At 39.9% G+C, this 60,948-nt stretch overlaps 8 protein-coding genes and 1 pseudogene across 9 annotated transcripts; 8 read left to right on the top strand and 1 right to left on the bottom strand.

Moving 5' to 3' along the window:
* The first annotated feature begins 1,460 nt into the window (after positions 1–1,460).
* On the top strand, positions 1,461–2,859 carry LOC104425143. Its single transcript, XM_010037738.3, has one exon. It carries the CDS (start codon positions 2,040–2,042, stop codon positions 2,658–2,660), a length of 621 nt encoding a protein of 206 aa, XP_010036040.1. The 5' UTR covers positions 1,461–2,039; the 3' UTR covers positions 2,661–2,859.
* A 3,005-nt stretch (positions 2,860–5,864) lies between these two features.
* Positions 5,865–7,409, top strand: LOC104425142 (late embryogenesis abundant protein At1g64065). The gene has a single exon (XM_010037737.3). The coding sequence runs from the start codon at positions 6,467–6,469 to the stop codon at positions 7,085–7,087; it is 621 nt and encodes a 206-aa protein (XP_010036039.2). The 5' UTR covers positions 5,865–6,466; the 3' UTR covers positions 7,088–7,409.
* A 6,389-nt stretch (positions 7,410–13,798) lies between these two features.
* On the top strand, positions 13,799–15,222 carry LOC104425141. The gene has a single exon (XM_010037736.3). It carries the CDS (start codon positions 14,288–14,290, stop codon positions 14,906–14,908), a length of 621 nt encoding a protein of 206 aa, XP_010036038.1. The 5' UTR covers positions 13,799–14,287; the 3' UTR covers positions 14,909–15,222.
* A 114-nt stretch (positions 15,223–15,336) lies between these two features.
* LOC104425140 lies at positions 15,337–19,103 on the top strand. The gene has a single exon (XM_039305416.1). It carries the CDS (start codon positions 18,375–18,377, stop codon positions 19,005–19,007), a length of 633 nt encoding a protein of 210 aa, XP_039161350.1. The 5' UTR covers positions 15,337–18,374; the 3' UTR covers positions 19,008–19,103.
* Positions 19,104–19,667: 564 nt separating this feature from the next.
* On the bottom strand, positions 19,668–21,541 carry LOC104425139. 2 transcript variants are annotated; one of them, XM_010037733.3, is made up of 2 exons: positions 21,063–21,541; positions 19,668–20,696 (listed from the first exon to the last, which is right to left on the bottom strand). In XM_010037733.3, the coding sequence occupies exon 2, from the start codon at positions 20,664–20,666 to the stop codon at positions 19,935–19,937; it is 732 nt and encodes a 243-aa protein (XP_010036035.2). In that variant the 5' UTR covers positions 20,667–20,696; positions 21,063–21,541; the 3' UTR covers positions 19,668–19,934. The 2 variants fall into 2 exon arrangements, with proteins under 2 accessions (XP_010036035.2, XP_010036036.2); XM_010037734.3 differs by having other exon boundaries at positions 19,668–20,693; positions 21,063–21,539.
* Positions 21,542–22,667: 1,126 nt separating this feature from the next.
* Positions 22,668–23,539, top strand: LOC104425137 (calcium-binding protein CML42). The gene has a single exon (XM_010037732.3). It carries the CDS (start codon positions 22,752–22,754, stop codon positions 23,337–23,339), a length of 588 nt encoding a protein of 195 aa, XP_010036034.2. The 5' UTR covers positions 22,668–22,751; the 3' UTR covers positions 23,340–23,539.
* Positions 23,540–27,309: 3,770 nt separating this feature from the next.
* On the top strand, positions 27,310–30,345 carry LOC104425135 (annotated as a pseudogene).
* Positions 30,346–38,120: 7,775 nt separating this feature from the next.
* LOC104425136 (cytochrome P450 714A1) lies at positions 38,121–41,202 on the top strand. The gene is made up of 5 exons (XM_010037731.3): positions 38,121–38,454; positions 39,146–39,372; positions 39,531–39,781; positions 39,870–40,257; positions 40,505–41,202. Exons 1-5 carry the CDS (start codon positions 38,166–38,168, stop codon positions 40,928–40,930), a joined length of 1,581 nt encoding a protein of 526 aa, XP_010036033.2. The 5' UTR covers positions 38,121–38,165; the 3' UTR covers positions 40,931–41,202.
* Positions 41,203–51,671: 10,469 nt separating this feature from the next.
* LOC120289788 (cytochrome P450 714D1-like) lies at positions 51,672–52,631 on the top strand. Its single transcript, XM_039305136.1, has 4 exons — positions 51,672–51,681; positions 51,734–51,805; positions 51,888–52,093; positions 52,293–52,631. Exons 1-4 carry the CDS (start codon positions 51,672–51,674, stop codon positions 52,629–52,631), a joined length of 627 nt encoding a protein of 208 aa, XP_039161070.1.
* Positions 52,632–60,948: the final 8,317 nt, after the last annotated feature.

The following is a 60,948-nucleotide window of genomic DNA, read 5'->3' as shown; positions in this document are numbered from 1 at the left end:
GGGTAGCGCTAGTGTGGTGAGACGACGGCATCCAATGGGCAACGGTCGAAGCTCTAGCGGCAGACGGCAGCGAGGACGCATGCCCGGCCCGTCGGTGGCTAGGTGAGGCTCGCCCACCCGCCGGTGGCCGATGCCTCGCCCGGCCTCGGCGAGGCCGGCGGCCACCGGCAAGGCTAGGAGAGCCTCGCCTAGCTGCCGGCCCTCGTCTAGCCGATCGCGGTCCGGCGACCGGCCATAAGAAGAAGAAGAAGAATAGGAGAAAAAGGAAAAAGTAAAAAAATTATTTAAAAATTAAAAGAAATTGATTTGGGACAGAATTAATAAGCACGATACTAAATGCAATTTTATTCTAGAATCAGAAATTTTGGACAGTTACCAAACGGCTTAAAATGCTTAAAATCAGTTCTCAGGAACAGAATAAAAAAGAATCATTTCTAATTAGAATCTACTCCCGGGAACAGAATCATTATCAAACGCACCCTAAGAGACTTGTTATGCTTGGGAAAATGATTTCCTACATTTAGAAATGAGAATTTGTTTCATTAATCTTAAGAGTGGATATTTTCCTTAACCGTCAATGTGTTTTCATTGATTGACCATTCTAGCGAATCAAACATGTGAAAGTACAAAAAATTAATTAGCATAAAGTTGTTTCATTGGAGATGTGCTTGTTTGGGTGACAAAATCATCATAAATTAATTTTTTGGATTTCTACATGTTTTGTTTGCTAAAAATGATCAATCAACAGAAAATCATTTACGGTAAAAGAAGACATGCATATTTAAAGTTTTAGAAAATAAATCCCTTAACTTGAAAATTTATAAATATTTTTCTAAAAAATGATTTCACAAAAACACTTTCCTTTATCATGAAGTTTTTCTAGAAAGGAAAACTATTTTCTAGAAATTATTTTTTGACTTTTCGGTAATTGAATAATGAAAAACTAATTGATCTACAAAAAAACATGTTCCCATTAACTAAAAAAGACAAGCTTAGATTATGGGAAAATAATTTCACCTTTTGACAAGAGAGAAATCATTTTCCTTAAACGACCAAATAAATAAAACTATCTATCTCCCTTGAAAATGATATCCATGAAACAATTTTTAGTGAACAAATGCATCATAAAATTTGAATCATTTTAAGGAAAATGAAATAAATGATCCATAAATTTTGTTCTAACGTATAGTATCGTTTATGAACTTTTAATTTGTTCAATTCGATTTCTGAACTTTAGCTCAATATATATGTCGTCCTTGAACTTTTATTTTTGTTTAAAGTAGTTCTTAAACTTTTGGTACTTGTTCTATGGAAACGTTTGATATTATATATTAAGGCCAAAGTTTAGAAATTATTTGTGTGATTATTTCATCATTTTAGGACTCCATCATTGGCCATTACATTGCGGTGAGGAAGACATGCAAACTCCTCTTCCCTCCACATGGGCATATGCCCCCGTCTTTAGTTCCGCAGCGGAAGTCGGTGCTGTTCACACGGCAATCCGACACTCTCTTCCTGTCTCTCTCTCGCATGGCGTGTCCATGGATTTCGATTTCGACCTCGACTTCCCAACTACACTCCTTAGTTAATGGCGTCCCTCTCTCTGTTTATCTCTTCCTCTCCCTGCGCTTCGCTTCCTTTCTCTTTCTGCTTTTCCCATCGCGCCCACTTACTCGGGATTAAAAAAAATGAAAAAAGATCAGTGGCTGGGAGATAGAAAAAGCATCCCGCGCTGCCGCCTTCCTCGGGTGTTGTCATCACACTCGTCCTTCTCCTCTGCTGCGAGCTGCTGCCATAAATTTCTCTTCTTGACTCCATTCGGGAGGAACCCAAAATTTCTCTGAGCTTTTACTGGGTCTTTGACCATGTAGCACGCTTCGAATTTAAAAGCACTCTCTCAACTTCCAACTGCTTTGGCCTAATTCCACCTCCCTACTCTGAAGACCCATCTATCCATCTCGCTTAAAGACACCAATTTGATTCTCCTTTGGGGTCGTTTCGAAGTTTGCAGTGAGATCGATTGACTTCGAAGCCCGCCCATGGACGTCGAATCCGTACCCAAGTTCGCGAAGCCCCCGGCGCAGCGCAGGCGCAGCCACGGATGCAGGAACGCCTGCCTTGCGCCGGTGGCGGTCCTCGTCCTCATCGCGGTGCTGATCGTGATCCTGGCCTTCACCGTGTTCAAGGCGAAGCACCCCGTGACCACCGTGAACTCCGCGAAGCTCAGGAACCTGCAGGTGTCGGTCAGCATCGCCCCTCTCGGGATCAACCTGAACGTGACCGTGGACGTCGACATCTCCGTGAAGAACCCCAACAGGGTCGCCTTCAAGTACGAGAACAGCACTTGCTTGTTGAATTACAGGGGAGAGCAAGTCGGGGAGGCCCCGGTGCCGGCGGGCGAGATAGGGGCCGGCCGGACGAAGCAGATGAACCTGACGCTCAACGTGCTGGCGAACCGGTTCCTGTCGAACTCGCAGGCGATGTCGGACTTCCTGTCCGGGGTGTTGCCCCTCAACACGTACACGAAAATGCCTGGTACGGTGACCATCTTGGGATTGTTCAAGGTCCATGTGGTCTCTACGACTTCCTGCGATTTGAGCGTGCTTGTGTCCAATAGTACTCTGGGGAATCAACAGTGTAGGTACGAGACCAAGTTGTAGTTGGTTGATGTTTATGTTGGTTGTTTCTAGGATTTTAGGGTACACATGGTATCTTAGGAAAATCGATTTTCCACATGGACATGTCTAGCTGCTTGCACTTTATAGTAGATTCTTTGCCTAACTGCTTGCACTTTATAGTAAATTCTTTGCATGATGGACGGATTCATAAAATCATTTAGTCGATGGTTCTTTGTTTGTATCTTATTGCACTCAAATTTATTTTTGTGTCCAAAGAGTATAATTATCAACAACAACAAAAAAAATGATTCTAGCTAGATTATAAAGTTACTCTACCAAATTGATTATTTTTTTAGAGGGAAAATGGCATAATAGGGAACTTTTTCTAATATATATTTGTACAAGTTGATCCTCCTATTGAAATTATAAACGGAAATTTTGATGCATCCGGTAAGTCGCCGTTTGATGTTGACGTGATGTCCTACTTGATATGCTAAAAACTTGAAAATGGTTTAGAAATCATGAATATTATAAAATAAAATAAAATAAATATTAAGAAAATTACAAATAAGAACATAAAGTGCTCTTATTTTCTCAAATGAGTTTAAAGTGAATCTTGTTTCAAATAAGGGTTTGAACTAGCCAAATTATCTCAAAAAATAGCCTGAAGTGACCATATTAATTTCAAAAAAAGGCCTAATCTCGCCAGCAGAAATGCATTTTAGTCTTTTAATTGTTAAATTTATTTCCTTTTTCTTTTCTTTTTCTTTTCCTTTATGTTTTATTTTCTCTTCTTCCCTTCACCGAACATGGCGAAGGACACTAATCTCAGGCAAGGGCTGCTCTCGCCCTTGTTGACATCAAGCAAGGGTAGCCCTCACCTATGTGACATCGGGCGAGTGATGTCCTTGTCAACATTGGGTGAAAGTTGTCTCGCCTAGGCTGGATAGGCGAGGCCAAGCAAGGGTGTTCCTTGCCTGCTCGCCCAAGCGAGGGCGACTCTCGCCTGACGTCAGTGAAGGTGGCCCATGCCTAAGTCCGACAACCTTTGCCATGATTGAGAGAGGAAAGAAGAGAAAAAAAAAAAGAAAGAAAGAAATCAAAAAATTAAAAATGCACTCATAATTTTTTGACTAAAATACAATTTCTCTAGAATAGTCACTGCCAGCCAAAAGTCTTTATTTGAGAAGATTTGACCATTGCATGTCCTTATTTGAAACAATTTGAACATTTCAAATAAAAATTTGAAACAATGTCCACTCCAAGCTCTTATTTGATAGAATGTTGACACTTTAGACCGTTATTTGGATCTTTTCCTAAATATTAAAAGATAAAACAAAGGAGACCTTGGAAAAAAAAATCAGACTCGGATCGCGATCCAAGCTAGATCCAACCTCTGGCCAAGTGACCCCCTCTAGCCGCCTCCTACTTCTCCTCTCTCTTTTTCTCCAAGGGTTTTCTCTTTCTTCTTCTTCTTTTGATTTTTTTTTCAAAATTTGATTTACTTAACACCTAAAAATTACATGTAAGCATCAATTTGCTCGGTGAGTACTGACGTAACACTTATGTGTTGATTAACATTAGCATTTCCATATTTATTTTAGGAGAACAACCAACTCAAAAAAAAAAGTATTTGCTATAAAAATCTGATTTAATAAAAAGTAGTTTCAAAATATGATGGAACAATTTGAAAAAGTTGAGTGAGCTCGTCAGATTGGCAAGAAGGCATCACCAAATTCGTGAGAGGGCTGCAATTCTCGGCCGGATCATTTAACTTGAAATTTCATGTTAAAGGAAATTTCTTTCGTGGAAATCATTTTATAATAAAAGTGATTAGTTTTCATTTATATGGTGGTATACTGAAAAAGCATGACTAAAAATATTTTCGGTGTTTGGATCTCGGTTGAAATAATGACCATTGAAGAAGGTGAAGAAGTGAATGCTTGTTAAGAGACTTGTTATGCTTAGGAAAATGATTTCCTCTATTTAGAAAAGAGAATTTGTTTCTTAATTTTAAGAGCGGGTGATTTCCTTGATTGAAAATGCTTTGAAAATCCGGAAAACTAATTGGCGAAAAGCTCTTTCATTGGAGATGTGTTTGTTTGAGTGAAAAAAATCATCCATGAATTAGTTTTTTGAAAGTTTACGTGTTATGTTTACTAAAAATGATCAATTGATGGAAAACCATTTATGATCGAAGAAGATATGCATATTTAAAGTTAAGAAAATGAACTCCCTAAACTGAAAATGGATAAATATTTTCCTAAAAAATGATTTCAAGAAAAACACTTTCCTTTTTCCCGAAAGGAAAACTGTTTTCGAGAAATTGTTGTTCAACCTTTTGATCCTTGGAAAATAAAAAAAATAATTAATCTATAGAAAATGTGTTGCATTGACTAAAAACAACAAATTTGGATTTGGGGAAACCAACAAGAAAAAAAATTATTTTTTCAAATCACTGCACAAATAAAAACTAATCATTTTTAAAATGATTTTCATGAAAAAAATTTCAATGAAACAAAATCATCATAAAATTTGAATCCTTTTAAGGAAAACGATAGAAGTGGTCCCTAAATCTTACTCTCATGTGCAATACTATCTTAAAACTTATAGTTGGTTTGATACCGTCCTTAAACTTTTAACTCATCGACTTCTTAGACTTCATGAAAATGCTAGATATTTTTCTTGCATTCATTGAAGGTCAATAACCAGTAACCACTAAACGTTTTCATATAATTCGAGAATCCAATGTTTTTTTTTTTGTCAGTCCCACTCTATTTCTACTCTACACTTACTCGGCTTTTGCCTCTTGCTCAGGGCGTGGGAAACTCACTCCTAAAATCTATGCGTCCCCACCCCCATCCCCACTTGAGAATGTGGAGATTTGAACCCCTCACCTCTCCCTTCCATGTTGGAATAGTGGCCACTGAGGCAAATCCCAGTGATTAGATAATCCAATTGGAAATACACAAAAAAAAAATTGAAAGATCATATTAAATAAATTAAAAATTCAAAGACAATATTATATACTAAAACTCACGGGCCATTCGTGTTCCGTAGTTTTACCGCTCCATCGCCGGCCACCACATCGTGGTGAGGAAGACATGCAAACTACTCTTCCTTCCACATGGGCATATGCCCCCGTCTTTAGTTCCGCAGCAGAAGTCGGCGCTGCTGTTCACACGGCAATCCAACGACACTCTCTCTCGTCTCTCTCTCTCTCGCACACATGGCGCGTCCATGGATTTCGATTTCGATTTCGATTTCGACCTCGACTTCCCAACTACACTCCTTATTTAATGGCCTCCCTCTCTCCCTTCCTCTTCCTCTTCCTCTTCCTGTGCTTCGCTTCCTTTCTCTTTCTAACTTTTCCCACCGCGCCCACTTTCTCGAGAAAGAAAGAAAAGGATCAGTGATTGGGAGAGAGAGAGAGAGAGAAAAAGCATCCCGCGTTGCCGCCCCCCCTCCCTCGCTCACGCGTTGTCATCGTACTCGTCCCTCTCCTTTCCACGAACGCGACCATAATAGAAAAAAAGGGGAAAAGGGTCGCCCTCAAATCGGCGCTGCTGCGAGCTCCTGTCATCAATTTCGCTTCTTGACTCAATTCGCGAGGAACCCAAAATTTCTCCGAGCTTTTACTGGGTCCTTTGACCCTACGACACGCTTCGAATTTATAGCTCTCGCTCTCTCTCTCTCAACTTCCAACCGTTTTGGCCTAATTCCACCTCCTTACTGTAGAGACCCATCTGTTCATCTAGCTTTAAGACACCCATTTGGGGCACCCATTTGATTCTCCTTTGGGGTCGTTTCGAAGTTTGCAGTGAGATCGATTGGTTTCGAAGCTCCCCATGGACGTCGAATCCGCGCCGAAGTTCGCGAAGCCCACGGCGCCGCCCAAGCCGAGACACGGATGCAGGAACGCCTGCATTGCGCTGGTGGTGATCCTCGTCCTCATCGTGGTGCTGATCGTGATCCTGGCCTTCACCGTGTTCAAGGCGAAGCACCCCGTGACCACCGTGAACTCGACGAAGGTCAGGAGCCTGAAGGCGTCGGTCAGCATCGCCCCTCTCGGGCTCAACCTGAACGTGACCCTGGACCTCGACATCTCGGTGAAGAACCCCAACAAGGTCGGCTTCAAATACGAGGACAGCACTTGCTTGTTGAATTACAGGGGAGAGCAAGTCGGGGAGGTCCCGATCCCCGCGGATGAGATAGGGGCCGACCAGACGAAGGAGATGAACCTGACGCTCACCGTGCTGGCGAACCGGTTCCTGTCGAACTCGCAGGCGTACTCGGACTTCCTGTCCGGGGTCTTGCCCCTCAACACGTACACGAAAATGTCTGGTAAGGTGACCATCATGGGATTGTTTAAGGTCCATGTGGTCGCCACGACTTCCTGCGATTTGAGCGTGTATGTGTCAAATAGTACAGTGGGGAATCAACAGTGTAAGTATAAGACCAAGTTGTAGTCGATTGGCGTTTATGTTGGTTGCTTCTAGGATTTTGTGTTGCACACGGGTCTCTGTTTCTTTGGCCTCTTTTACACTCTTTTTTCCGGGGGGATATTTGTTGGGATAAATAAGTTATGAGGGTATTGGAGATTTTGTGCATATTCTAGATTCGAATTAGTATTAGTTGTTGTTTTGCGATCCATGTGTCCCTTGCCTCCGGGTATATCAATGTCATACGGGATATTTTGGCATTATCTGTGATGTCGAAAGTTGCTAGATTTATCAGATGTACTTGAATGCAAACATGCAGTTGCATTTGCGATGCACTGTTTTTGGCTTATATAGACAGTTATGAAGGACACAGACAATATACTGGATACAGGTTTCCTTAAAGTGCTTCAGCAGAACAATTTCTCAAATTATGTTCTTGCTGCTTAGCAGTTAAGGAAAAGAATTTTGGAACTCAAGACGATTGCATTGAATTGTTTTGTATACATTACCAAAGGTAACTTTGATTGAGCTGCGATGTCCTATTTTTTGAACCGAAGATAACTTCCAGTGTGTAATTTGGCTATTATCATCAATTAGCATGGCAGGGCATGTTTTTGTGTATGTCCCTGAATTGCTGATATTCTATATATCTTGTCTCATTTATGACTGATAAAAGAAAGTTGTTTGATGTGTGACCCAAGTGTTGCTTTTTCTTATCTTGGACTGAAATGAAAATTTAACTCATGATGTTATGGACTTCATAAAGAATTTACATCTTGTGTTTGTGTATCTTTAAGATGTCAGTTTGCGTGATGTAAATCATTCTGTTATTGGTCAGTTATGTCCAAGTTGTTCAAACAGTGGAAAATGCTAGGTGCCAGAGTGTGCTTGTATTCTTTTAGGCAAAGAAGATAATAGTATGAAGGTTCTCAACAGGTGAATAATTTTATATTAACAGGATACAAGGTGAATCTGACTTATTTTTTGGAGTGCAGAGCAATGAGACTGGGGTGATAATCTGTAAACATGTCCTAGATTGAAACTTGCAGCTCTGTCCAGCTAGACCATGAGAATATATATATTCAAGTGTTTTGACTTCACATATTTGTTTTGTCAGTCAAAGGTGTTGTAAAATCATGAAGCTTTTTAGTTAATCCATTGATTGCTGTCACCAGTTTTTGAATGGAATTTGACACCTCACAAGCACAAGCTTTATTCTTATGTATCTTACTAGTTTCATTCCTAAAAACGATAAAACAAATATTATTTGTTGTCTAGTTGCTATAGCAGGGCATTGTTGTAGTTGACATTAAGCATCTCTTTTAATCTTGAACTTTATTCTTAAATTTGACATCCCACTCTGATTAGCATCTCTTATGCTGAGCTTTTCTAGCAAAATAGCTCATCACTGTTTTGACTTCATCTTCTTGAATCGACAGTGCTGTGGTGGGATTTGATGAAATTCAGGCACTCTATTTTTCAAAGCTTGTTTTTAATCAACGTAGCTGTTGCAATATTTCTTTGCCTTTGTTGGGTTGTGGAACTTAGGATCTAGATGCCACTTCTCAGTCATTTTGGTTGGTATCTACTAGTATTTATGATCTGTCCTTGCTGCGAAGCACTGCAAGTTAGTACATTGCGTGCCTGATAAGAAGTAAGAACCTCTTGCAAGCTTGGAGGAAGTAGAATTTATCTCTGAACCAGTATTTGATGTAGAAGATAACTGAGTTTTTGGTGTTGATCATTACGATTTTGTTTTTTGGCTGGCTCTGCTTTTGTATTTAACTGGATCCAGAGTCCTATCTGGTGAGTGACTTTGCATGTTTGATTGATCCAGTAATGTCTTGATTGTTGGATGTATACACTTGCTAGAGTTGTCGTTGGCTCTATAGAATGCCCAGTGAAATTTTACTTGTCCATGTAAAGTTGATCTACATATCCAGTAACTGAAGAGTGTGTAGCACTAGTAAATTTAAGGCCATTCAAAATGTGCATGAAAAATGGTTTCCAGTCTCAATGGAGTACTGCTTCCCCTAAAAGAACATCTTGGTAGATCTGAAGTTATTGTGCCTGTCAAACTCCAGTAGAATTCTAGTCCTCTGTGAATCATACAGGCGGTAAAGAAAACAGCAATATGTCAATGAAATTTGACGAGATCAGAGTACATAAAAATGGTTTCATACGCAGATTCTATATGTCCCATGTTTGCTTATGATGTTGTTACAGTAGACCATGCCGAGGACATGGTCAAGAGGAATAAATCTGGGCAACCCCAGTCGACAAAAATGGCAACATTCAGATCCTTACTTCTTACACCCTTCGACCAGTAGGTTTTGCTGTGTTACTTCTTTGCTGGTAGGATTTGCTTAAAACGACACAGACATTCTCATCCAAAAAGTGGGTCAGTCACCTAAATTTGGAGGAAGTAGCTTTTACATAACTTCATGCGGAATTGTTTGGACAACATGGATGTAAGAGGGGAAAAAGAAAAGCGTGTGCCGCAATTTGCCTGGCAAGTTTTGTTTCAGCACTATGAGATTAACGATCTGCGTCGGAACTCAGGCACTGTTACAAAAGCAAATACATGGTTGGATCAAAATGGCCTCTCCTAGGAGGATGAACCTTGAGACACTGCAAATGACGTGGGCTTTGGCTTCCCATTTGCGCAATTCTGCATATGGTTGTGGAAACATTTTTATGTGATTCTGCATTTGGAGGTTCTTCCGTGGAAAAAAAACAATAGGTGGTCGGAGTCAACTTTGGTAATTGGTAAGCCAGGTGTGATCTTCAAACCGATCATTTCGAATAATCTGTGGATGCCAGTGAGTCTCGACAGTCTATTTCTTGTAATTGACTATTATCATTGCTCGTGTCCAAAAAGTCTGCTTCGGGAATGTCTGATATTTCCGCGTACCTTTGTGTGATCTTAAGCTCATGCGGAGGCTGATTTCAGAGTGCCTTTTGCGCTGGGTGCCGATCGCGATCGGAGGGCCAGGGCTGGCGCCGCATGTCAAGTTCCGCCGGGGTGTGGCCAAAGCCGGGCTCACCAACGTTGCTGCCACCGTGAGTAATCTTCATGGATTCAAGGCTCCTGGCAATAACGAGCCCACCCTCATCAAAGTTATCGAATAATTTAGAGGCTTGATGGGAGAACGATAACAACTCGAATGATCTCAAGATTAATGCAACGGAAAACATAATCTCCCCTCTTATGTAAGCTTCCTAGAAAACAATATTTCAAGCAATATAAATACCAAGCATGCAAATACAAGGTGATTTTTTTCCGTGAAAAACTTTTTTGGTGTGAGGAGAAAAAATCATGGGACTAAATTTCATCCAAAAATCTTTACTATCAATAAAATTGGATGAACAAAGTTCTTCTCTAATAAATACTAAAGGTACATACAACAAAGACTTCAAGAACATTATTCTTGGCAATATGCATAAATTTTACAAAAGATCAAAGATAAATCTCACAAAAAACGTAGGTTTTGTTCAACCTATGAAAAACTTGATGTAAGGAATTTCAAATGAAAATCAAATCATTCAAACTCAACAAGAGTGTGCCATGAATATGTTGACAAAATTTCAGTTCAATTGAATCACGAATTGACTTTCGATACCGGCTTGATAAAAATCAGGCTGTACCTTCAACTCAGATTTTCTGTTTTTTATTTATTTATTATTGTTACCGTATCTTAACTCACGTCCTTAACAACTATCACATAAAAGATAATGAGAAATCTTATTTTTCCATATGACTAATATGGACTCAAATTCGTTCTCGTAAAGTACGTGTAGTTGAACATGGCATGGTGGATATGTCGTCGTGTCGTTTTCCTGTTCGCATCGCCAGATAATGAGAAATTTTATTTTATTGGGTTTTGAGTAGTGATTTGTTCCATATGGCTTACCATATGAGCTCAAACTCACGTGGGAATGAACCTAACCAACAAATGGTTATGAAATGATGAAATATTACAAAAAGAGTTCAAAAAAGTGAAACACTATATAAAAATAAATTTTTTTTAAAGAACAAAGTAAGAGATAGAGAATTGGACATAAAAAATTATAGTGGTTTGACTTTTGCAAATTTATGTTTACTCTCCTACGCTACAGCCTATTGGTTGGATTCCACTAAGAATAACTAATCAAATTTTATAAGATCCGAGCTATATAATCTAAAGCTCATATGTATCACTTCTCACACACTTTCGACCTCTAAGAGATTACACAATTAAGTTCACTTAGACAAATAGATTTGATCATAGAAGACTCTTTAGAATTTGGAATTGCAAGCTTCGATTCTCTTATGTGAGGGTTCTCTTAGCTTCAAGACCTCCTCTTATACTCCTTCTAGTGCAAGTTGACTGTTGGACATATGATAATCCATCCAATCTTCGCATTGGTTTGAATCTCATCAGGAAAGTCGAATAGTGTCAAGATCGCTGAGGATGAGGCTTCCCAAATTCTACTGCCCATATAGCAGTTCGGATTTCCATAAGTCGAATGCCTTAACTTAAAAAGAATAAAACATCTCAAGAAGATTGTTCTAGGAAGCTTGAATCTCCAATAGATAATTTGAAGACTTTCCTTTTGGAACAACTTATAAATATGATAAGAAATCCAACAAATTGCTACTAGTTATTGTACGAGAATATTGTCTCTAGCCATTTGGTAGGACACATAAGTAATTAAGTCACGATTTTGGATATGATTAATATCGTCTGATCATATCCTATTAGATTTTCCACCTAAAAAATACTTATCATAGAAATAAAGTATTTACTTTGGATAAATTTTGTCAATTTTCAAAATCTCTAAGAGAATGTCTTCTCAACATTAGTGTCGTGTTATTCGCATGTTTGATCTCCATCCTTTCATGACACGAGCCATCCTCATGTCCGATCGAAGTGCGTGAATGATCAAAACAAATGCATCCGTCAATCACGATCCAAGTCGAATCTTGTTGCATTATAATTCGGCTGACAAAATTTTCCATGGTCTCTTCGAAAATCGATTTTTCGTCTCGGATCCATCTATCCACTAATTTCTATGAAAAATATGGTGACAGACGGATTTATAAAACTATTAGTTGGTGGTTCTTTGTTTTCATCTTATTGTACTCAAATCTCACGATGAAATCTCTTGCTTCTGTGATCCAAAGGTTATCCTTATCGAGGAAAAAAAAAACGATTCTAGAGAGCTTACGAAGTTACTCTACCAAATCGATTATCTTTTTAGAGGAAAATGGCATAATAGGAACTTTTCCTAAACTATATGGGTTTTTTTTTTTTCAAGTTGGACCTTTTGTCTAAATTATAAACAGAAATGCTAATGTAGCTTGTAAGTCTTCGTTAGATGGTGACGGATTTGAACTTTAAAATGGTTTTGAAAAATATTACAAAACAAAAAATATATAAAAAATAGAACAAAGGAAACTTTGGGAAAAATAAAAAATAAAACTCCGGGCACATGACCCGTACTAGATCTGACCTTTGATCAAGTGATCCCCTCTACGCATCGCTGGGGGTCATATGGACTTAGTGATGGCTAGTAAGGGCCCGGGGACCCTTGTTTTTCTCTAACAAGAAGAAAATCATTTTCCTTAAATCACTAAACAAATAAAAACTAATCGTTTTCATTGAAAATGATTTTCACGGAAAATTTTTCAATGAAATAAACACATCATATAATTCGAATCCTTTTAAAGAAAATGACACAAAATATTCCCTAAATTTTGGTTCAATGTGCCATGCCATCTCTGAACTTTCAATTTGTTCAATGTAATCCATTAAATTTAGCCTAATATGCAATATTATTCTTGAACTTCTAAGTTTGCTCAATGTAGTCCTTGAACTTTTAATACATGTTCAACTTAATCCATATACTACATGAAAATGTCCGATATTGTTATTCCATTACTTTAAGTTCAAAGATTAGGGTCATTAAACATTTTCATATAATTCGAGTATTCAATTGAAAGAGCACAAAAATTACATTATCATATCGAATAAATTAAAAGTTCGGATATGAGAGTATATATTAGAGTAAAATTCATAACTATTTATGTGATAATTCCAGCATTTTACCACTCCATCATTGGCCAATTATACCGTGGAGAGTGCTAAAATTTAATATGGGAGTACACTTAAATGCCAAAATTTTGGATATGTATATTTAAGTGCCAAAATTAAAAAAAAAAAAAAAAAGGAAGGATCACTTAAGTTCCAACAATGAGAAATTTCGATCAAAATGCCAACGTCGCATTTTTCTAGCGAAATAAGTGCAAAACGATATTGTTTCGCATGTTGATGTGGTTAAATAAGCAAAAAACAACGTTGTCTTGCTTTTAATTTGAATTTTAATATAAATATTAATTAAATTAAATTTAAAACTAAATTAAAAAAATATTGCAGCACTTGTTTAGCGAGAGCTTATTAAAATTCAAATATAACAAGCAAAATGATGTCATTTTTGTTCTTCTATGTTTACTTAGCTTTCTGGCAAGTCATGTAGGCGACTTATATAATTAAAAATAAGACGCATCAAATTCTAGAATTGACACTTAAATATCTTATTTGAGAAAAAATGGCATTTAAGTATAACTTTTGAAAGTTTTGATATTTAAATATCATCAGTATTAAGTTTTGAGACATGTATTGTACTTTTGCCTGCAAACTACTTTTCCTCCCCACATGCGCGTATGCCCGCCTTTAGTTCCTCAGTGGAAGACGGTGCTCTCACACGGCAATCCCATCTCTCTCTCTCTCTCTCCTGTCTGTCTCTCGCCTGGCGCGTCCATGGATTTCGATTTCGGCTTCCCGGCTACACCTCTTATCTACTGGCGTCCCTTTCTCTCTTCCCCTCTCCCTCTCTCCATCTCTTTCTTCCTAAACTTCGCTTCCTCTCTCTTCCTACTTTTTCCATCGCGCCCACTTTCTCGGGAACAAGAAAAGATCAATGATTGGAAGAGAGAGAAAAGTTATCCCACCGCCACACCTCTCCTCACGCTCGACTCTCCTATCCTCAAACGCCACCGGAGAAAGGAAAGGGACAAAGGGTCGCCCTCAAATCGACTCCGCGACGACCTGCTCTCATCAATTTCGCTTCTTGACTCCATTCCTGAGGACCCAAAACTTCTCTGAGCTTTAGGACGCCCATTTGATTCTCCTCTGGGGTCGTTTGGAAGTTCTCAGTGAGATCGATCGATTTCGAAGCTCCCCCATGGACGTCGAATCCGCACCGAAGCCCGCGAAGCCGCCGGCACCTCCCAGGCGGAGCCACCGATGCAGGAACGTCTGCATTGCGCTGGTGGCGGTCCTCGCCCTCATCGTGGTGCTGATCGTGATCCTGGCCTTCACCGTGTTCAAGGCGAAGCGCGCCGAGACCAAAGTGAGCTCGGCGAAGTTCAAGAACCTGCGGGTGTCGCTCAAAGGCGCCCCTGTCGGGTTTGACCTGAACGTGACCCTGGACATCGAGGTCTCGGTGAAGAACCCCAACAAGGTCGGCTTCAAGTATGAGAACAGCACTTGCTTGTTGAATTACAGGGGAGAGCAAGTCGGGGAGGTCCCGATCCCCGCGGGCGAGATAGGGGCCGACCAGACGAAGCAGATGAACCTGACGCTCACTGTGATGGCGGACCGGTTCCTATCGAAGTCGCAGGCGTACTTGGACTACCTGTCCAGGGTCTTGCCCATCAGCACGTACACGAATATGTCTGGTAAGGTGACCTTCATGGGATTGTTTAAGGTCCATGTGGTTTCCACAAGTTCCTGCGATTTGAATTTGTTTCTGTCCAATAACACTGTGGGGATTCAACATTGTAGCTCTGACACCAAGTTGTAATTGATCGATGTCTATGTTGGTTGCTTCTAGGATTTTATGTTGCACACGGGTCTCTGTTTCTTTGGCCTCTTTTTCACTCTTTTTTCCGAGGGGATATTTTTTTGGGATAGGTTAGTTATGAGGGGTATAGAGATTTTGTGCTGATTCTAGATTCGAATCAGTTGTTGTTTTGCAATCCATGTCTCCCTTGCCTCCGGGTATATCAATTTCATACAGGATATTTTGGCATTATCTGCAATATCGAAAGTTGCTAGATTTATCAGATGTACTTGAATGCAGACCTGCAGTTGCATTTGCAATGCACTGTTTTTGGCATATATGGACAATTAAGAAGGAGACAAACAATATACTGGATACAGTTTTCCTTTAAGTAGGACAATTTCTCAAATTATGTTCTCACTGCTTAGCAGTTAAAGAAAGAAATTTTGGAATTGCATCGAATTGTTTCATATACGTTACTGAAGGTACCTTCAAGTAGGCTGCTCTGTCCTATCGTTCAACCCAAAGATGACTTCAAGCGCGTAATTTGGCTTTATCGTCGATTAGCATGGAAGGGCGTGTTTTTGTGTTATGCCTCTGAATTGCTGATATGCTATTATAGTTGTCTCATTAATGACTGATAAAAGAAAGTTATTTGATGCGTGACCAAGTTTTGCTTTTTCATATCTTGGGCTGAAACAAAAATTTAAATTATGATATCATGGAATTTATAAAGAATTTGCAACTTTGTTTGTGTATCTTTAAGATGCCAGTTTGTGTGATGTAAATCATTCTGTTGTTGGCCAGTTTTGCGTAAGTTGTTCTAACAGCAGAAATGCTAGGTGCCAGAGTCTACACGTTTTCTTTAAGGCAAAGAAGATATAAATATGAAGGTTCTCAACAGGTGAATAATTTTATATTAACAGGATACAAGGTGAATCTGACTTAGTGCAAAGCAATGAGACTAGCGTGATAATCTATAAACATGTCCTAGATTGAAACTTGCAGCTCTGTCCAGCCAGACCATGATTATATCTATATTCAAGTGTTTTGACTTCATATGTTTGTTTTGTCAATCAAAGGTGTTGTAAAATTATGAATTTTTTTAGTTAAACCATGGATTGCTGTCGCCAGTTTTTAAATGGATTTGACACCTCACAAGCACAAGCTTATTCTCATGTATCTTACTAGTTTCATTCCTAAAACCAATAAAATAAATATAGTTTATTGTCTAGTTGCTATAGCAGGGCATTGTTATAGTTGACATCCCACATCAATAAGCATCTCTTTTAACCTTGAACTTGATTCTTATATTTGACATCCCAGTTTGATAAGCAATCTTGTACTGAGATTTTCTAGCAAAATAGCTCATCATTGTTTTGACTTCATCTTCTTGAATCGGCAGTGCTGTGTGGGATTCGATGAAATTTAGGCACTCTTTTTTTCAAAGCTTGTTTTTAATTGAAGTAGCTGTTGTAATATTTCTTTGCCTTCATTGGGTTATGGAACTTAGGATCTAGATGCCACTTCTCAGTCATTTTGGTTGGTATCTGCTAGTATTTATGATCTGTCCTTGCTGAGAAGTACTGCAAATTAGCACATTGCCTCCCTGGTAAGAAGTAATAACCTCCTGCAAGCTTGGAGGAAGTAGAATTTATCTCTGAACCAGTAGTTGATGTAGAAGATGACTGAGTTTTTTGTGTTGGTCATTACAATTTTGTTTTCTGTCTGGCTATGTTTTTGCATTTAACTGGATCTAGAGTCCGATCTGGCAAGTGACTTTGCATGTTTGATTGATCCAGTGATATCTTGATTGCTGGATGAATACACTTGCTAGACTTGTTGTTGGCTCTATAGAATGCCCAGTGAAATTTTACTTGTCCATGTGAAGGCGATCTTCACATATCTAGTAACTGGAGTGTGTAGCACTAGTAAATCTTACGGCCATTCAAAGTGTGCATGAACAATGGTTTCCAGTCTTAATGGAGCACTACTTCCCCTACAAGAACATCTTGGTAGATCTGAAGTTATTGTGCATGTCAAACTCCAGTAGAATTCGAGTCCTTCATCAACCATACAGATGGTAAAGAAAACAACAATGTGTCAATGAAATTTGATGAGATCAAAGTACATATAAATGATTTTGCACGCAGCTTACATATGTCCCGTGTTTGCTTATAGTGGTGTTGTGGGCTTTTGCATAGTTTCTCTAGCAAATTCGGGCATCTGTCTATGCCTACATAGCAAGTAACTCTGAAAGCCAAGGGCTATTTGTTAGATGATGATTGTAGTTCTTCTGAGTAGCAGAAAAAAAGTGTGAATGCTGCATAGTTAGACACAGCTTTTAGGATGATTCAGTTGTCCGGTCGTGCTCTGTCTCGCCTGTCCTGTCTTACTATAAACATAACCGGAAGCCAGCATGCCAGCATAAGCACCATGAAAATAGGGGACGCATGACCAAGATAAGCTCTGAAGTTGCTTGGTTCAATGATTAGTGCCATTCGTTGATGATTATCTGGAACTCTCTGGAAATGACGTTGGACAGCAGTACTTGCATGGTGAGTACTGCTTATAAAGCCTTCATGGGCAAGCCTAAGAATATGAGAGATTGACTGTGCTAATCATTGTAGAAATTTTTCATGTGATTTGAGCCCAAATTCTATTACGCATCTGTGAATATGTGTGGATTCCGATGAAGACATTACACCACGGGTGAAGAAGGCTCCGATTTCATCCTCCATCTTATTCTTCCAGAAATTTCATTTTAAGGCATCGTGAGAGAGGATCAAACCCTGCTTCGCGTAGGGTCAAGTGTTCTTATTTGCAAACAGGCCCACCACCTTCTTGATTAATTGCCTTTGATTTCGGTTCTGTGTAAGCTCACGTGACTGGCTCACTCTTTCGGTTTTGATTGACTTGACTTTAGTCAAGTTCAAACGATTACTCAAATCACGGGGTGCTCCAGGGGGTATCGAGGAGCTCGGTTTGAATATCAACTTGTAAGAGGGATAGTAATTAGATCCACCGCCAGCTTGACGAAATTTTTACTCACTATTGGATGATGGAACATCTATTGTTTGTAAATATCAACCTTACCCTTTTCAGAGCATTTGAATATCAAGTTGCGCATCACAGATCATGCATGCCAGGCTATGGCTACGTCCATCTCTTTGCTGTCGCCTATTTCCATAGGCCACTGCCATGGACCAGCAACGGTAGCATTGTCGTGTATACATTGTATTCCTGAAACACGTTCTCATATGTACAACATGCTCTCGAACAGTTTGGTAGGTGATCGGGTGCATTCAAAGTTCCAACCTCCCACCGCTCCATTAAAACCTGTCTTCATGAGCGTGCATCGGGCAATGTCCTTTGTCATTTTCTTTATATCCCGTCATCTCTCCGCCTCAGATTGTTTCCCGTTGTCATTTCTACTCCCAACCTATCTGTCTCTATCTCGTGAGCAACAAATACCCATGAATGAGCCATGAACACTGAAAAGGACGACCAAGGTCTCCCTGCCGAAGGCCGAAACTCCCTCAGAGGACGACGTTGCCTTGTATTCCTGCTCGCAGTGCCCCTCCTCCTCTTCCTCCTCTCCGTTGTTGCTCTTGTACTCTCCCTCACCCTCCTCAAGCCGAGAGATCCCACGGTCAGCGTAGCCTCTGCCACCCTCAGCGGCATCTCTCCGCAAGTCACCTTATTTCCTGTCCTGAAGATCGAGCTCAACGTCACCCTCAACATCATCCTCCTTATCCACAACCGCAACCACTTCAGCTTCAGGCATGGGCCCGGCAAGAGCATCGTCTTGTACCGAGGCGGACAAGTCGGTGAGGCAGAGCTGCTTCCAGGGGAGATCCCCGCAAGGAAGTCGGCAGAGATGCCTTGCAGGCTGATGCTGGAGGTGGACAAAGTAATGGCGGAGGACGTGGCGTCGCTGGTGAGGGATGTTTTGGGTGGGGAAGTCGTGGTCAAAAGCAGGACAAGCATCCCAGGAAGGGTGAGGCTGTGGAAGGTGTTGAGGAGGCACGTGGTGGCGACGTCGGAGTGCCAGTACACAATCGGAGTGCCGGCGATGACGATTCAGAGCCAGGATTGCAAGTACGAGACCAAGTTTTGACTTTGTTTCGAGCAAGAGTTTTTGTCTGAATGGATTAGTATATGCCTCAGGGAAAGAGGTTCATTCGTCATGCATGATCTCTTTGTCGTGTTTAATAAACTTTACCCTGCAGATATTCTCTTCCCTCAGTAATTTAAAATTCTTCCAATGGCACTCATTGCAACTCCCTAAGTGATAAAGGATGCTTGTCTTTCTCATAAATGAGTGGTACGATCCATCAAGTTATCATAAATCACACAAAGTAATTACTTATCGAAACGAGTTTGGTTTCATACGTCATGTTGGCTGTTTTACAATAAAAGATTAGGAATAGCATTTTAGCTCTGTCCACATTCGAACTGCTTCCTGAAGCAAAACCTGACCTTTTAGAACTAGTCACTGCTCTCGAGTCTTGACACGAGAGACAGAGGGCTTTCAACAGAGTCCAGAGGCACACGCCTTTGTTCATCATCGATTCAGTAATGGGACCTGTAACTTCTGCAAAGTCACATTTTCGCTAACCAAACAAGGCATCTTTTCAAAGCGATATCTACGCAGAAAGATCTGTACTCTGTAATCACCTAAATGAACTATCCATTAAGTAATAACACGAAAACATTAAAGGCTAGTAAATTCAGGTGTGATATAAATTCAACCTCATGCGACCAGCAAAAATGATACTCGCTGAAGAACGATCACACGATGCTATACTTCAATGAAAAGAGCAAGTTTGCCAGAATGCAATGCCAATAACATAAGTTAACTGTACAACTAAGCAGCATAAGCATATTGGGCAAAGAGTAAAGACAGACGCGTTATTTGATTACGACATCTTCCTAGAACAAAAAGCTACTGGAAAAGCTGACAGATTAGAGTTTCACAGTCAGCACATTTACTTAATGAAGTTAGTACCGCTGTTAAGTCAAGCCTACGAGAACCAAATAGTGATCAAAACTGAAGCTTTCTGCACGTGCCCAAACTGGTATTCCTCGACGCCATTGAAGCCTTCATGGGAGCGGCAGGGCAGGTCTCAGCAATGCCATTCAAAAGGGGCGGTGAATGAGGAGTCTTGCATTTAGAGAAATCCCAGTCTGAAATGCTAGCAGAAACTTCTTCCATCCGGTTCATTATAACAACTTCCAAGACGATATTGTACACTGAATCAACAATCTCTTTGTCGGATGGAGTGCACGAACAGTCCACATCAATTCGATCTTCCAAGCTACTACCGAAGCCCCCAAATTTGAGACGGCGCGCAACGCTGCTTCTCCATTCATCGAGGCGCTTGTCACATCGGGGTGCCAGCAACAAATTTTCCGGACCAGGTGCAAATGGGTCAAAGACGTTGTCTTTAGGCGTGTGCGGGCTACTGGTCTGATCGACATGAGGAAGCGCTTGATCATCGTTTTCCCTCAAGGAATCGAGGACATCTACTTCCGAGGTCATCTCTGGCAGAGTAAGGGGGTATTTGAGGCTCACAAAAGTGTCCCCATCCTCTCTGTCCGTATCAGGAGTATTCGGCCCAAGATTATCTCCATCCTCGTTGCCGACAGCAGCAATTTGCTTCAAGACCTGCTTATCAGCATCGATAACTCCTAAAAGACTGAACTTTTTCGCAGACTCTCCACAAATGAGGTCTCCACAGTCCCCAGCAAAATCCGCCGTTCCTCCAGAACCCATTCTAACCCAGAATGAAGTAAACAATCGCTGCTAAAAAAGCACAACGAAGGGTAAGTGCTCTGCTCCTGGAAACAAAGACACCGAAAACAACGAATTGCTTCTGTCGCTATGGAAACCCTAGTTCTCTTCTACCCACACAAGAGAACCAATAGCAACGCAGATTACCCACCAAATTTTTAAAAAAACGCAGCAAAAAACAGTTTTTTTCGAAAGAAAACATCAACCCGCGACGGGAAAGCTCGAACGGCGCGAGCGCAAAGGGGAAATTTCGGAACTTGGTACGAAAGGTCGAAGCTTCGCGAACCCAGAGAAAAACCCACCAAGAGAAACGAGAAGCAGTAATCTCCACCCACTCAGCTAAGCAAGGAGAGAGAAAGAAATCAAGGAAAGACGTACCCTCGTCCTCTTTCGGGAACTCGACCGAGACGGGGAGGGTTTTCGGGGGAGAGGGGATCGTCTTCTTCTCGGTTCTTGCGGGAGTTTCGAAGCGGCAGCGCGAACACGGATAAGGAAAGCGTCGATGGCCAGCCCAGCTCGAGCAGCAAAAGAGGGTCGTAACTCGAAGGCGGGCGGTGCTCCCCGCTTTGTCGTTTCGGCAGCAAGCGGGAGGAGGCGGAGGAGAAAACGGACACGGCGTGCCTCCCCCCACCCCGGCCGCTCGCGTCTGGTCCGTCGGATTCGAATTTCCGTGCGGACCGATCGACGGTGAGGATGCACGAAAGGTCTGCGGGGGACGCGTTTCTTGGTTCCCGCGCCGAGTTCGGAGAAATTCAGGAAATCGCGTTGCCTCGGGTTCCCTTTTTATGTCGGATGATGTAATTCGATGCGTCGCCGATGCTGACCAATTTGCTCATTCGGACCGAAAGCTTCCATCGTCCGGAATTCAAGCGAGCGCGATGTAGATATTAGACTTTAGATTAGATCAGGGGCACGGCGCCGTACGGAGATCTTTTGGATAGGCTTGGGCAGTGGCATCCGGCGAGAGAAAGTCTAGCTGGACTCGGCTCGGCCTGAGCAAAACCGGCCCGGTTCGAAGATCTGTGTATGTTTAGATTTTATTGTGATGGGCTCGGGAAAAGATTTAGCATCGAATTTAAATCCCAGTTCGATCTCGCTTAATGATGACCGCTAAATAATGTAACTTAAATTGAATGATCAATGGAAGGGGAAGAAAACCAACGGTTAGGAATGTTCTTGTTGGGTCCACCCTTGCTCGAATATATTTTTTTTTGGTGATCTTTGCTCGAATATTTGTTTTTTACACTTTATAAAGTTGTTTGTCTTCACATCTTTGTTTCTTTTGACATTATCTCAACTTTTTAATTTTTAATGACAGGACCTATTTGTGTGACACGCTCAATAAAAATATTTTCACAAATTGACAGGAGTTGATGACTTGGCAAATGATCTCTTCGAATCGGATTTTTTTATTCTTTTGCGCTTTCTAGTGTCGCGCACATAGGCATGGGTCAAATGGGGTGAGCTTGATCGGGTCAACCGGTCGCGGCCGATGGAAAATTGCTGCTCCTATATTAACGAGAGATATTCGGGTGTACGTGTACCCAATGGGAATAAAAAATAAGGAGAATTCAAAGCCTTGGATCTCAACGAGAAGCGGACGCAGTCGCGACAACCTTTCTAGAATCTCAAACTCTTAACTATCCAAAAACAAACTCAATCTCTCATCAAATTGAATGCTTTACGGTAGCAGCGGGAAATTCTTTAGCGCACGCGGTGAGCCCGAATTCATATCCACGGGTGAGGTTTATATGTCTGTCCCATCGCAATCGGGTACAACGTGCGCGTCGAACTTTCGGAGGAAAAATGGAACCCAAAACGGCTTTAAAGCGGAGGAGAAACGACGGCGAAATTACCCAAAAAAAAAGGCAAAAACGTGTTCGCTTGTCGTTCGTTCGAGGAAATGAAGAAGAGAGAAATGGGAAGAAGGGTCAAACGCGTCGTCGTGCTCCACATGCCCATATAAAAAATCCCACTTTCAATGACACGATACTATGCGCAGACACTCCACGATCCATCATCGTCCACCGGCCACCGCTCTGCTCCTTAAGAAACCGAGCTCCGATCATGGACGTTGCTCCGGCGACCGAGACCAACGGCTCCTCCTCCTCTCGCCGCCCCGCGCTCGGCGCCAAGTCGGCCTCCTTCCGCCTCCACTCCCCGAGCCTCAACTCCCTCCGCCTCCGCCGCATCTTCGACCTCTTCGACAAGAACGGCGACGGCCTCATCACCGCCGAGGAGCTCTCCAAGGCCCTCGCCCTCCTCGGCCTCGAAGCCGACCTCTCCGACCTCGAGTCCATCCTCCGCTCCCACATCAGGCCCGGGAGCGACGGCCTCCGGTTCGACGACTTCGTGACCCTCCACCGGTCCATCGACGACGCCTTCTTCGGAGGAGACGAGGCGGAGGCCGCGGGGTCGCCGTCGCGGGAGGAGGCGGATCTGAGCGAGGCGTTCAAGGTGTTCGACGAGGACGGCGACGGGTTCATCAGCGCCGGGGAGCTGCAGACGGTGCTGGCCAAGCTGGGGCTGCCGGAGGGGGAGGAGATCGGGCGGGTCAAGCAGATGATCAACTCCGTCGACCGGGACCACGACGGCCGTGTCGACTTCTTCGAGTTCAAGGACATGATGCGGAGCGTCCTGGTGAAGAGCTCGTAGGAGCGCCTTTAGAATTCTCGGTTCTTCTTCTTCCCGTTGTAATAAATGCCTCCGCCTGTAATAATTGGCAAACGTGCCAACAGGATGATCGTGTCCATGGTTACCCACGTTGGATTCTCTTCTTGTTTTCTTAGTTCTGGTATTTTCCATGGGTAATTATAATTCGTTCTGGTAATAGCAAGTTCGTGCGTTGATCAGAAGAAACGTCTGCTGCTTTTGACGAGTAGAGAGATCCGTAGGGATTCCGTAAAGATCGTTGACCGAACGGCCTCTTGACTCTCGGCCGAGCTCGTGGTGTGACTGAGTTCGGCGGCGGATTTCGAAGCCGAGCCGTGGAAAATTAATGGTGCGTTGAATGATTCCGGCGGAAGACGATGACCGTCGTTTTCATTCAACTACCGTGGACGGTGAAGAAAGTGGGAGAGAGTGGAATTAGCTAAATTTCCTAATGGGTGATAAATCTCGTTATATTTCTTTTCAGGGTAATAGTAATTTTGCGATTTTCAGATACATTATAGTTCAATCATAATCAAATAATAGTAATTGATTTCTACGTTCGTCGAGTTAGTTCCCACACCTAGAAATGGGAACCAAACCGGGTAAAGTAAATTCTTAGTTTGTGGAACCGAACTTGGTGATTCTAGGATTGGTTTTGAAACCGATGATTTTATTTTATTTTATTTTATTGTTTCATTTGTTCTAAGGGTGAGTTTGCTAATATTAAAAGAAAAAATAATTTAATAATTAGGATTTGCCTCAAGGTAAAAAAAATTAAAAAAAATTGAAAACCCTGGTTAGTCCATCAGTTTGGTTCAATTTGAGTTAAACTAAAATCAATGCACACCCTATAGTCTAGGAGTTACATAACTTCTATTTGAAAAAATACCAAATATAATCAAGACAATCCCCTTGCTCTCGAGAATATTACCTCTCATCATGTTTAAAAAAGCAATTGTGAAAATAAGCTAAACCAGGCACTAGTCCACTCGGATTGAGATTGGACCGATATGTCCAATCTGGTTATAAAATTGAACTCAAAATCAGTGACTTCAACTTTTATTTTTCAGTTTTTTCCATTCCTTGCGAGTGGGAATTTCCCAATATCAAAAGAAAAGCATAATTCTTTAATAAAGGTTTGCTTTAAAAAATAAAAAAAAAAATATAAGAAGCCTTAGGTAGTCCTACCGATCTAGTTTCTTATGTGAAATTTGTCCCCTTCAAAAACCTCCCGAAATTAACTGATTTGGTTTGATTTTCAAGTTGGATTGAGACCTATCCACACCCGTATAGCCTACAAGTTACGTAAATCTATCTGGACAAATACCGAATGCGATCAAGACAACCTCTAAATTGCTCTCGAGAACGCTACCTCTCTTTATTTTCGAAAAAGTGATCGCGCAAACAAGCTGAACATCGTTTTTTTCAAGCAGCAATCCCGAATAGTTCCGTAAGTCAACTCCAGAGGCCACGTGAGCATTTAGTGCTGGAAAATTTTTTTTAATGTTGTCGTCTCTCCGACAAAAGTTGGTGTTTGTTCTTTTCTTTTTTTTTTTTTTTTGAGCAAGTGTTCTTTTCTTTTTTTCGCTCGTTTGAAACGTGGGATGTTTCTGGTCCGTAGGTCGGTGTCCGTGTCCGTGTCCGTTGATATCTACGCGAAATTTTGATTAATCCGAGGACGAGAAGAAACGCATCACTTTCCTCACTCCTTAGCCTGATCCAATCGGCCAAGCCCAATCCATTGAGATTGCCGGTTTTACTTGATAAATGACAGTTCGTTCGATGAATCGCTCAAATTAAAGTCGATAACTTCGTGCAAGAGTCGGTGAATTTTGAGGCATAATTAAGAAGGGTAAATAAATCCTGGTAACGAATAAGATAATTTGGTTATTAAAAGAAATGAGTTTGTTGAGTAACTCAATTGAAAGTTGATAATAAAAGAAATTGGTCAATAGCTTAACGAGAGAAAAGGTTAATAAAATCACTATTGGTAATTTCTACAACAGTTGGTATATCCAAAACGTTGCTAAAAATTGCAAACAAAGCTTTATGAGGGTCCATTCATTTGCGAAAAATATGACGTTTTCGAAAAATATTTTTCAAAGCCAAGAAAATGACTATATTTTCATTGTCTATTATATGATTTAGGGAAAAAAATACCCAAAAAATTGAATTTCAATTTTTGTAATTAAATAAAAAATTGAATGTTAATTTATATATATATTTATTTAAAATTAAATTAAATTTTTTTATTTAAAAAAAAAATCGAATTTTCATTATTTTTAATCTTTCTCTTTCTTTTTTCCTTTTTTCTTTTCCTTCCTCCTTCTTCCTCCTCCTTCCTTAGCTTACATCAACGATGGTGACTACCTAGCGACCAACCAAGACGGGGATTGCCAGATCCAAGTGAGCCCCAGCTCCATCGAGGCCAACAAGCTCAAGCCTCATCCTCTCAGCCTCGCCCTCATCGATCTAGTCTTGGGCGAGGCAAAGCCTCCGTACCTTGCCACAGGTCGGCAAGGAGCTCATTGGTCTATGACAAGGTTGGAGTTGGCTTGTGGCCGGTCGTAGGCTGCTGCTATGGTCTACCAAGGAAGAAGAAAAAGAAAAGGGAAGAAAAAGGAAAGGAAAAAATTGAAAACTCAATTTAAAAAAAAAAAAAGAAGAGGAAAATGTGTCTAGTGAAAGAATATGAGGTGAAAGAAGTTATGGAAAACACTTTCCTAACTTTTGAATGTGTTTTTTTCAATAGTGGTAAACTTTTCTTTGATTAATTTATTTTCCATGAAATGAACGTCAAAATATTTTCCCTGAAAGTTATTTTCTGTGAAACAAACGAAACTTAAGTAATAGGATTTTTGTAATTTAAAAATGTTAGATAAACATCAGCAAGTTTTTTAAATTTGGTAACACAATACTAGTTGATTATTTAATGGGACAAAAGTTGGCGTTAATTTAGTTCGATATGTCAAGAAAAAAAGAAAACAGAGTTAATAAATGTAATGGGCTGCTAATCAAGACCAAAAAAAAAAAAAAAAATTGACAACTCAATAGAGAAGTTGATAAAATATAACAAAATTGTGCAAATTGTGGTTAATAAATAAAACTAAAGCTGATGATCCGAAAATAGTTGGTAATTTAATCTGACAAAAGTTAGTAAGTCATTCTAATCCTGGTAAGTAATTGGTACATTCGACGGTTGGTGAGTTATATAAAGATATGTGGGTAATTTAGCACAAAAATTACTAATTTGTAGACTACATATAAAAAAGGTAGTTATATTAATAAAGTAATGGCCCCTCAACTGCGGCGTTTAAGGGAAAATAGAATCTTTTTATTATTTTAGAGCTCTAGATAATGACTTCGGGTTGTCCGCTAATTGAGCTGAAGGATTCGGTCGGCGCGGTCAATCTCTGGGAAATACAAAGTTAATGAGAGAATCCAAATTCACACATGACAAGACGAGCACAAGATGCCCATTTTTGTATCATTGCTTGTTTCATAATTTAATACTTGCCTAGTCGATGAAATTATTGCAATTAAAATATGAGTTTCTACTTAAATCGCGAGCCTTTTAAAGACCTGCTCAGGTCCAAATCAACGCATCAAGAAAAAAAGGGGAAAAAATGTTTGTTATTCAGGAACGGCCGGCTCCATGGGACGAAAAAACGAAAAAGTTTTTTTTTTTTTTTTTTAAATAGTAAGATATTTTACGCATTGTCTGCTTTCCTAACATCGGATGCACCAAACCCTTTATTAATGAAAGGAAATGCTAAGATTATTTTATAAAGTGACACGTCAATTTGACATCAAACAACAACTTTTAGTCAAAATCCTAGGTTGCTCAGTATCAATTGCTTGCCATTTCAAGATCAGTTTGCACAGATAGAGAGAGAGAGAGAGAGAGAGAGAGAGAGAGAGAGAGAGAATGGAAGGATTCTTCCTGATGGAGATAATTTGGTCCTTTGGGGTGATGATTGTATGCAGCCTCGTGCTTCACGGGTGCAACATACTGTGGCTGAATCACAGGAAGCTGAGGAGGAAGCTCACGGCACAAGGCGTGACCGGACCGCCGCCACACTTTTTCCACGGCAACGTTGCCGAGATGCGAAGCATTGCAACCCGGTGCAAGCCGGAACCGCTCCCTCGAGGCCAAATCTCCGACGACTGGACTCGCTCCATCTTCCCGTATCTCCACCACTGGGCTGGTCTTTACGGTAATGCCTCGCTGCTCTTCGTCATGGATTTCTAGGGAAGAATTAATGCGTACTTTTATTCTGTCATATTTTACGGCGAGCAAGCACATGTTGAGTCCGTAAGTCACGGGCCCTTGTCATTTTCCGCGCCGCCATAGGTTCATGGATTCATTTCTGTTAGAACGATTTGGTATAGAGTCGTCATCTCCGCTGACCGGAGTGCGTTTTCTCGTGAAACGTGGCTACTTGTGTTTTACTGCAAGTCTGTGAGATGACATGGCTCCTGTCTGAAACTGGACCGATGAGATCCGACAATTCACTCCATCACGAGTTTGCTGTCCTCAAATCGACAACTATATTTACCTTGGCATGCTCACCAGTCAAAGCACTGCCACGACGACGACGAACTTAGTATCACTCAATGCAGCAATCGCCCAGTCGAATATTGACCATAACAAGATAGGTGATCTAGAGAGCCATTTAGCTTCCAATCAACTGTTTGACCGCTTTGCTCAAAAAAAAAAAAAAAAAACTTAGACCGCACTTATTTCATTTACCAGACAAGAAGATGTCATCCCTGAATTCGTTGCTTGATTTCATTTATTACTACTCACTCGTTTTTTAAGCAACGATGTCCTGATGTTCCAACCCATGACTGCTTGCTTTAGCCTTACAATTATGTCAGACGAAGTTGCGCTATCACAGAAGCATCAGTAGATCACTTGGAGGTCGTTGGTTCTCTTAATGGTAATACGGATGGCCATATTCACTGGCCAGTGAATTTTCAGATACCATTGACGTAATTGATGGCTTCAACATTTTAGATCTTACATGAATTTCCCTAACATGCCCTAGTGTCCGCTCTGATGAATTCAGAGGACGGCCTGGAGCTTGTTCCATCCCAGACTTACGTGCTGGTTTTTCAATGTAGGCTCACTGTACATGTACTCGACAAGCCAGACGCTGAATTTGTACATCAATAGGCCGGATTTAGTCAAGTTCCTGAACTTACATAAGCCTTTGGATTTGGATAAGCCCTCAACCATAGCAAAGAAGCCGAGTCCTTTATTCGGCAAGGGCATTCTGAGGGCCACCGGACAAAACTGGGCTTCTCAGAGAAAACTAATTGCTCCCCAATTCTTCCTCGACAAAGTTAAGGTAAAATGATACTGACTTGAGCTCGATCTGTTCAGTTGGTGTATATGGATTTGGTAATGAGGTATTTTGACGTTCGACCACATTGTATGATGATCCTATAGCACAAAAATGTATTTACTGCTGCAACATGAAACGGGAGATGGTTTGTATGCAGGGCATGATGGATTTGATGGTGGACTCGACCGTGGCAATGATCGAGAAATGGGAAAGTATGATTTTACAGAGTGACGGGACAGTGGCTGACATGCATATAATTGAAGACTTGAATAGTCTGTCCGCCAATGTCATCGCAAGGGCATGTTTCGGCAGTTCTTACTCGGAAGGTAAGCAGATTTTCGCTAAACTGAGGACCCTTCAGCATGCCTTGTCGAAACCTGATCGATTGTTTGGATTCCACAATCTTGGGTAGGTAGTTCTCTTGATGTTTGGTCTCCTTGAACTAAACAGATGGATTGTATTGGTAAAGGATATTCCCTTCTACGACATTCTCTAGATTTCTTCCTTCCAAGGCGAACAGAGACTTATGGCGGATAAGAGAAGAGGTCGACTCGCTTATACTGAAGATGGTTAGAGCTCGCCAGGAAGAAAACCGGAAGGCTCTAAAGCCTGAGAAGGACCTGTTGCAAATGATCCTTGAGAGTGCTGATGCTGATGGCACCATGAATGAGAAAGCGCGCATAGTTTCATCGTGGATAGTTGCAAGAATATCTACTTTGCAGGTCACGAGACGATAGCTACGACCATCTCCTGGAGTTTGATGCTGCTTGCAGTGCACCCGGAGTGGCAGGACCGCATCCGTGCTGAGATCTTGGAATTCTGCGGAGATCGACTTTGTCATCGTGGTTCCCTAGACTTCGAGACGCTTCGGAAGCTTAAAGTCGTAAGTGTTGTATGATTCGGCTTTTAGACCTCACACAGGCTCGGCCTAACGGACTGGGAACCCTGCAAGAACTCAAATCAACGGATCAGTTCTATACTTTCCATTTGAAAACCTTTTACACGTTAAGTTACCGCATCTTAAAGATTGAACACGGTCGCCTTAATGGTCGATAGTTAGTCCTCCGTGGCGTTATCATGACTCTTATGGCTCATTTCTCTTGGTGAATTTCGTTGTGCAGCTGACCATGGTGATTCAAGAGACATTGCGCCTCTATTGCCCCGGGATCATACTGCCGAAAGAAGCCATGACAGAGATGAAGCTGGGAGAGATCGTCGTGCCCAAAGGCGTCATCGTCTGGACATCGATCCCCGCACTGCACCGGGACCCCGAGAATTGGGGTCCGGATGCCCACGAGTTCAAGCCAGAGAGGTTCAAGGATGGGGTGTCCGAGGCTTGCAAGCATCCTCAGGCATACATACCGTTCGGGTACGGGAGCAGGTTGTGCCTGGGACAGACTTTCGCAATGCTGGAGATGAAGATCGTCCTTGCCCTTGTCCTGTCCCGGTTCTCGTTCTCACTGTCTCCCGAATACCACACTCCCCGGTTTTCAGGATGGTGTTGGTGCCGGAACACGGGATGAGACTCGTCGTGAGGAAAATCTAATGTGTCATGGATACTGGATTGAGGATGTCCCCAAATACTAGATCCGAGGATTTAAATAGTGTATAAACACTTTTCTTCTCAGAGATTTTCCGATGCTTCACTGTTCCTAGGACCGGATTGTTTGCATTTAGATTCTCTGTGGCATGCGGACGACTCGAGAGCCTCAATCATGAGATTACAGCATTATACTGTTGAATTACAAGAAATAATAGGACCCCGTTACCTCCATTGACTTGTCAACCAGCAGGCCTGCCTGGATCATAGGTATCGGTTATAGGATAACCTCACCAAAATAGGGGTTATTTCCAACTAACAGAAGGTGCCTGTGCCTGTCCTCCAAGCGAGTCGCCAGGCTACATTCCTTATTTTAAAGTGTTGATGACCACATGCCTTACTCCTCCCAATTCCCCTTTGTATCTTTTTCTTCTGGGGAAGAGCAAATACCCTCTAAATGCTTTATATCTTGGAAGTCCCGAATCTCTTAGATATTCGAGTTTCCTTAACTCCATCAAATCCTTAAAGGATCCTCCTCCCTAGGGAGAATCTCAAACCATTTCCTTCAACAGTGGATTCAACAAGGATACACCCATTTGTTCGACAAAGCTTGTCAAGCCTGAATTGCAAATCTTTCTACCAAAGATACCTAGATGGCAATTCTTTCGTCATTTATGATCTCTATTTCTATTGAGTCTTTTTTACGATAACAACGCCTACTAACAAATTCAGATAAAATATCACATTTTGATAGTTTTGAATCTAGTGACCTGATAGTAATCAATCAGATGAGGAGATTCAAACGGAAGTAATCGCAAGCATATCAAGATGATCCAGAAGCTTGAGAAAATAAATCTCTGCAAGTATATTTCTAGTAGAGCTCAAAGGAGAACTACTAAGTAGCAGAGTTGGTGTTTGTCGAACAAGACAATGATGTTTCTTGGTACCCAGGTCCAACGGCATTATAATGTTGAATGACCGAGAAAATAATAAGTTGTTTTTTTTTTTTTTTGGCTTGGTTTTCTGCAATTTAATCGGAGACTCCATTTTTATTGAGACTGCTGGAAATACATGATGAGCGAACATTAAATTACATCCTGAACATTAAGCTTTTGCGATAGAGGAGAAAATGTTTGGGATATTAAATGGATCTCACTGCACAATACCTACTATTTATAAGGCTGTGTCGTACGATGAGGCACTTGGAACCTGATCTGAATTAAGTGAAGTCATAGATACTTCCTGATTTCTCGTTATGACGATTGATTGCTCGATAGGTTCAGGGCAAAAGCTCGCCATGTTCGATTGACGATGAGATGATGAACATCAAAGAGAACCGTACTGGTGGCATGTGTTTCTTCACCGTGCCATAGAAGTATCGAGATCCAAGACCCATCTACCAATGGTTACTTCATCCCGATTTCAAGATAACTGGCTTAAAAGAAAAGATTCAACCGACGATGTCTTTTATACGAATCATCCTAAGTACGAGATTTTCGAATTCTTACACGCGTGGCAGGAGATGGAGACCCCATTTTCTAAATTTCCGAACTCTTTATTCGATTGAACTCTGCCAGTAATTACCTTTATCAACAACGTTTTCTGGGTGCCGCTATTCAGCTGAAGCTTTGGGTTCGTGCTGTCAATTTCTTGGGAAAAAAAAAATACGAGGAACACGACCTCGATGATGTATATTCAATGAGAGATTCGAAACTTGCACAACAAGAACCCAACATGGTCAATAATGACAAAATCCATTTGAACTCATTACTCATATATCGCCATTTATTGTATTTGTATTATGGAATGGCTAAAGGACAAGTGCACTCTGATGTCGATTGCATACATAGGACAAAACGATTGCGCTTAACATATGAGATTCCACCTAATCAAACAGACAAGTATGGAAGTTTTTTCTTTAACGATTGGGTGGTATCGGGATTGGTTCTCATGCACCTCGATTGGTCTCTTTTGAGGCAATTTTAAGGGCGTGCTCTTCAACATCGGGCCTCGATGGATTCAGGGATCTTACTCTTGCTCCCGACAATGCTTGATCCCAGGAGTGCAAAAGCAGAAGCAAACTCTCTTGCTGTCTAGTTTAGGCAATGCTTGCTTTCCGAACATATGGTGGACCGAACCCCTTATTAATGAAGAGAAATGTCAGACTTAGATCGGTTTACAAAATTGGTTTATAAAGCGATGCGTCGAGACTGTTGCTAGTTTTTTAATATGACTCGTTCATTTAAGGAATCGCTGATTTTCTGACATCAATTAGTAAATCAATTTTTATAAATTAGTTTTGGGAAGTCCACCGTTGCTCGTTATTAATTGCTAGAAAAATGGAACGTTGATGTTGTCGTCTCTCCAACAAAAGTTGGTGTGTTTTTCCCCCCTTTTTTCGCTCGTTTGAAACGTGGGATGTTTCTGGTCCGCAAGTTGGTGCTTAAGGTAACACAAGGCCCATCCGTGTCCGTTTGATTTCTCCACGAAATTTTGATTAATCCGAGGACCAGAAGAAACACATCACTTTCCTCGCTCCTTAGGGCCTAACCTAATCGGCCAAGCCCAATCCATTAAGATTGCTGGTTTTACTTGATAAATGACATTTCATTCGATGAATCGCTCAAATTAAAGTTGATAAACTTCGTGCAAGAGGCGGTGGATTTAAGGCGTAATTAAGAAGGGGTTAACAAACAAAATAATTTGGTTGTTAAAAGAAATAAGTTTGTTGAGTAACTCAAATGAAAGTTCTTTTTTTTTTTTGTCAGTCCTACTCCAACACTCACTCTCAAACTTTTGTCCTACCTCATTGCAGGGCGTGGGAGTCGAAATCTACTCATGAAACTAAATTATCCTCACCCCAACCCCCTGAGAAAGTGGTGGGGATTCGAACTCTTTGCTAGGAGGACCTAACACGTTAAATGCGAGACTACAACGATCAGATCATCCTCTTAGCTTCACTTTGTTAAGCCGTCTAGATAGAAATCGAGCCTCACACTTCATACATGTGTTTATGTGATTGTCATCCCTTCATAGTAAAAGTAAGTTATCTAAACTCTCACTTTGCAATTTACTTACTTCATTGCAATTTTTGTCAGTCCATGACAAGGTTTCAGTCTTGTTTTATATGCGATGGGAAAAATCGTCGTACAGTTCCTTTCCACTTTTGAGGTTTCAGATGATACCATATGGTCTTGGAAGAAGGGATCAAGCCATTCAAACCCTGCTGAAGCCCCTCGGAGGTTTCGTTCTACTGGATTAGGACACCATAGAAGAAGTAGAGAAAATTCTGGATGACAGAGATAAAAAAGCAAAACATGCCACCTAAGCAAGGGCGAGGGAGGCAAAACTCATTACCTCCCAACATTCGCAAGACGTTTCTTGACCCTTCTAGAATGATGCACGATGGAGTAGAAGTGATGGACACCCTAGGACAACCAAGCGCCAAATTCGATTACTATGTGAAATATTCAGGCTCCTCCTAGCTTTTACATTGACTATCGGGATATTGTCCCAAATGGATGGGGTGGCATGGACGATTCGACACCTCCAAAGATAGAAAACCCCGATGATGCATTAGAAGGAATCACAAGCCTGTTTGATGACCTCCTTATAGACACCATTGACAAAAAAACCATCAAAAGAAATGGGCCCTAGCCCACAAGAGTGACTCATTGCTTTTGCACATTCCCCTGCGTGGGAATTTTTATTGCTTTCTAAGAAATGTTTTCAATTTCTTTTTTTTGCTTTCCTTTTAGGAATTGAGCATTGCATCTACCATTTAATAAATGTAATTCGATTGATGAATATCAATAAAATTACAATTTTGTTTTGAGGACATGATGGGGTATGCTAAACAAACCCGGTGACGATATCCAACAATGAAAATAAAGTATCATCCATGGAAAAATTCTGAGGACTGGGCTTCTTCATGCTTCATCATCTAAAAATTCCAAAAAAATAATAATAAATAAAATAAAAAATAAAGCATTTTTTGAAGCCATTTCCAAAAGCATGTATTAGGTTAGCTCTATTTAATTTTCTAATTCATTTACTTTATGTTTCAGAGCATTACTTTCTAGACTTGATGAGAAAGCATCTGAAAAATGCACAAGTTGCAATTGGCCCAACTATTAAAAAGAGTTAATATGACAGTTTGAGTTCATGACAGATTTTAATAGTGACCCAACTGAGATAAAATCTCGACCCAAGCCAAAATGGAGATTCCATTTGCTTTTACTTTGATGTTGCATAGTATCCTATTCATACACGTTCTCTTGTGTAGGGGCAAAAGCGGATTTTCAAACTTGATTGTGTGGGCAATTCAAGACCACCCATTGCTGAGACAGTCCCTTTGCGGGACAATTCTTTGAATAAACACTCAAAATCATGTTTTTTATGCTTACGAAAGCATTTTTGAGTGTGGTAATTTGTTTGTTTTGAAGTTTGCAAAGGATTTTGCATGGTGACTCTTACATGTTTAGTCTACTAATTTCACTAAAGAACCTCAAGATGGACTAATTTAATAAATGATGCAGAATGGATTAAGCATACTAAATGAGACGAATCGGGATGATGAAAGGCCAACCATATCCTATACACAGTCCCCTACTCATACACTTGTGAGATAAGTGTAAGAAGGTTCATATCCATAAGGTAAAGAGTTATCTAGGAAAAGGTACGTCAACTGAGATGATGAGAGCATTCTTTTCTCTATCCAAACACTACACATGATTCATTGTTTAACTCCTTGAGCCCCATACACTTATGGAGATCATTTTCAAATTACCTCTATCAAGAACCACCCCACATTGGGGCAACTGGGAGGTAAGATGACATCATGAGATGAGGAAAATGGAAAGAAATTTTCCTACTTTCACTTGCATCAATCTTCAAGTCGTGCTTTTGCATTAAATTTATGTGGTATTTAAGTGTCTTAGGATGACGAAGAGCATTTATTTCTCTATCCTATATACTTATATCATTTGCATAGCCCACTTGAGCCTGCAATTTCATTTCTTTAAACCTAGTTGGTGATCATCCCCTCACACTGGAGCAAGGCAAAAAGCAATTGTTCAAACAGTATGATCTGGAGTGGTGACAAAAGACGAGGACCTCTTAAAGGTCCAAATGTCAAAAACACCATATGGTCATTCAAAATAAAACCAAGGGATATGAAAAAGTAGTGTGCCTAGTAAAAGTAAGGCCAATGCCCATAGAAATGTCACATAAATGACTATCAATTGCAAAAATTATATCCCAATAGAGCAGAACTCAAAGAGTCAAAATCAATAGTGTATTTATAACGACAATCCCTAGTAAAGGGAAAATTGGTGGCAATACCAAGATGATCATCAACTTTCACCCTTTACACATATTTTGAGCTTAATGATCCTTTTGTTTCTCAACCCAAGAACCCAGCCTATCTTACATCCCTTACAAAGTCTCTTCTGATTATGACACTTGAATTAACATTTTAGTTCATATGTTTATAAGCATTGCTCGAAGAAGTGCGAGCAAAATTATTTCTTTCTCATTTTGCAAAGTTTTTGACTTGTAAACTCAGAGATGATTACATAATTGTTTTTTTCAATTGCTTTGACTCAAAGAGTCCTATTGTTAAGTCATTGACCAAGCCCACATTACGATCCCTATTAAAGACCTCTCAGATTGGTAAGGTTGTACCGCTTGCGAGAATACTCGGACCCCTATCGATATGGTGAGATGGAGTGATTCTCATAAAATAGCCCTTCTAAATGAGAGTGAGTGAAAATCATTTCTAGCTGAAGGTCTCTCATTTAGCATTCTTAAGAAATCCATGTCATTTTGTTGAACGACAATTCTCTCCTGTAGAAATTTGGGTGATGCATATTTGGTAAAGTCATTATGCATAAACCTTGATCAAATTAATGAAAACCTCACTAAACGTTGAAATATGCATTTGAGTTTCTGCGTGCTTTCATAGCTCGAAGCCCTTTTCACTAATCCGGCGTGCTTTTATAGCTCGGTGTTCTTTTCATCGATTAAGCGTGCTTTCGTAGCTCGAAGCCCTTTTCACTAACCCGACGTGCTTTTGTAGCCCGATGTCCTTTTAGTAGACCCGGCGTGCTTCCATAGCTCGGAATTCCTTGATATGACTCGGCATGCTTTCATAGCCTAGAGTCATTTTCATCAACTCAATGTGCTTTCATAGCCCGATATCCCTCTTTATTGACCTGGTGTACTTCCATAGCCCGGTGTCCCTTGATATGACTTGGCATGCTTTCGTAGCCCAGAGTCGTTTTCATTGATCCTTTCATAGCCCGACATCCCTCTTTATCGACCTAGTGTGCTTCCATAACCCGCCATCCATTTATTTTGACCTGGCGTGCTTTCATAACCTAGAGTCCCTTTCATTAACTCGTCATGCTTTTATAACATGATGTCTCTCTTAATTGACACGGCGTGCTTCTATAGCCAAAAAATGAAAGTTGATCATAAAAGAAATTGGTCAATAGCTTAACCAAAGAAAAGGTTAATAAAATCACTCTAATTAAGACAGGTAATTTCTACGGCAGTTGGTAGGTTGCTAAAAAATGCACACAGAGCTTTATAAGGAATAGGGTTTTTGTAATTTAAAAATATCAGATAAACATCAGTGAGTTATTCTAATTTGGTAGCACATATACTAGTTGTTTATTTAATGAGAGTTAATATGGGCTGCTAATCAAGACAAAAAAAAAATTTTGACAACTCAATAGAAAAGTTGATAAAATATAAATAAATAAAAATTGTGCCAATTCTGGTTAATAAATAAAACTAAAGCTGATAATCCAAAAATAGTTGGTAATTTAATTTGACAAAAGTTGATAAGTCTTCCAATTCTCATAGGCAGGTGGTAAATTTGACGGTTAGTGAGTTATATAAAAATATGTCGGTAATTTAGCACAAAAATTACTAATTTGCAAACCACATACAAAAAAAAAAAAATGGTTGTTATATTTATAAAGTATTGGCCTCTCAACTTCGGCGTTTAAGGAAAACAGAAACTTTTTTTAGTATTTTAGAGTTCTTGACAATGATTTCGGGTTATCCGCTAGTTGAACAGAAGGATTCGGCCGGTCGGTGCAGTGGATTTCTGGGAAATACAAATTTAATGAGAAAATCCAAATTTGCAAAAGACAAGACGAACACAAGTACACAATCCAAGTTTATATTATTTCATAATTTAATTGTACTTGCCTAGTCCGATGGCTAAACTATAATTAGTGGACGAAATTATTGCGGTTAAAATATGAGTTCCTACCTAAATCAACACACCAGAAAAAAAAAAAATGTTTGTCATTCTTTTGCAAAATTTGTTTTTCAACGGTCAGGTTGTGGCCACGTCAGATTGCACAAATCCACCTCTTCGAGTAATTTTAAGGCCGCACGCCTACACATCGATGATGGTCCGATAGATTTACTCTTATTTTCAACCAGACTTGATTCGAAGACCATAACAAGAGAAGCAAACTCTCTCGCCTTGCCGGTTATTCTTTTAGTAAATTTAAGAAGTAACGATATTTATGCATTCCGCGCGGTCCAAAATTAGGTAGGAACAGAGCATCTTTTCGCTTTCCGAGGACACTCTCAAGTATCAACGACCGGCCAAACGACAGGATCCTCCCAGTTGCGCATTCCCTAGACCGTGTATTCGAACAGCCGACTCCATGTGATAAAAAAATTTATAAAAAAAAAAAAAAAAAAAAACGAAGAAAAGGGTTAAAAAAATAGTGAGATTCCGGTCACTGCTTGCTTTACTAGCATCAGATGGACCAATAAGACTATTTTACGAAGTGACATGTTAATTTGACACAAAGTAGTTTTAGTCTAAATCTGAAGTTGCTCATTATCAATTGCTTGCCATTTCAAGATCAGTTGCACAGGTAGAGAGAGAGAGAGAGAGAGAGAGAGAGAATGGGACGATTCTTCCTGGCGGAGATGCTTTGGTCCTTCGGGGTGATGATCGGATGCAGTCTTGTGCTTCACTGGTGCAACGTACTGTGGCTGAATCACAGGAAGCTGAGAAGGAAGCTCTCGGCACAAGGCGTGACCGGACCGCCACCGCACTTTTTCCATGGCAATGTCGCCGAGATGCGAAGCATCACGACCCAATGCAAGCCAGAACTGCTCCCTCAAGGCCAAATCTCCGACGACTGGGCTTGCTCCATCTTCCCGTTTCACCACCACTGGGCTGGCCGCTATGGTAATCCCTCTTCGTTCTTCTTCAGGGACATCGAGGAAAGAACTAATTCGTACTTTTATTTTGTCACATTTTACAAAGAGCACAGGCTATTGTTATTTTCTGCACCGCCGTTGGTTCATGGATTCCTTTCTGTTAGAACGATTTGGTATAATGTCGTCTTCTCCGCAGACTGGACTGCGTTTTCTTGTGAATGTAGCTTTCTTGTATGTTACTGCAAGTCTGTGAGATGAGATGGCTCCCGCCTGGAACTATACCGATGAGATCCGCTAATTCACGTGGTCATGAGTTTATGCTGTCCTCAAATTGACATCTAAATCTACATTGGCATGCTCACGCGTTGAAGCATTGGCACGTCAGTGACAAACTTAGTATCCCTCAATGTAGCAATCACCCAGTCAAATATTAACCGTACCAAGATAGGCGATCTAGCGAGCCGATAACTTCTAGTCAACTGTTCGACCACGCTTATTTCATCTAGAAGCTTGAGGTATGGATAGGTAGATAATGATAGTATAGATGGCCATATTCACTGGCTGGTGAAATTTCAGATGCCATTGATGTAATGGATAACTTCGATAAGTTAGATCTTACATGAATTTTCCTAATATGCCGTAGTGTCCACTCTGATGAATTCGTAGGACGGCCTGAAGCTTGTTCCATCCCGGGCTTACGTACTGGTTTTTCTATGCAGGCTCGCTGTATATGTACTCAACGAGGCAGAAGCTGAATTTGTACGTGAGTAGGCCGGATTTAATTAAGTTTCTGAACTTACATAAGCCTTTGGATTTGGATAAGCCCTCGACCATAGCAAAGACGCCGAGTCCTTTATTCGGCAAGGGCATTCTGAGGGCCGCCGGACAAAACTGGGCTTTTCAGAGAAAACTAATTGCTCCCCAATTCTTCCTCGACAAAGTTAAGGTAAAAAGATATTGACGGTGAGCACGATCTGTTTCAGTTGGTATAAATGGGGATTCAATAATAAGGTATTTCAATGTTCGACTGTATTGTATGACGATCCTAAAGCACAGAGATGTATTTACTGCTTCAACGTGAAACGGGAGATGGTTTGTATGCAGGGAATGATGGATTTGATGGTGGATTCGACCGTGGCAATGATCGAGAAATGGGAAAGTATGATTTTACAGAGCGATGGGACAGTGGCCGACATGTATATAACTGAAGACTTGAATAGTCTGTCCGCCAATGTCATCGCAAGGGCATGTTTCGGCAGTTCTTACTCGGAAGGTAAGCAGATTTTCGCTAAACTGAGGGCCCTTCAGCACGCCTTAGCAAAACCTGATCGGTTGTTCGGGATCCACAATCGTGGGTAGGTAGTTCTCTTGATATTTGGTCCCCGTGTACTAAACAGATGGATTATATTGGTAAAGGACATTCCCTTTTACGGCATTCTCTAGATTTCTTCCTTCCAAGGCGAACAGAGACTTATGGCGGATAAGAGAAGAGGTCGACTCGCTGATATTGAAGATGGTTAGAGCTCGCCAGGAAGAAAACCGGAAGGCTCTAAAGCCTGAGAAGGACCTGTTGCAAAAGATCCTTGAGAGTGCTGATGTCGACGGCGCCATGAATGAGAAAGCGCGCGATAGTTTTATCGTGGACAGTTGCAAGAATATCTACTTTGCAGGTCATGAGACGATAGCTACGACCATCTCCTGGAGTTTGATGCTGCTCGCAGTGCACCCGGAGTGGCAGGACCGCATCCGTGCCGAGATCTTGGAATTCTACGGAGATCAACTTTATCATCACGGTTCCCTAGACTTTGAGACGCTTCGGAAGCTTAAAGTCGTAAGTGTTGTATGATTCGGCTTATAGACCGCATGCGGGCTCAGCCTAACTGTCCGGGAACCTTGCACTTGCAGGAACTTAAATCAGCGGATCAGTTCTATATTTTCGATTTGAAAACCTCTTGCACATTAAATTACTGCATTTTAAAGATTGAACACAGTCGCCCTAATGGTCGATGATCAGTCCTTCCTCACGGCATTATCATGACTCTTATGGCTCATTTCTCCTGGTGAATTTTGTTATGCAGCTGACCATGGTGATTCAAGAGACACTGCGCCTCTATTGCCCCGGGATCATACTGGTGAAAGAAGCCACGACAGATATCAAGCTGGGAGAGATTGTTGTGCCCAAAGGCGTCATCCTCTGGACATCGATCCCCGCGCTGCACCGGGACCCTGAGAACTGGGGTCCGGACGCCCACGAGTTCAAGCCAGAGAGGTTCAAGGACGGGGTGTCCGAGGCTTGCAAGCATCCTCAGGGGTACATACCGTTCGGGTACGGAAGCAGGTTGTGCCTGGGACAGACTTTCGCGATGCTGGAGATGAAGATCGTTCTCGCCCTCATCCTGTCCCGGTTCTCGTTCTCACTGTCTCCCGAATATCGACACTCCCCGGTTTTCAGGATGGTGTTGATGCCGGAGCACGGGATGAGACTCGTCGTGAGGAAAATCTAAATGGGTCATGGATTCAGGTTGTCCCCAAATGCTGGAGCCGAGGATGTAAATAGTGGATAAGCACCGTTCTTCTCAGAAATTTTCTGATGCTTCACAGTTCCTAGGACCGAGTTGGATTTGGCATCGAATTACTTTGCATTTAGATCTCTGTGGCATGCGGACAACTCAAGAGCCTTAATTATAAGATGACGGAATTAATATGTTGAATGACGAGAAAAATGGGTGGTTTGTGTTGGAAAATTGCTTTGAAATTGAGTAGCACAATGAAGTCATATATTGAGGCGTGATATCACTTTTTTTAAGAAATTATTTGCCCCACAATGTTGTTAATGATTACCGACAAATTTCCTCCAAAACACAATAAAGTTTTGATTAAAAATACTGAATAGCAATTCTAGTGTTTTTTTTTAGGTTTCTCTACGAAATAATTGAAATGATGACTATTTTTTAGAAAGAAAAACTCGAAAAAGACTTGATCCACATTCATGCCAAACCGACATATTTATCTTGGTTTTAATAAACGCAGGCAATCTTCGAGGAAGGTTGCAAAGTGAACAAAATATCCCTTCGGGAAATTTTGCAAAGTGAACAAAGCTACCTCTAAAAGTTGCAAAGTAAACAAGTATATTTTGAAATTGTACCTTGAAAATATATATAAAGTGATCCATTTCTCCCAACTTTCCTACTTGGGATTAGAAAAAGCACATTTTGTTTGTTTGTAAAACCAACAAACAACCAACACTTTGTTTGAGGAGAGCTGGGAACCTGCCACTAATTTCCTTTCTCGACAACGTTTTCTGGGCGTCCGCGATGCAGCCGAAGGGTTGGGCTAGTGTTGTCAATTTCTTGTGAAAAATACGACAACACGACCTGGTCGATGTATATTCAATGAGAGATTCCAAACTTGCACAACACAAACCCAACATACTCAATAACGACATGATCCATTTGAACTCATGACTTACATATCGCCATTTATTGTATTCAAGTTATTGAATGGCTAAAGGACAAGTGCACTTTGACGCGATTGCATTCATAGGACAAAACGATTGCACTTAAAATATGAGATTCCACCTCATCCATCAAAATTGTTTTGAAGTTTGTTTTTGTAACAATCAAATGGTATTTAAATCGACTCTTATGTGTCTCGATTGGTCTACCTCTTTAGGCGATCTTAAGGGGCACTCTTCCGCATCCGGCCGGGTGGATTCGGGGATTTTACTTTGTTTCCAACAACACTTGATCCCAAGACTACAAAAGCACAAACAAACTCTCTTGCCATTTAGTTCAGGCATTACTAGCTTTCCTAACGTATCCTGGACCAAACCCTTTATTAATGAAGAGAAATGCTAGACTTAGATCGGTTTACAGAATTAGTCTGTAAGGTAACATGTTAGATTGTTATTAGTTCCTGAACATGACATACTTGTTAAAAAAGCCGCTCACGTTTCAACGTCACTTCATAAATCAATTTTTATATATCGGTTTTAGTAAGTCTACCGTTGCTCGTTATTAATGACTCTGCATTTTCTTTTTGCTTTATACACAAAGCAGTAATAAGATCAGTTGCTGAAAGAGAGAGGGAGAGAGAGAATGAGGAGACTCTTCGTGGTGGAGATAAACTGGTCTTTTGAGTGGATAATTGTATGCAGTCTAGTGCTCCATGCGTGCAGCATACTGCGGCTGAATCTCAGAAAGCTGAGATGAAAGCTCTCCGAGCAAGGCATAACCGGACCGCCACAGACCCTTTTTATGGCAACATGGCCAAGATGCGAAGCATTGCAGCCGGATGCGAGCCCGAACTGCTTCCTCAAGGCCAAGTCTCTCACGACTGGGCTTACTCCATCCTCCCATATCTCCACCACTGGGCTCGCCGCTACAGCAACGCCTCTCCATTCTGTCTTCTTCTACTTCTACGGGAAGAACCAATGCATACCTTTAGTTTCATTTTATTCTTCGACGGGCAAGCACTTCGTTCTGACTTCATGTTTTTTTCTGTGCCTTTGGTTCATGGATTTCTTTATGTTAGAATGACTTGGTATATTTTCATCTTCTTTCTAGACCGGAGTGCTTTTTTCTTGTGACATGTAGGGTACGTTTGGTTCGGATTCTAATGGCTTTCGGCCTTCAAAGCCCCTTCGAAAATGCTTTGAATCCGTTTAGCAACTATTTTGAAATAATTTTCAGTGAAAGTCGGCGTGGGAAGGGAAAGCCCAATACTAGTAGAGACTAGTTTTGAGTTTCAGCATTTAGCCAAATGCTTTGAAACTTATTTTTCTTTTTTCCAAAACTATCATCACTCATTCTTCAAATTTCTTATTTTGTCCTCGTTATTATTTTTTTAAATGCCACAAAAATCAAATTTATAACAATTCTAAAAAAATTAAATATATTTTGGCATTTAAAAATATATATTTATATATTTGACTTTTTAGCATTATTTTCAAAATTTATATTTAAAAAGTTGCCTATATTATTTTTTTCAATTTTAAAAAATAAAAATTAAAAAATTCCAATAAAGGATTTGGTCTTTTAAAAATATTAGCATTATTTTCAAATTTATATTTAAAAAGTTGCATACATTATTTTTTTCAATTTTAAACAAATAAAAATCAAAAAATTCCAATGAAGGGTTTGGTCTTTATAAAATATATATATATATATATATATATATATATATATATATATATGTGTGTATTTGATTTTTTTTTTAGCATTATTTTCAATTTTATATTTAAAAATTGCACACATTTTTTTCAATTTTAAACAAATAAAAATTAAAAAATTTCGACAAAGGATTTGGTCTTTTTTAAAAAAAATTGTATATATGTATTTTATTTTTTTAGCATTATCATCAAAATTTATATTTAAAAAGTTACATACATTATTTTTTTTTTTCAAATTTAAGCAAAGAAAAAAATTTTAAAATTCTGATGAAGGATTTGGTCTTTTTTTTTTTTTTTTAAAGTCATATATGTATTGATTTTTTTAGTATTATTATCAAAATTTATATTTAAAAAGTTGCATACATTAATTTTTCAATTTTAAAAAAATGAAATTAAAAAAAAAAACCAATATTAATCACTCAAAAGGCTTTTCAAATATGTTTTCTACCAAATGATATTTCTCTCAAAGTTGTTTCTAAAAGTATAATTTACCAAATGGCATTTGCATTTGCCAAAAGTCCTTTAGGCAAAACTACTTTGCATTTTTCAATGGGCTTTCAAAATGCTGAACTAAATACACCCGTAGCTTCTTTGTATGTGCTGCAAGTCTGTGATGTGAGATGGTTACTCTTTGTAAAAAATCAGCTAGACGGATGAGATCCTATAATTCATGCAATGAGCAATTGCATTGTCTTTGAATCGACATCTACATCTACTTCGGCATGCTTACCAATTGAAGCGCTACCACAGTGATGAGAAAACTTAGTATCAATCGATATAGCAATCGCACAGTTGAATATTGTCCATACGAAGATAGGTGATCTAGAGAGCCACTGTTTGACCATGCTTATTTCATCAAGAATCTCCAGGTATTGATAGGTTGCTCGCAATCTGGCATAAATCCTCATTGTACCTGTTGATAATGATGGTACAGATGGTCATATTCACTGGCTGGTGAATTATCAGATACCATTGATGCAATAGATGATTTTATTAAGTGATCTTGCATGAATTTCCGTAACATGCCAAGGCGTCTGCTTAGATGGATCCAGAGGACGGCCAGAAGCTTGTTCCGTCGCCAACTTATCTGCTAGTTTTTTCATGCAGGCTTGTTCTATATGTACTCGAAGAGGCAGAAGCTGAACTTGCACGTTAATATACCGGATTTAATAAGGTTTTTGAACTTACATAAGCCTTTTGATTTGGATAAGCCATCGGCCCTGGTAAACACGCCGAATCCTTTATTCGGCAAGGCAATAATGAGAGCCACCGGACAAAATTGGGCTTCTCAGAGGAAACTAATTCTTCCCAATTCTTCCTCGACGAAGTTAAGGTAAATCAATATCGATGTGAACTCAATCTGTTCAGTTTGTATAAGTGGGGATTCAGGATGAAGGTAATTCAATGTTCAGCTGTACTGGACGACAATGGTATCACAGAAAAATCTATTTACTGCTTCAACGTGTAATGCTAGATGGTTTATATGCTGGGCATGATGGATTTGATCGTGGACTCAAGCATGACATTGGTCGAGAAATGGGAAAGGATGATTCTAGAGAGAGATGACATGTTTGCGAGACTTGAATAGTCTGTCTGCCAATGTTATCGCAACAGCATGTTTTGGCAGTTCTTACTTGGAAGGTGAGCAGGTTTTCACTAAATTGAGGACCCTTCAGTATGCCTTGTTGAAACCTGATCGGTTGTGTGGAGTCCGCAATCTGGGGTAGGTAGTTCTCTTGATGTTCGGTCACCCTATGTACTGAACAGATGAATTATATTGGTAAAGGATATTCCTATTCACGGCATTCTCTAGATTTCTTCCTTCCAAGGTGAACAGAGGCTTATGGCGGATAAGAGAGGAGGTCGACTCGCTGATACTGAAGGTGGTAAGTGTTATTAATTTTTTTGTGATCCCACATTTTAGACCTGTATTTTCTCTTAAAGTTGCGACTGTTTGATCCACGCTTCGTACTCTTTCGTGACAACCGCCCGTCTTGATGGGAGACGATGTATAAATAGGAACGTACGTTCATTTCTGACGGGTGATCAAGATCTAACACAAAATCCTCACATTTAGAATACACCATTAGTACGTGAGGAAATTTGGTTAGTAGAGTGTCCCCAATTTTGTTTGATTTCAGGTTTTCTGACGAACGCGAACAAGAACAATGGCTGGAGGTTTGTCTTCGATTGATCCTGGCTTCCGCATATGAATTATTTTGTCTCACATTTGGTATCAGAGCGTGTTTATTGCCTCTGCCTTGTTTTTTCGAATTTTTTGCTGTATTTTTCGGGCATTTTAGACATGAACAGTAACTCGGCATTTTGAGGCCAAGAGAGAAACTCCCAAATTCCGGGCAAAATCCGCACGACCCACCCTTTGATTTTGGACCCATTCGGTCGCTCCGCCATGAGGAACGTTAGCCATGAGTTTTTCCGGTATATTGGTGTTCGCCGGAGGCTAATCGGACGGCGGAAGTCTCTGTGGTTGAAGTTTTGTGTTTTTGGGAATTTTCTTATGATTTGGGGCTTATTTCTTCGTCATTTTCGCCGAAACTTGAACCCATGTAGTCGTGCTGGCATGCTCTTCAAAACCCATAATTCATTTCGGTCGAGATGGGCTGCCGGAGAAGAAACGGCCGGTGAAACCGCGGCGGAACGGCGAAAACCGGCGAAGAATTCTGTTCGCGCGAGGAAGAAGGCGCGTGGATCCCACGCGCGCTGCGGTTGCGGCGCGTGGAAACCACGCCACGCGCTCTCACGCGCGCGGCAACCGTTGCGCGCGTGGGATTCACGCGCGCGGCAGTTGCCAGGCGCGTGCGTTGCACGCGCACGTGCTCGGCACGCGCCCGTCGTCTCCCACCCGCGGCTTCTTTTTGCACTTTTGCCCCAAATTTTTCATGTTTTTGCAATCTTGCCCTTGGCCAATTTATTTATTTACTGTTCTGCCCTTGATGTATTTATTTATTATGTTATTTTATACATAAAATTAAATGTCCAATGGTCCATATAATTAATTAATTAGAGAGTGGCCACAACATCTTTAATTAATTAAATTATATATTAAGAGCCTCCGGATCATATTTAGAAATGGACATTGATTGTAATTAATTATATTAATATGATGAATTTTATCCCACAGGAATTTTCATTATATTAATATGATTAATTAGGATGAAATATCATATTATTTTTCTTAATTTACCCACAGGGATTAAGAAAATGCATATAATATGGTAGTTTCTTCATGAAGTAATTATGAATCTATTTAAATTAAAAACTTAGCCCACAGGTATTTTTATGTTATGTGATTCATATTGTGACATGTTTACATTGGTAAAACATGATTTATTTGTACATAGTTGCCTCAAATTTTGTGACATAAGCATGATTATTTGATATGCAGTTTCGCAACCTGTGAATTTCTCTGAATTTAAGTTTGATGTTCCTATCTTTGAATGGTGAGAACTATAAAGTTTGGAAGGAGTCGTTCTTCTTCAATTGGGGTGATTGGACATTGACTATGTTATAAGGAAAGACGAACCACCTCCTGCTCCGATTCGAGCACTCCAGTGAGATAGCTCTTTATAACCAATGGGAGCGGTCCAACCGCATTTGTGCCATGTTTATAAGAGCTAAGATATCTCCTAGTATTCGTGGTTCGGTTGCTCGGCATAGCAATGCTAAGGCTTTATTGGAGGCCATAGATGCGCAATTTGAAAGTTCTGAGAAGGCGCATGCCATGACCCTAATTATGAAGTTTTCATCATTGAAGCTCACTAGTGTTAGAGGTGTGCGTGAGCACATCATGCAAATGAGGAACATTGCAGCTCAGCTTAAGAACCTTGAGGTTGAGATATCTGAATCCTTTCTTGTGTATTATATTCTGAACACTCTCTCACAACTCCCACAACAGTATGCTCCTTTCAAGATCTCTTATAACACACATAAGAATAAATGGTCTATTAATGAACTAGTGACCATGTGTGTTCAAGAGGAAGAAAGACTGGTTATGGAATTGGGAGAAAGTGCTCATTTGGCAACACAAGGAAAGAATAAGGGCCATGGCAAGTATAAGAGAAAAGGTAAAATACCTCCCCAAGCTGACATTAAGAAAGAATCCAAATGCTTCTTTTGTAAACGAAGGGGCATATAAGGAAGGATTGTGTCAAATTTAAGGCACAGCTCGAGAAGAAATGTAATCCAATCTCTTGTGTTTATTATGAATCTAATACGACTGATGTAAGTCACAACACTTGGTGGATTGATTCTGGATCTACAATCCATATTTCGAATTCCTTGCAGGGTTTTCAAAACCACCGGAAGCTAGTGGGAAGTGAACAAAGTATCTATTCAGGAAACAAGATGCGTTCGCATGTGGTAGCTATTGGGACATATAGACTAGTTCTCAATAGTGGTTTTGTTTTAGATTTGGAAAAGACCTTTTATGTTCCTAGTTTTTCTAGAAACTTAATTTCAGTTTCAAGACTTGTACCTTTGGGATACTCTTTTAACTTTTCAGATTCAAACTTCTGTTTATCATTTAAATCTGAAATTGTCGGGAGTGGTACTTTGTCTGATGGTCTTTTTCGAATTAATTTACAAGACAATGCCTATTATGATGCGATGCATGTTCATGATAAAGCTGGTATGAAACGATGTGTTGTGAAAGAACATTCCTCTATGTTGTGGCACCGGAGATTGGGACATATCTCCATAGAAAGAATTAAGCGATTAGTAAATGATAGAGTACTTGGTACATTAGATTTTACTAATTGTGATACTTGTGTGGACTGCATAAAGGGAAAGCAGACTAACAAGTCAAAGAAAGGTGTCAAGAGGAGTACAGAAATATTAGAAATCATACATACGGATATTTGTAGTCCGAATATGGACTCATGTGGTCAGAAATACTTCATCTCCTTTATAGATGATTATTCACGTTATATGTATCTCTACTTGATTCATAATAAATATGAAGCATTAGATGCCTTTAAAGTATTTAAGGCGGAAGTAGAGAAACAATGCAATAAGCAAATTAAGATCGTGAGATCAGATAGAGGTGGAGAACTCTATGGTAGATACACTGAAGATGGACAAGCACCTGGTCCATTTGCAAGGTTTCTTCAAGAGCATGGGATAGTTGCCCAATATACTATGCCTGTTTCTCCATACCAAAATGGCGTAGCAGAAAGAAGAAATCGGACCTTATTAGACATGGTGCGTAGTATGCTTAGTAGCTCCAAACTTCCTAAATTCTTATGGACTTAAGCACTTAAGACGGCAGTGTACATATTAAACCGAGTTCCGACCAAGGCTGTCCCAAAGACACCTTTTGAGTTATTTAAGGGTTGGAAACCAAGTTTACATCATGTGCGCGTTTGGGGATGCCCGTCTGAAGTGAGAATTTATAATCCACAAGAAAAGAAGTTGGACCCAAGGACCATAAGTGGGTATTTCATTGGATATGCCGAAAGGTCTAAGGGATATAGGTTTTATTGTCCATCTCATACCACTAGGATTGTGGAATCAAGAAACGCTAAATTTCTTGAAAATGATTTGATCAGTGGGAGCGATCGATCGAAGGACCTTGATCCTAAGAAAGATCATATAGATACTCAACCTTCCACCTCAAGTTTAAGATTGGTTGTTGCACATAATGCCCATTTAGTTCAACCGGCTATTGAACAACCAATCGTTGAAGTTCCACAACCTGCTAATATTGATCTAGTAGATCCAGTTGTTCAGCAATTACCAGAAACTGTTGAACAACCAGTTGAGCAACATGCTCCTCAAGAGAATGTTGATCCAACATTGAGAAGATCTACTAGAATAAAGAAATCGGCTATTCCTAGTGATTATATTGTGTATTTACAAGAGTCTAACTACAATATTGGAGCTGAGAATGATCCTAAAACGTTTTCACAAGCCATGGATAGTGATAAATCCAATTTGTGGTATAATGCCATGAAGGAAAAGATGAGTTCTATGGCATCTAACAAAGTCTAGGATTTGGTTAAGTTACCTAATGGTGCGAAAGCCATTGGTTGTAAATGGGTCTTCAAAACTAAGAAAGATTCATTGGGTAACATTGAAAGATATAAGGCTAGACTTGTTGCCAAAGGATTCACTCAAAAGGAAGGAATCGATTACACGGAGACATTTTCTCCTGTATCTAAGAAAGATTCCCTTCGTATTGTTTTGGCATTGGTTGCCCATTTTGATATGGAATTATATCAGATGGATGTGAAAACGGCGTTCCTCAATGGAGAACTAGAGGATGAGGTTTACATGAAACAACCTGAAGGATTCTCCTCTAGTAAAGGTGAGCATTTGGTGTGCAAGCTTAAGAAATCTATATATGATTTGAAACAAGCATCCCGCCAATGGTACTTAAGGTTTCATGATGTTATCTCTTCATTTGGTTTTATAGAGAATGTCGTGGATCAATGTATATACCAGAAGGTTAGTGGGAGCAAAATTTGTTTCCTTGTCTTTGTATGTGGATGATATACTACTTGCAACCAATGATAAGGGGTTGCTACATGAGGTGAAACAGTTCCTCTCTAGGAGTTTTGACATGAAGGATATGGGTGAGGCATCTTATGTCATTGGCATTAAGATCCATAGAGATAGATCTCGAGGAATTTTAGGACTATCTCAAGAAACCTATATCAATAAGGTCCTAGAGAGATTTCGGATGAAAGATTGTTCACCAAGTATAGCACCCATTGTGAAGGGTGACAGGTTCAATTTGAACCAATGCCCGAAGAACGATCTAGAAAGGAAACAAATGTGCAACATTCCATATGCTTCTGCTGTTGGAAGCTTGATATATGCTCAGGTTTGCACTCGACCTGACATCGCTTTTCTTTGTGGGAATGTTGGGAAGATATCGAGTAATCCGAGGTTTAGACCCTTTGGAGAGCTGCAAAGAAAGTGATGAGATACCTTCAAGGTACCAAAGACTATATGTTTATGTATAGACGGACTGACAACCTGGAAGTGGTTGGTTATTCAGATTTGGACTTCGCGAGTTGCGTTGATTCACGAAAATCAACATCTGGATACATTTTCATGTTAGCTGGCGGAGCCGTGTCATGGAGAAGTGCTAAGCAGACTTTGACCGCCACTTCCACTATGGAGGCTGAGTTCGTTTCTTGTTTTGAGGCTACCTCGAAGAGTTTCATTGCTGGGCTTAGAATTGTTGATTATATTTCTAGGCCATTAAGAATATATTGTGACAATTCAGCTGCGGTTTTTATGGCTAAAAATGCCAAAAGTGGCAGTCGAAGTAAGCATATCAACATTAAGTATTTAGCCATAAGGGAACGTGTTAAGGAGAATAAAGTGGTCATTGAACACATTAGCACTGAATTAATGATAGCTGATCCTTTAACTAAAGGCATGCCACCAATGAAGTATAAGGATCATGTAACTAGTATGGGAATAGGTCCCATCATGTAATTTGTCGTCATATGAACGATTTTTGTTGTATGAAACTCTTGTTCAATTGTAATGTTGATTCTCAATTTTGTGTACACATTTTGTTGTTTATGAGAATAACATTTATCCTTGGTTTTGGAATAAACATGGGGTTTATTCATTAAGATATGTTGTCACATATAGGCTGACATTAAAGCAATAAGATGCATTGTGATACATGGAAGATATTACTCACTCTTAGAGGACATGTCGCCATGATTCATGTGTTTTGTTTCTTTTCTTTAAGCATAAAGTTTTCGTGGAATTAGTTGGACAATTCGTATGATGAAAATGATGGGATCAAGTGGGAGAATGTTATTAATTTTTTTGTGATCCCATATTTTAGACCTGCATTTTCTCTTAAAGTTGCGACTGTTCGATCCACGCTTCGTACCCTTTCGTGACAACCGCCCGTCTTGATGGGAGACGATGTATAAATAGGAACGTACGTTCATTTCTGACGGGTGATCAAGGTCTAACACAAAATCCTCACATTTAGAATACACCATCAGTACGTGAGGAAATTTGGTTAGTAGAGTGTCCCCAATTTTGTTTGATTTCAGGTTTTCTGACGAACGCGAACAAGAACAATGGCTGGAGGTTTGTCTTCGATTGATCCTGGCTTCCGCATATGAATTATTTTGTCTTACAGTAAGAGCTCACCAGGAAGAAAACCGGAGTTCTCTGAAGCCTGAGAAGGACCTGTTGCAAATGATCCTTGAGAGTGCTGATGTTGACGACACCATGAATGAGAAAAGCGTGTTTTAGTTTCGTTGTGGACAGTTGCAAGAATATCTACTTTGCAGGTCAGGAGACGACTGCCACGACCATATCCTGGAGTTTGATGCCGTTCGCCTTGCACCCTGAGCGGCAGGACCGCATCCGTGCTGAGATCGTGGAATTCTGTGGAGATCGACTCTGTCATGGTGGTTCCCTAGACTTCGAGAACGCTTCAGAAGCTCAAAGTTGTAAGTGTTGTATGATTTGGCTTTTAGGCCTCATCGCGGGCTTGGTCTACCGGTCTAGGAATCTTGCGGGAACTCAGATAATAAGATCAGTTCTATAGTTTCGATTTAAAAACCGCTTAGACAATGAATTACCGCATCTTAAAAGATTGATGACAATCGCCCTAATAGTCGGCAATTAGTCCTTACTTGCGGCATTGTCACAACTCTCGCGGCTCATTTCTCCCGGTGAGTTTTATTGTGCAGCTAACCGTGGTGACTCAAGAGACGTTGTGCCTCTACTGCCCTGCGATCGTACTGGTGTACAATCGACGTGCCCAAAGGCACCGGGAAAGAGCTCAAGCCGGAGAGGTTCAAGGACGTGGTGTCCGAGGGTTGCAAGCATCCTCAGGCGTACGTGCCATCCGGGTACGCGAGCAGGCTGTACTGGTACGAACTTTCGTGATGCTGGAGATGAAGATCGTCCTCACCTTCATCCTGTCCCGGTTCTCGTTCTCCCTCTCTCCCAAATATCGACCCTCCCCGGTTTATCGGATGGTGTTGGTGCCGGAATACGGGATGAGGCTCGTCTTGAGGAAAATCTAGATGGTCATGGACAGAGGCTGTCCCCAAAATTTTAAGTCCTAAGGGTGTAATAGTGTATAAGCAGTAGTTTTCTAAGAATCGAGTTAGTAGCCACTCGTATAGGACGTTATCGATCAGACTGGTGGCTACATGATCAATGACCGGGCCAAGCCAGGTGAGCCTGAACGCTTTGTGTCCTCCTTTTTCTTTCACTCCTTCCGAGAAACCCTTAGCCGATTACGATGAAGGTTGTGTAATTTTATATACCGCATTTTTCTTCGTCCTATGACCTCGGTGGTGATCATTCAATTCCTTATGATTAGCGTCGGTATAGGCGGTTTCACTTCCAATTACTATCCATTCTAGCTTCCTTGCATGTTTCATATTCAAGACTTTTTCACTCTGTGGAGTATTGGTTTCGCCTCTGCAATGTAGCGTGATTAATCTTATTTCACCTAGAAAAAGTGTACCTAGTCTTATACTTTTGAAAGTTCTTAAAATAGAAATGTTGATCATTCTCTTTGAGAGGTTTGTTGCACTATCCCTTCATTTTTATTTTTATTTTTTCCAAGTAGGACTCTTCCCTCTTATAAGGGCTTACTTCACTCAATGCCATTGATTTCAATGAATTTTTCGTATCAAAAATTAGTAATGTAACACCTCCAATAAAGTGTTTTCCTCGATAACTTTTATTATCGTCTCTCATTGTTACTATTATACTATTGGTTACATGAATTATGACCCGACATCATGTCGTAACCACGATTAGGAATTTTTAAATATTATCAAGTCTTTGCATTTTACGTCAATATGTTATGTGAACTAAGAATTTCGCTTTTTTGTCCAAATGTGGAGGATTCACATATAACGAGATGTAATTTAATGCATTATTTATATAAAATACATATTTCGATCTCGACACAAATGAAAAGATTCATGTCTATGCAACGCGCCTATGCTGCTTAGTAAAAGAAGAAAACGCAACCAATGAATGAGATGAAAAACGAAAGAGATTCATTCGTGCTAAATATCAGTTAAGAAAAATAAACATAATTTCCTATATTCGAAGGATAATTGGAGGGTTTCTAATCACCTTATCCTATCATATCTAATCCGAATCCAGATTACCGAATGTAGTGATTTTATCTAATATATGAATATAGATGTGCTAAAAAACCTACGAAGTTAATATGCAAAAATGTTTTTTTTTTTTTCGTGGGATGGATACAATCAAACTTTAGTATATGTATTTCCAATTATTCTAAGTATGTACTTGTTTATCATTTGGATCGTTTTTTAGACTTCAGAGCATGTAACATCATCTGTTCATTTGTGCTTGTAGCCTTATCGAGAAGCGGAATTAAGGGTTACTCTCCATTTATTTCGTGAAAATATTTTCTTACAAATGACCGCTTAGATCGCTTACAAAAATAAATGAACGAAAAATATTTTTATCATTTATGAAAAATTTTAGACATAAATTGTTATCGATAATAAAAAAATTCATTGATTAATTATTTCAAGCTATACAATTAATGATTTTAAGATATATATATATTCAAAATTATTTATCTTTTCGCAAAATAAATAGATGGATGATTTTCTAAAGAATAAAAATGAACGGAAAAGAACTGCAAAGGCATTATTCCAACGAAAATCAAATAATAAAGGAACTCAAAAGAGAGACAAGGTTATAGTCTATTGGGCTTGGATTTGTGGGCCTTGGTGGCCCATAGCGAGCCCAGATCAAGGTCCACTAAGTGTTAAATAAAAAATGTTATCTTCATCACAACAAAACTCATGCCAGCAAAAAGAAATGATTTTCTTGATCAACAAGCTTTAATCACACGCTTAGATTACTCAAGAAGCAATAGATACCTTGCTGAGAACGCCTGTCCGAGCACCATTTAGAGCAGACATTCATAATTAAACAACTACAAAAACTTAACCAATTTCTAATTGAATCGAATTTCAATTTACCTATCTACACAAGCACAAAGGTACAAGTTAAATTCATCCGGGGTTTGGATATGGGTCCATCATAAAATCACGTGAAAATCAAGGCTCAATGCTCCATATATATATATATATATATATATAATTTTTATTACACAAGGATCATTTTTTGGGTTTTGGAGAAGAATAAGGGAACCAAGCTTCTTCAAAATGCTTAGGAGCTAAGGACAACAATGATTCGACCAAAAAATTGGGGACAATTATGAAGTTTCCGACGTCGCTGTCGCCGTCAGTGAGAAAAGGCCCGGGTACGGCAACGGGGCCAGGGTGGTGCGCGTGGAGTGGGCCCCAACCCAGCCCGGGACAAAAACAGGGGAAATTGCCTTGCTTTTGTACGATGTTGGACGTGCCCCTACTCTACTCGTGGGGAGTTGGAATTTATGTATTTACAAACAAAGGAACAAATTCAAATAAAATGAAACGGGTCAATTTTAAATTCAGTCCATATTCATTTTCGCTGCACTTCGCGTGCCTTCAATGTATTAAAATGCGTTACTTAATACCTGTGAATTGACTCATCGGACAAGATTGGATCAAGTTTGCGTAAGATCGAAAATGATCCAACTCAAATTGATTAATTTCCATATAATAAAAATCAAGTATTCCGTACTTGACTCTATTCATATTACTAAAATAATTATATATCTAAATTGAGATGAGGGCACGTAAGGAGCGAGCATGAGATTTGAGTATGGGCAAGAGAAAGCCCTAGAAATAAATTGAATCTAAATAAGTTATAAATCCATTTAATGCATATATTATTTTAGGTTTTACCATTTTAAACCATTTATAGTTCATTTACCCAAAATAACTGACTCATATAATAATCCAGCCCATCAAATATGGATCAAGAAATGAATCTATGATCCAATTTGATAAGTCCATCCATCAATCACAGACGGGATTTGAATCAAACTTCTTTTGAGCGAAAACAATTCCTTTTCTGATCATGGGGGGGATGGTGTGGCGGTAAGAAGAAAGAGCAAAGCGACCCTTCGATGGAGGTCTACAAAATGACACCTTAAGAAACGAAAAGGGAAGTGTTGATGTGGCCACGGTCAGCGTCGTTTGGTTGGATTGGGCAAAGGATCCTCGGCGCAATTCCAGAGTTCACACTTCGTTTCCATTTCCACTCGGGCCCTACCGCCAGGCCTCAATTAAGCTTCTACACGAGTCCTCAATTAACCAATCACGGATCTTTTCACGTCACGCCGAACGAAACAAAATAAGATGAAGATACTTGTCCGCTACGCATTAGGCATCAGCACAAACGGACGCTCTGAAAACTCGGATGGCCATCCTTGTTTTGTTTCCATTTGTATATTTTCATGTTTAGCATTGAGTAATCTCCGATTTTACTTTTTTTCTAATCTTGAGTGTCGAATAAGTAACTTATTTTCAGGCCACATCAATATCAAAATGAGCTGTCATGTCATGTCCAAATTTTTAGTATGGATGAGTTCTCATCTCATGACATCATTTCACCGTGAAAATGTCTTAGATTTGTACACATTCGGAAGGACGGCGAATGTAAACTATTGATGTTCTTTTATCTTTTTCTATATTTAACCTCATATGGCCCAACGACAAGTTAAGTATTTTTTAGCAATACTCTTAAAAAGTTATTGCTTCTTATTTATTGGAGATTTGATCCGTCAGCCCAAATGGATGCTTTGACAACTTGTATGCCCATTTTTTGTTTTGTTTTCGTTTGTAATTTTTCATGTTTAATATCAAGTTATCTCGAGTGTCATGTTCGAATTTTTTTTGTGGATGATTTCTCATCTCACAGCATCATTTCGACGGAGAAATGTCTTAGATTAGCACACATTTAAAAGGATGGCGAGTATAAACTATTGACGCTTTAACTTTTTCTATATTTAACCTCATATGGTATACCTGACGACAAGTTAAGTATTTTTTGAACGACACTCTAAAAATGTTATCACTTCTTTTTGGTTTTGGTCGGAGATTTGATCCATCAGCCCAAATGGATGCTTTGACGACTCATATGCCCATTTTTTGTTTTGTTTTCACTTGTATTTTTTCATATTTAATATCGAGTTATCTCCAATTTTATTTTATTTTAATCTCAAGCGTTGAATAATTAGCTTATTTTTTTTACCACGTCGATAATAAAAATGGGCCGTCATGTCATGTCTTGATTTTTTCTGTGTATAATTTTTCATCTCATGATATCATTTTGATTATGAGATATCTTAAATTAGCATATATTTGGAATGATGGAGAGTGAGAAAACACTTTTTTCTACATAATGTACTTCCTCAACAAGGTGAGTTAAAATATCTTCGAGTGAGACTCCTGTTACTTGCCGCTTTAGAAAAGTTGCTGTTGCATATCACGTCTTGCCCTTTAAAAAAACTTAGTTTTTTGGAGAAATGTGCATTGAAGTGATATCTGTCTTATTCTTAGACCCACCGATGGAATTTCAAGAGTCATCATATGCTAGGAGCCAAAATCACTTAGCCCCTACCCAATGAAAAATGGAATAAGTGCCCCACTTGATTTCGCCAAATTAGTGATGTTGTGATTGCCTTCGTTACTTTATTGAAACAAAATCCACCACCTTGGTCCCAATTTCAAAGGGGTATCCGCAAAGCTATGATGATCACTTAAAAAGGAGACGTCGAAGCAATAGCTAACTCGATCTCGAACGAGAGAGGGGGAGGAGAGGGGGGAATTCAAGTAGTACCCATTTGTCATGGGTCCATAGAATCGGTTCGAGGTCGGGAGAAAACTCGTATGTACAACTAGAAGATGGAACGATACAGGTCCGTTCCCTCACATCAACAAAAGTAAAGGGCCCTCACATCGACGTGCATGTGCACCTACATCGGTGACTTAATCATGTGTCGTGCGCAAACGGGCGATCCCGCCATAGAAAGGAACGGACAAGAATACCTTCCACGTATCCATCCAAATTGTTCGGAAGGTGCATCACGCCTCTCTATTCTTTTCTTTTTTTTATCCCAAAAGCCTTAAAGCGACGCTGTCCCGTTTCGCATAAATGAACAACACGACCAAAGTGGAAGAAGACTATTGCATCTTTTAATGACGTTATAAGGGTTTGAAATTGGATCGTGATCTTGCGAATGACATCATTGCGGAAAAAGCTACCACGACAATTATGGAGGGAGTCTCGAGTATCAAGCAAACCCAAGGGAAAAAGTGCAGGAAAAGGTCATGTGGTCATTTGGACAATTACCTCCAATCCGATTGAAAGGAATGCTCGACCAATGTTGGGCAGCCTTGCAAGCACAAGAGACGACTCCTATAATGTCACGTTTACTTTTTACACAATCAATTAGCGTATTCTTTTGATATTGTATTGACCTAATTAGATTAGTGTGGTTGGATTTTAAAAAGATGAATACGGTCGCATCCTCGATTCGTCTTTCCTATATAAGTCACGTCCTAACTCGATCTCATGCTTAGAGGGAGTAACTCCGTGATGCTCAAAACCTTTTCCTCTTTTTGGGACATTTGGTAGGATCGCTTGTACTTTGTAAAATCAATTTTCATGTGTTATCGTCAATCGATTGCGAGATAAAGGCCAAAAAGAGCTACGTTTGCAGAGAGAGAGAGAGACCGTGCTCCTTCGGGACGGCCTTTGAACAGACAAAATCATCCGTGCATGGACGCCACCACCGATGGATTTCATCGCAAAAGTAAAAAGGGTGAACAAAACTCATTATCATGACGTCATAATTAGAGTCTGACATCATTTCAACAACACTTGGACATCTTCGAAGGACAAGATCCAAAAAAAAAGGACAAGATCCACGAAAGATCCTCGTTACGAAAATGCGGGGGCTAATTTCTTAAAAAGTCTCCAATTTTAAATCTAATTTCAATTCTTTCTCAGATTTTTTTATCTCATAAAAAATTTCAAAATTTATGTCTAGTCCTAAATATGTCATGAATTTTTTTATCTTAAAAATAACCTAAGGTCTAATTCCAAATTTATCCCGAGCTTTTTTTATCTAAAAAAAAAACCCAAAATCCACTCCCAAATCTATCCTAATTTTTTTTTGTCAACAAGAAAACCATCAATTTTTGCTATAGTCTTAAATTTGCTCCCATTAGCCCTTTGTCCAAAGGTCATAGTTAGTTGCTCCTAATTTTTTTATTCTATGACAATTTTATTTTGAAGATAATTTTCCATATCACCTCACTGATGTGCATTTATTATCAACGTGGAAATGTCACATTAAGTTAGGACTGACCATAGGGTAGATTTGAGAATGGATTAAAATTTTATGATTTTTTTTTTTGTTTTTAGAAAAAACAAAATCTAGGGCATATTTGAGACTAGATAAGACCCAAAAAAAAAAAAAAAGTTCAACACGTATTTAGGATTAGATCTAAAGTTTAGGATTTTCTTTGAGACAAAAAAAAAGTTCAGGGTAGAATTGGAATTGAACTTAAAGTTTTGGGTTTTTTAGGGAATTGACCTGAAGATGTCATAATTAATAGGATTAATACAAGGATAAACTCTAAAATGATATACTATGACAAAGTTATTTTAAATTAATTTTTTAACATTAAAAATATCAAAAATGGTATACATGTGATTAATTTATCATTTGTTAGTTTCCATTAAATTTTAGCATCAAATTGTTGAATTAACCAACACATTACGGGCAATAGATGTACCGGTTTGAAATTTCATATTTCATTTATTACAAATACACCAGTTTTTTTACTTTTTGCGGATTAATTTAACTGTACCAATTTGGGATTTTTGGTAGTTAAAAATTAATTTCAAATAAAATTATTATAGATGTATTAATTTAGAATTTTTAATGATCAAAAAATAAGTTTGGAAGTAAATTGATCGCAAGTATATCGGTTTGGAATTTTTGTAACATTAACCTAATAAATATCTTTGATCACCTTTTTTTTATACCGAATTTACTTGGCTGGATCTCCTTAAAATAGGTAATGCTTTTGGCTGTAAACTTCTGTGATTTGCACAACTAGCTAGGGCATCAAGAAATTTCCATCTCAAATTACAAAGTTTTTTTATTTTATTTTGATAATCCAGAGAAGTCCCCGTACACCGCGGGCAGCTAGAGTAAACCCTAGGGCCCCACGGGAGGATCCACCACCCCCATGGAACAAGTAAGATGCCAAGCATCTCTGTGGCGAGTGACTCGCCCTTCGAGAAGGGGTCAGTAGGTCCCCCTACGATGGGGAAGACTTGCCAACGGAGCCATCGCGGCCAATGGCATCTCAAATTACAAAGTTCATCTATTCAAATTCCACAAATTGCGTGCAAACTATTCTGAATCAAATCCACACATACATATCAAGGGTTTAACTTTAATCCTTTTATGGAACTATTAAGCCATTCTCTGGGTCTTCGAGTAGGACGGGTTTCCATGCCCGTTTCCTTCCATTAGTCCCATTCGCCAGCAAAAATCATCGGGTGAATGCGAACAAGCAACTCCATGTAATTGAGCCTTCGACGCTTTGGTAAGACAATTGGCCACATTTGCGAGCCATCGTTTTCTTACAGGCGACATCTGTAATCAACGATTAACACATAATTAGTTTCGAGATTAGCACTGACTCTACTTGGACTGGAAAACAGTACTCACGACCCTTCCCTTTCAGAGGGTGAGATCTCAAGTCGAAGGTGTCCAGATTGCGTGATCAATCAGAACTCAATCAGAAGGCTTCCACGAAAAAAGGTCGCACGAATTGATTGACATAATTCTAATCACCTTGTACAACGTGAGACATGAGGATTTTCGTAGATTTCTTTTTTTGTTTTCTTGTGTGTAAATCACGAATTCTCGATAATTAGCCTAGGCTAAAGCTCCTTTTTGTTGCTAGTTACAATCGTAATTCCTAGGATATTGCCAATTATATAGGAACACGCCTCGTTTGTTATGATCTCCTTCACTTTTGAAAGCCACCGTCTTGCCTACTTATCAACTTTCAACGACTTAAATGTAACAAAATAATAAGTAATTTAAACATTCGGCGAGAACGGAGCTCGCAATAACAAGAGTACGTTGAAATGATATTTGATCATGTTGAAGAAATGACGGTCGACCCGAAATCAAAGCCGGGTTGTTAGGATTAATCAGGAGCGAATATTACAACTCTCCTAATACGTATTACCTTGAGCTCCAATGATCGATCGTGCACCGACAGACTCTAATTTTAAGATAAATGATTTTTTTGGCCATTTAATTAACTTAATAAATTTAGGGTTAACTTAATTAAATCCGGAATATCAGCAATCAGATCTGGGGCCAAGAAAAGCGATGATGAAGTGACAGCGAAATGT

Source organism: Eucalyptus grandis, chromosome 11 (assembly GCF_016545825.1).
Source record: "Eucalyptus grandis isolate ANBG69807.140 chromosome 11, ASM1654582v1, whole genome shotgun sequence".
Taxonomy (NCBI): domain Eukaryota; kingdom Viridiplantae; phylum Streptophyta; class Magnoliopsida; order Myrtales; family Myrtaceae; genus Eucalyptus; species Eucalyptus grandis.
Note: the sequence above shows the minus strand (reverse complement) of the source record. Positions and strands in the feature narration are given on the sequence as shown.

Bases quoted from the DNA above. Each gene is read 5' to 3' on its own strand.
- LOC104425143 (XM_010037738.3), top strand. From the start codon at position 2,040: ATGGACGTCGAATCCGTACCCAAGTTCGCGAAGCCCCCGGCGCAGCGC.
- LOC104425142 (XM_010037737.3), top strand. From the start codon at position 6,467: ATGGACGTCGAATCCGCGCCGAAGTTCGCGAAGCCCACGGCGCCGCCC.
- LOC104425141 (XM_010037736.3), top strand. From the start codon at position 14,288: ATGGACGTCGAATCCGCACCGAAGCCCGCGAAGCCGCCGGCACCTCCC.
- LOC104425140 (XM_039305416.1), top strand. From the start codon at position 18,375: ATGAACACTGAAAAGGACGACCAAGGTCTCCCTGCCGAAGGCCGAAAC.
- LOC104425139 (XM_010037733.3), bottom strand. From the start codon at position 20,666: ATGGGTTCTGGAGGAACGGCGGATTTTGCTGGGGACTGTGGAGACCTC.
- LOC104425137 (XM_010037732.3), top strand. From the start codon at position 22,752: ATGGACGTTGCTCCGGCGACCGAGACCAACGGCTCCTCCTCCTCTCGC.
- LOC104425136 (XM_010037731.3), top strand. From the start codon at position 38,166: ATGGGACGATTCTTCCTGGCGGAGATGCTTTGGTCCTTCGGGGTGATG. The intron at 39,782-39,869 runs GTAGGTAGTTCT...GGCATTCTCTAG, and splicing joins TTCGGGATCCACAATCGTGG to ATTTCTTCCTTCCAAGGCGA. The intron at 40,258-40,504 runs GTAAGTGTTGTA...TTTGTTATGCAG, and splicing joins CGCTTCGGAAGCTTAAAGTC to CTGACCATGGTGATTCAAGA.
- LOC120289788 (XM_039305136.1), top strand. The intron at 51,806-51,887 runs GTGCTGATGTTG...TCTACTTTGCAG, and splicing joins GTTGCAAATGATCCTTGAGA to GTCAGGAGACGACTGCCACG. The intron at 52,094-52,292 runs GTCTACCGGTCT...TTTATTGTGCAG, and splicing joins TAGGCCTCATCGCGGGCTTG to CTAACCGTGGTGACTCAAGA.